The sequence below is a fragment of the Brassica napus genome, chromosome A5 (genome assembly GCF_020379485.1).
Source record: "Brassica napus cultivar Da-Ae chromosome A5, Da-Ae, whole genome shotgun sequence".
Taxonomy (NCBI): Eukaryota; Viridiplantae; Streptophyta; class Magnoliopsida; order Brassicales; family Brassicaceae; genus Brassica; species Brassica napus.
In genome coordinates this window covers 7,548,172-7,610,667 of record NC_063438.1, presented here as the reverse complement: position 1 = coordinate 7,610,667, position 62,496 = coordinate 7,548,172, and the positions used below count along the sequence as shown (strand labels likewise).

Here is a 62,496-nt window from a genome sequence, read left to right as displayed (position 1 = left end):
ATATAAGATAATTATAATAGTTTTTTACTCTACTTGATGAATTGTATTCGAATATAATTATATAATAACTATTTTAAATATAACAAAATCCAAACATGTTTATTAATATTATTTTTAAATTATTTATCGTTTTTTAAAGAATAAATTTATCAAAATTTTAAAATAACTTATGAATAGTTTAAATGTAAGTTACCTTATTTATTTTGCAAAGTAACTTATGAATAATTTTTTTTTCTTGCGCAAGTTGCAAAGTAACTTATGAATAGTTTAAATGTAAGTTACCTTATTTATTTTAAACATTTCTTGTCCAAGTTATTATCACATTTATTAAAATTTTAAATGGCAATTTACCTTAATGTTTCTAAATTTTTTAATTCGTTTGTAATGACTTACCTTATTACAACTAGGTAAGAAACCCGTGCGATATCGTACGGAAACTCATTTTATAAAAAAAAAGTCATATTTTATGTCAAAATACATTTAAAAACTTGTTTACAATTACTTTCTAAAAAATATATGTATTACAAAAGTATCTTGCATGCAGTTATATCGCTTTATTGATAATACATGTGTTTTGCATTAATAGTTTTGTGTTCAAGTGACAAAATTGGATTTAACTATCATATAATATTTCAAAAGATAAAACCTTCAATTAAATGTTGATCGGTTCTTCACCTATTACCTCAGAATCCGTGTACCTAACACACCCTGCAACACGTTACTATATCACCAACACATGGAGTTAATTATTCAATTGTCTGTAAAACTGGCTTGTCAATTGTCTGAATTTGATCAGCCAAATGACAATCCACTGGCTTGTCAACACATGGAGTTAATTAAAGTAACTGAATTTGATCACTATCTCTTCAATGTAATCTTCTCCGTAACCATCAAAAAAGTTACATAAATTTGAAGCTTAACTTAAGATATTATTTTTATTGAATTAATTTATTTAGCATACACTATTATCAATATTTGGGTTTATTCTCGATCTGACATAATATATCTCTATAAGTTAAATAATTTAATGGAAGTATGTATAAGCATTGACCTCCTGTACTATAACCGCTATTGTCTCTCTTGGTAGTAGTTTTTTTTAACTATTTTAAAAACTAAATTTTAAATACACATATTTCAAAAACCACTTTTATTATAGAAAGACACTTTAACTATTTTTAAAAGCTATTTTTTTTTCTTTGTATTTCTCATCATGTATGTTTCAAGTATATAAGAAATTTTGATCAAAACATATTAATTAACATGTCATTATATTTGGTAAAATTCGCTAGGTAGAATTCTTAGTGCATCGTTTTACATTTTTATTTGAATGGATTTTTATCAAAGAAAAATCATCCAATTTTTAATTTTAGTGTATCCTCCATTTGTGTACTAAAATATAATGTTTATGAATATTTCTGTACTTACATAATTATCGTTTCTATACAATTCAATTTTCTATCACGTGTAGAATGTAGATCTCCAAGATGGGATTTAACCATTTTATACGGTACAAAAATCTGAAAAAAAATCTTGATTATTCGAATGAGGGCATGTAATAAAGTCTTATTTGTTGATTATTTGATTTTTTCAAGTAAAAAAAAAAACAAAAGTTCTAGGGAAAAGTGAACTATTATCCTGCGCAAGTTAGTATCACATTAATTCGAATTTTAAATCTTTCTAAATTGTTAATTCATTTTTAATGACTTACCTTGTTTTAAATCCCTCTATACATTAAAAGAGAAGTCACTTTAGTGATTTCTGATGATGTGTCGCTCAAAGGTGAAGTTTCAAAAAATTGTTATAATTTGATTGGTCGATTGTTTTTAATTTTTATTTATTTAAATTAGATCTAAAAATTTAAGGTAAGTCAAAAAACATTTAACATCACTTGCCATATAATCTAAAGAATATTACAAATAACAATTTATGGCAACTAAATCTTGAAATTATAGAAAGATTAATAATGTTATATTTTATTACTTTTAATATTTATAAACTATAAAATATAATGAACAAATTTGTATATAAGATAATTATAATACTTTTAATTCATTAAATAAAGTTAGTTTAGGGGATTTTTCGTTAAATACTTAGTTTGGGGGTTTTTGCCCAAAACAAACTTAGTTGGGGGGTTTTAACGTTAAAATTCCTTATTCTTTTCTTATTATCTATTATTTAAATCCTTATAGTGGGATTTGTTTTATCAAAAACCAGTTTCAATCAACTGACGAGATATTTTCTTTCCTAATATCATGCATTTAATATTTAAATATATATATATATATATATATATATATATATAACAAGATTTGAGTTATCAAAATTATGTATATATTATAACCATAATATTTTTAAAAATTTATTAGAAGATATTTTATCTCATAGCTGAATTAAAATTTATTAGAGAATATTATATTTCATTGCTTCTCTTGAAAACTAGTTCATTTAGAAACTTAAACTAATTTACTATATAAATATCGCACCACCCACATTAGTTTCACGCATCTATCTTTTAAGTTTTCATATGTTTTTGATCGTTTTAATTTAAATTCTATTTTTGTGATCTTGCGCAGGTGTATGATAATCAATAAGTAACTCATAGACGGGAACACCATTACTGGTAATTTTATGGGGGATTCTTCTTCTCCATTAATTTTTGTTATCTTTCTCTCCATGTTGTATCTCTATCTATATTTTTGCATCAGCAGTGATTCAACTAACAAAAAGAGACGACTCTGTTTATCCAGGAACTGATCATCCCGTTCGAAAAATGTAATTTTTATTTATAAAGTTAAATCACTTATCAAGAATATAATATAAGATATGTATGCTAATCAAGTGCAGTTTATTTATTGTGCGTGATCCTTTTCGGTACGTTTGAGAGCCAAAGGTACTCTCAAAGCTTTTTAAAAACTTTGAAACTCATTGATGTTGTCTTATCAATTATATAATTTGTTATCTTTTAATATTTTTGTTAGAATTACCTCTTTTCTGACACAAAGTTTAGAGAATGAAACCGTAAATCATCTCTGCTGTTACAATGAAACCAATGATAATAAATCTCAGGTAATTCAAATCTCTCTTTTTATATTTCATGGCTGATTTTTTTATTGGGGTTATGCGTGAAATATTTATATTTTTTCAATTATATTTTCTGATGTTTTAAGATTAGTGTTATAATTTGATTTATCGATTGTTTTTAATTTTTATTTATTTAAATTAGATCTAAAAATTTAAGGTAAGTCTAAAAACATTTAACATCACTTGCCATATAATCTAAAGAGTATTACAAATAACAATTTATGGCAACTAATTCTCGAAATTATAGAAAGGTTAATAATGTTATATTTATTACTTTTAATATTTATAAACAATAAAATATAATGAACGAATTTTTATATAAGATAATTATAATAGTTTTATACTCTACTTGATGAATTGTATTCAAATATAATTATATAATAAATATTTTAAATATTACAAAATCCAAACATGTTTACTAATATGATTTTTAAATTATTTATCGTTGTTTACAGAATAAATTCATCAGAATTTTAAAATTATTTATATAGTGTTATAAATTATTTATAAATATATAAATCCTACAATATGTTGATTGAGAAGTCACATAAGTGATTTTTTATTACGTGTTGATCATAAATGAACTCTTCAAAATGTTATAATTTGATTGGTCGATGATTTTTAATTTTATTTATTATAATTATATCTAAAAGGAAAGGATAATTCAATTACCACTTTCTAAATAATCTACATAATATTAGAAATAATTATTTATGGTAACTAATTGCTGAAACTATGAAAAAGTAATGATGCGATCAATTTTTTTATATATTTATAAATTACATAAAATAATATACAAAAGTGTTTATTTGAATTGATATAATGATTTTATATTCGTATAGAAAGAATTATATTTGTATATAAAGTATCATAATAACTATTAATGTCTAATAATTCAATGCATGCTTTATAAATCATTTATAAAATTATAAATACATTAATAAAAATCAGACTTTTAAATTATTATAAGAGGTTCTAAGTAATTTATAGAAGCTTATACATTAATTTATAAAATGTATTTTGAAAATTTATCCTCCTATTACAATATTTTGAATTTTTTTTTATTTTTAAAGATAAAATTTTTCAACTATGTTTACTTAGTGTAGAAACTCCTAAACTAAAGATTTACTGGTAGTAATAGTAATTATGACCTTTTAGAGTTTAATTCATTAAATAAAGTTAGTTTATGGAGTTTTTCGTTAAATACTTAGTTTGAGGTTTTTTACCCAAAACAAACTTAGTTGAGGGGTTTTAACGTTAAAATTTATTATTCTTTCCTTATTATCTATTATTTAAAACCTTATAGTGGGATTTGTTTTATCAAAAACGAGTTGCAATCAACTGACGAAATATCTTCTTTCCTAATATCATGCATTTAATATTTAAATATATATATAACAAGATTTGGGTTACCAAAATTATGTATATATTATAACCAGAATATCTTTAAAATTTTATTAGAAGATATCCTATCTCATAGCTGAATTAAAATTTATTAGAGGATATTCTATCTCATAGCTTCTCTTGAAAACTAGGTTATTTAGAAACTTAAACTAATTTGCTATATAAATATCACGCCACCCCCATTAATTTCACGCATCTATTTTTTAAGTTTTCATATGTTTTTGATCGTTCTAATTTAAATTCTACTTTTGTGATCTTGCGTAGGTGTATGATAATCAATAAGTAACTCATAGACGGGAACACCATTACTGGTAATTTTATGGAGGATTCTTCTTCTCCGTTTATTTTTGATCTCTTCCTCTCCATGTTGTATCTCTATCTATATTTTTGCATCAGTAGTGATTCAACTAACAAAAAGAGACGACTCTGTTTATCCAGAAATCGATCATCCCTTTCGAAAAAGGTAATTCTTTTTTTTTTTTATAAAGTTAAATCACTAATCAAGAATATAATATAAGATGTGTATGCTAATCAAGTGTAATTTATTTATTGTGCGTGATCCTCTTCGGTACGTCTGAGAGCCAAAGGTAATCTCAAAGCTTTTTAAAAACTTTGAAACTCATTGACGTTGTCCTATCAATTATATAATTTTTTATCTTTTGGAGATTGTTTACATCTTTAAATATTTTTGTTAGAATTACCTCTTTTCTGACTCAAGGCTTAGAAAAGGAAACCATAAATCATCTATGATGTTACAATGAAACCAATGATAATAAATCTCAGGTAATTCAAATCTCTCTTTTATATTTCATGGCTGATTTTTTTATTGGGGTTATGCGTGAAATATTTGTTTTCTCTCAGTTATATTTTTATGATGTTTTAAGATTAGTGTTAAATGTGATCGTTTTCCAAACGTTCGAATGTATTCTTTGTTCATATGAACATAGTATAAATATCAATATGTAACATCGAATCTTTCATATTAACCATATACATGTAACATAAGTATTATATAGTTGTAAATATAATATCAATTTAATATTAATATTAATGCCCGCACATGCGTGCGGGCGGTGCACCTAGTATGTATTACTTGCGCAAGTTCTTATATATATTAAATGCAAACCAACTTATGACAATGTAGAGTTAATATATTTCTTTAATCTATTTTAATATTTACTGCAGAAAATAAATATTCAAACGTCATTTATTATGAAAAGTCGACTATATATAAATATACTCCCAAGATCTTACATACAATACAATACAGTGTTGTGAAGATATCAATTTTTTAAAAACAGTATGTCAATAGTTCAAGCTCCCAAAAACCGAGTGTCTTTTATCAGGCAATTAAAACCATGTAAAGATACATGACGTATTGAGGTTAGGATTCTTCGCTTGTGGAGAAATTACAACAAAGATTCCAGAAACACCATCGAAATGGTTTTCGTTGATAAAGAAGTAAGTAGATTACTACATTTTTTACAACTCATAATCGTCTTTAGTCTTTTGTTCTCAATCCAACTCATATGACTTTATCTCATTTTCGTGTAGGGGACAAGAATTCATGCTTCAGTTGGTGAACAGCTCATCAAACAATTTGAAGGGAAACTAACCGAGGGCGATGCGAAGGTCGTCCAGTTATTCAAATTGTACGATGCTATTGGTGATTATTGGACAACCGCGCATCCGTACAAAATTGGCTTCTTTCAAACAAATTTTGTTGGAACAACTGATAAATTTCCGAGTGAAGTTCCGGAGAAGTATTTTGCGGATGCGCGGTATGTCAATTTAATCTTTCGACTATTTCAATTTAATATTTCGATTATTTTGCAGATGCGCGGTATACCTTCACAACTTACGAATCAAGTATTTCGACTATTTCGATGACGGTATGTCAATTTAATATTATTTTCTGTTCAATAAAATTTAGAAACTTATAGATCTAATCAAATAATGTTAACCCGTCCAATTGCTTACAAAATTTAAGAATTTTTTTGCTGGTTTCTAATGGATTTTGTTTTCTTTATCGAGAATTGTACTTCATAATTTATATTATTTATGGATAATATTTTCAATTTTATTATATTTTCTTTTAATATGTCTACATAAATTTTTCGATATTATTTATGTAAAACTAATATTATTCACCTAAAATAAAGAATTACAACACATATACAATACAATTCTAATTAATGATAATATAAAATCTGTTACTTCTAAAACTATGCACTATTTATTCCATATTTTGAAAGAGAAGTCACTTTAGTGATTTCTGGTGACGGGTCGCTCATAGGTGAAGTTTCAAGAAATTGTTATAATTTGATTGGTCGATTGTTCTTAATTTTTATTTATTTAATTTAGATCTATAAATTTAAGGTAAGTCTAAAATCATTTAACATCACGTGCCATATAATCTAAAGAATATTACAAATAACAATTTATGGAAACTAATTCTCTAAATTATAGAAAGATTAATAATATTTTATTTATTACTTTAAACATTTATAAACTATAAAATATAATGAACGAAATTTTATATAAGATAATTATAATAGTTTTATACTCTACTTCATGAATTGTATTCGAATATAGTTATATAATAACTATTTTAAATATAACAAAATCCAAACATGTTTATTAATATTATTTTTAAATTATTTATCGTTGTTTAAAGAATAAATTTATCAGAATTTTAAAATAATTTATAAAATGTTATAAATTATTTATAAAAATATAAACCTACTACGTATTGATTGAGAAGTCATATAAGTGATTTTTTTTTTATTACATATCGATCATAAATGAATATAATTTGATTGGCCGATGATTTGAGGATTTTATTTATTATAATTATATCTAAAAGGAAAGGATAATTCAATTACCACTTTCCAAATAATCTACATAATTTTAGAAATAATTATTTCTGGTAACTAATTGTTGAAACTATGAAAGAGTAATAATGTGATCAAATTTTTATATATTTATAAATTACATAAAATAAGAAACAAAAATGTTTATTTGAATTGATATAATGATTTTATATACGTATAGAAAGCCTTATATTTACATATAAAGTATCATAATAACTATTAATGTCTAATAAATTTCATGCATGCTTTATAAATCATTTATTAAATTATAAATAAATTTATAAAATTATTTATATTGGCTTATCATTTGTTTTAAATTATAATAAGAGGTTCTATATGTTCTTTGGAAATGTGAGCTATATCATCATTTTTTTTTCTTCAGCTCTTTTCTTATTGTACATGTTGTTTTCTGATTTGACATGTGCAAGTTGCAAAGTAACTTATGAATAGTTTAAATGTAAGTTACCTTATTTATTTTTAAAATTTCTTGCCCAAGTTATTATCACATTTATTGAAATTTTAAATGCCAATTTACCTTAATGTGTCTAAATTCTTAATTCGTTTGTAATGACTTACCTTATTACAATATAAAATCCCTCTTGAAATTTTCTTCTTAAACACACAAATTATTTTGGGACGTTGCAATTATACATATACACAATAACTGCCTCTTGATACTGAAGTTACTTTGTTCCCTCTCGTCCATGTCAAATATTGAGTACCAGCTTTTCTCCATGACTGATGCTTTCTCGCAAAGACGGTGGTATGAAGATGTAAAATCCGTTACTTCTAAAACTATACACTATTTATTCTATATTTTGAATTTTGTTATGTCCGCACAGGGTGCGGACCGGTCATCTATGTATATATATATACATGTATATTTTCTTCCGACGAATTAATGACATGCAAAGATTGGAATAACTTGAAGTTAATTGTTTGCATCTATAATATTTACTCGCCCCCAAAAATACGTCGGCGGACTTTTTTTAGTTTACGAAAGTTATTAGTGTAGAGAAAAAAACATTTATTTGTTTTTTGGCTTTATTTTAGAAAAGGAAAAGTAAAATTGAATTGGTCATTTTTAAGTTAACATAGCCTTAGCGCAAAAGACAAACAACAAACAAACATCTCTCTTTCGATTCACGTCTCGGATCTCATTGGAGTTTCACCAATCAATCTCACCACCGAAGATCTGAGAAAATTGGAGTTAAAGAAGGATCATTCATGGCAGTGGTGGATGTTCACAGGTTCGCAGAGTCAATCACTTGCCATGCTTGGAGTCCTGATCTCTCCAGTAAGTTCATTGTCCTTTTGGGAAGATGAGAAAGTAAATATTTTTTTCTTGTAAATTCCGGAAAGTTGATATCTTTCTGGTAAAATTCGTGTTCCGACATGTGTTTGTTTGTCTGTCTTTGCTTAAAGAAGGCACATCAGTCACAAGGTTGATTGAATTGGTCTATGCCTATAATAATCAGTTATCTGTTTCCCCCTTGTAGTGGTTGCACTTTGTCCTAACAACAATGAAGTTCATATCTATAAATCATCACAAGAGCAAGACCAGTGGGAGAGGTTACACGTCCTCGAAAAGGTGAATCTTTCTGTCTCTCTCCTCATCTGAAAACGAATGAGCATGCATTCTTTTTCTTACAACAACTTGATGAGTTTTGTTTGAATTGTTTGCAGCATGACCAGATTGTTTCTGGAATAGATTGGAGCTCGAAGTCCAACAGAATCGTCACTGTTTCCCATGACAGGAACTCGTAAGTTGCAATCTTTTGATTGTTCACTCTTGTGATTGTTCGTTTAAACTGAATCTGGAATTCCTGAAGGTACGTGTGGAGCTTGGAAGGAGGTGAATGGGTACCAACTCTTGTTATTCTTAGACTCAATCGTGCTGCACTCTGTGTCCAATGGAGTCCAAATGGTAAACGAGAAGTTAGATTCATTTTCTAGTTAATAATATATGTAATGTACTTTTCCTATAACTTTAATCTACTTTCTTTTTGTTCCCAATACTCTTAGAGAACAAGTTTGCTGTTGGAAGTGGTGCTAAAACTGTTTGTATATGCTACTATGAGCAAGAGAATAACTGGTAACTACTTCTTCTCTTATATTCTCATTATTAGTCATGGATTTTTCCTTGGCATTTTGCTACAAATAGTGTTGATGGTCTATTAAATGGTATATAACTTGTTTAATCTACTTTCTTTTTGGTGGATACTGTGTTATGTACTGGCATGTTAGTTTCTATTATCTGGACATATATATTTTGTGTATTGTATTAGAGGTTTTGGAAAATATCTGGAATGTGTGTGAGTGAAGTTTTGAATTTAGTGTAAAGTTTTGGTATTTTGGCAGGCTGACATTCCTTGGTTTTACTCTTCTTCAGGTGGGTCAGTAAACTTATCCGGAAACGGCATGAATCTTCAGTCACAAGCGTTGCTTGGCATCCTAATAATGTGCGTGCAATCAACACAACCTCGTGTACTTCAGTAGCTATAATATTGATCAGTCTTTCTATAGATGCTTTATCTACCGAAAATAGTGTACAAAGTTCTCCACTGGCTAGAGTACATGATCCCTAAACTAGAATAATAATTTTCCGATGTGGTGTTCTCTTATTGTCTGTTTTGCATTAGATTCTTCTGGCAACGACATCTACGGATGGAAAATGTCGGGTGTTTTCAACATTCATCAAAGGAGTTGACACAAAGTAAGCACATTACTTGAACATCTATCTACTCTCTAAAACCACTTTTTGCGGATGTGGGCCAGTTTCTTATGTGTCTTCACTGACTGGGATGATACAGGGATCCAAAAGCAGGCTCACCGGCAGAATCTAAATTCGGGGAGGTTTGACTGAATATACTAATGCTTATACCATGTTCTCCCCATCCTCTCATCTAATACTAGGGATATTTTTTCGGGCTGTGTCTTTGTTGAAACAGCAAATTCTTCAGCTTGATCTTTCATATTCTTGGGCTTTTGGTGTGAAATGGTCTCCAAGTGGAAACACCTTAGCTTATGTTGGTCAGAATATCCTTAAACACTTTAGATGATTGTTCATTAAATTCAACTTTGTTATGTAATTTATACAACCCGCTTTTTCACTTTCTATGTATCTGTAATCTTTGTATAGGTCATAGCTCCATGATTTACTTTGTTGATGACGTTGGTCCTTCTCCTTTAGCCCAAAGCGTTGCATTTAGAGATTTGCCGCTTCGTGATGTGGGTCAGCATCCACCCTTGTTTTACGTTTGAGAACCTCCGCTTGTTATGTTCTGAACTGATATATTATCTGGGAACTTTCCATTTTCAGGTCCTCTTTATATCTGAGAAAATGGTGATAGGCGTTGGTTATGACAGCAACCCGATGGTCTTTGCTGCAGATGATACTGGAATATGGTGTGTAACTCTCACAAATATCTTCTTAATTTTCTCCTCTTATCAGCTATTTGCGGATAATTGAATCTTTCCATCCTCTTACTAATCCACACCTCGATATTAGCTTTGTTATAAGCATTTAGTTTTTGGTATGCAGGAGCTTTATCAGATACATTGGAGAGAAGAAACCGGAATCCTCAGGTGCCAGTTATAGTTCGCAGGTACATACCAAATCTTGTTTCTTATATATGTTTTGTATTATCCCTTTAGTATATATAAATATAAGTGAAACTTAAGCTTATTCCCCAAGTTTTCCTTAAGCTTGTTCTGTTTTGTCTAACTGTCTGTTCATTATGTTAATGTTTTCAGTTTTCTGAAGCATTTACGAAATTCTACGGTCAGTCAAAGGCTACAACAGCCAACGAAGCTTCTGAGTCCTCTAAATCACGTGAAGGCGTTCATGATAACTGCATAAAGTAAGAAAATACTGTCTTGTCTTTAAGTTACCTTTGCTTTTACAAAATAACCTGCAAGGTAGCCTGACCTCTAATCTTACCTGAAACTTGTAGTGCCATTGTATCTCTTAGCAAAGCTGGGAGTCCTAAAGTAATGCGATTCAGCACTTCAGGTCAGTCAGTTATTAAAACTCATATATTTCTTCATGGAATCAACCGGATTCATTTGTTCCTCCTATATTGGTTTGCTATTTATAGGATTGGATGGCAAGATAGCCATATGGGATCTAGAGAACATGGAAGAAGAGCTTGGCCACCAGTTTTAATAAACACAGAAATAATACAAATCTGGATCACAACTAAGGTTTGCTTGATTGTTTATCAGATTTTTATTTCCCCAGTCTTTTGTAACCATTTCCAATTTCATAATTGTTTTCAACTTTGTAAACCACATTAATAAAGGTTGGTATAAGGGCATTCATAAGTTTAGCTATGTCTTTGCCTCTGGATCTTTGTAATATCTTCAAAGCTTCAAGATTGATTCATTTTCGTTAATAACTTAATATCAACAAAAATGAAACTGCTAGTCTCGGATGAGATAACAATAATCAAGAACAAAATCTGCTGATGTATATCACAACAGACAACTGAAGTTTTTAGGTTGTATACAATTCTCACTTATTGCGAATTTAACTACTGTACTCTTCTAAGCAACTTCTTGGAGCAGATATGCAGAAACACAAGGCTTGAACGATGGATTATAACTCTACAGAATCATTCTTTTTTGGTCCCATAAGCGATAAAGTTTACGCCTATGTCGTCTGTGACAATAACCATCTTCCTGTTATCGGGTTGTATACAAATCCAGCCATCTCCTTCACCTGCAAACCAATAATTTCATGATTTTTCATTTCTACCACAATGTCCTCTAAGAGAAAACCAGATGAACAATCCTTCTTGTCCACAGACGTATAGTACTTTTGTATTGTTTCAGTCAGCTTAACATAGAGAGTATTGATGGGAGAGAGAACCAGCTTACATCAAGTGACGTGCGTTGTAGAATCATAGTAAGTTCTTCAGGAGTTAGAAAGCTTGACCACTGGTGTGTGCAGCCTTTAGGAAGCTGCAGGTGATTTGATTTTACAAAAGACCAAATGTAAAACTTGGTGTTAACAAGAGACTGAAGATTACCCATTGTAGAATGTACTCTGCTCGCACAGAGCGGTTAATTGTAGAGAGTATTGTGGCTCCGTTGGGGATGGATGGTCAATGCTGACAAGGATTTGCAGGGTTGGCTACATGCTGGATGACCTTTATTGTGGAAATCAGAGAACATTTATGAGAATCAAACTGGAATGAAAAAAAAGTATCAGAGAAGTTAGACAAACCTCTAAGGCGAGAACAGCATCAAACGTCCTCCCCTCATCCACTAGCTTCTCTGGGCAAGAGACTATTACTTTAGCAAGTAGACACAGGAGAAACCTACCTATATAGAATAGAAGATTCTATGAATTGTTCACCATCTGCGATGTAGTACAATTGATGAAGTCATTGGATCCATATCCTGCAGAGTCAAAGAATAAAAGTCAAACTAGAGAAGAACCGCACCCTGACAGATCAAATACATAACTAACAGCAACGTCATTCCAAGCTTAGAATGGTCTAAGTAAAGGAAGAGTATTCCAACTAAAGATGGTAACCCCGAAGTTAAATTTTAAACTCTAAAATTAAAATTGCATGAAGGAGTCTTTTTTTTTTTTTTTTTTTTCTCATCATGTGGATAAGCAATGTGAACACAACCAGGTGGAATCAAAAGACTGTATTCAGACAGAACTAAACTATCATTCGAACCAGGTGGCGGAGAATTTGGCAAGTTGATGTTCCTTGAGAGAAGATGTGTTTGTGCTCTTCTTCGAAAGTTTGGATCTTTTTGATGCGAAGAGGACAATACTGCAGACGAAGCGTCGGTCTCTGAGGGGGGTATGATCGAGGAGCAGAGAGAAGAATCCTTTGCATTTGATTCATTATCATTGATGTTACAGTTTGCGACTGCGAGATGGCGCGATCAAGAGTTTAGCCAACGGCGGTCCGCATAACTGACGTCGGGTTTATGCCGCCGACTGAGAAAAGGAAAGAGCGAAAATGATAGGAGCCGCGAAATGGGAATTTACAACAGTGAATTGTTTTTAAAAACTTCGGTTAACCGAAAACCGACGGTTCGGTTCGGTTCGGTTTCGAAAAACCGAAGTCCCAGGCCTAATTGTTTTTTTCAGGCCACCTCTGTTCTTTTCACAAGAACACTACGGGTATGAATGGTGACCAGGGAACGGCGAGGAATAATGCATTCCCTAACGTTCCTGAAAAAAATCACCATTCACAAGGAATAATAATTCCCTCTCATTCCCTTTCATTCCTTTTTTTATAGAGAATTAAAGAACAAAAGTATTCCTTGTTAAAAGTGATAAGGAACGACCATTCCTTTTCATTCCTGCTATTTTATTCCCGAACATTCCTTTTTAATCCGTTCCTCTTGTTTCCCGAATGGTCACCAGTCAAACCCTACGACGAAGCTAAATTTGATGGAACCAAAGATTAAAGTACCTGTTTCACTCTTTGTTGATTGCCGTGCGACTAAAAAACAAGTTGACATTGTTTCAGGGATGTTGTGTCCACCATCGTTGATAAGTGTAATTTTCTTGACGCTAATCGCAGCGTTCATGAAAACAACAGAGCTAATAAAAAAAAAGTTCTTATATTTCAAAAATATTAAAAACTAACATTTTGACAAGGGGAAAATCGCGTAAAAAACCTTGAAAGTGTCAATTACTAGCACTTTAAACCTTGAAGTTTTTTCACTAACACTTTTAACCTTCAAAGTGACATTTTTATCATAAAAAACCTCCAAACAAGAAAAATGACCGGCTGAACAGGTTAAAAACAGTTTTGTTTTTCAAAAATAATTATTTAATTAATAAAATAAACAAAAAATTAATAAAAATCAAAAAATTAAACAAAAAAACTCATAAATTAAAAAAAAATCAAAAATAAATAAAGATTTAAAAAATTAAATAAAAAAAAACATAAATTTCAAAAAAAAATGAAAATGAAAATGAATTTTTTTTATCAACATTCATTTTCAAATATAATGTCAGAAATTATCATTGGAGATATGCCAAAAACCGTCATTGGAGATATGCCAAAAACCGTGATTTCCGACATATCTCCAATGACGGTTTTTGGCATATCTTCAATGTAATTTCCGACATTATATTTGAAAATGGAAAAAACCTTTTTGAATTTTCAATTTTTTGAAATTTATTATTATTTTTTTCTCTATTTTAATTTGATCTTATTTATTTTTGAATTTTTAGTTATTTTTTATTTAATTTTCTAAATTTTTATTTATTTATCTCACTTTTTTTAAATTTATGAGTTTTTTTGTTAAATGTTTTGATTTTTATTAGTTCTTTTGTTTATTTATTAATTAAATAATTATTTTTTGAAAAAAAAAAACTGTTTTTAACCTGTTCAGCCGGTCATTTTTCTTCTTTGGAGGTTTTTTATGATAAAAATGTCACTTTGAAGGTTAAAAGTGTTAGTGAAAAAACTTCAAGGTTTAAAGTGCTAGTAAGTGACACTTTCAAGGTTTTTTATGCGATTTTCCCTTTTGATAAGTGTTCAAGTGGATTTCTCGCAAATTTACTCTACTCATTGAAAAATTAGAGCTATTTTTTCTTCGCTTCGCCTATTTGTTTTATGCCCTTAACAAGTACTTGGCATATTTCTTTTCATGCCCTTAATAAGTGAAAAGGTACGGAAAGTGCAAATATCATTATTTTAACCGATATATTGTTATTATATTTTAGGGTTAATTTGATGAATGAATATATTGGGGAAAATATTAGATTTGTAGTAAGAGAGTAGAGAGAGATAGGAAGAGAAAATAGGAGAGAAGGATTGATATTGTTATTGGTGAAATATAGTTTTTTTTATTATTGGATTAAATTTCCCTATATTTTAAATGGCTAAACAAAAATTATAAAATTCGGAAATCATCAATACAGAATTAATGTGGAGATCTGATCTCCTATATATTATTTGAGAAGCATTGCAATATTTTTTTGTAGTCACATGTCATCACTAGAATGATTCTTAGAATCTTTAGAAAAATAAGTTGGCCCATCTAAATATATAATAACCTTTTTATTAAAACACAATAAACACATTATTAATGTGCTTCGTTATTTCCTTAAATAAGATTACAGAATTGCCTAATGTGGCTAAAGTATATATGACAATTAATGATTTTGAATAATAAAGATTTGATAAAAATAAGTTGTATTGTAATTATATTCGTTTAATTTTAAGCTATTAAAATAAATTAAATAATCATAGTAACCATATAATAAAAATTAAAAAAATATTTATATATTATATTTTAAATTTTTTAAAACGAGTATAAATTACTAAAACTGTTAAAAGTTTCACATTCAAATTTTGTGATCTATGATTTAAAACTTTTGTTATGACATGATACAAATAATTAAAAAATAATATAAGTTAAAAGTCTCATTTAATAAGTATCAAAAATAAAAAATGTATAAATATATGTATCATTTTAAATTAAACTATATGCCATATAAAAAATACATAAATATCTTAATTTTGAAATTTACTTTGAACATTTTTTTGATAAAAAATTTGAAACAATATTGACAACTTAATTTTTTAAAATATGATAAATTACTTAAACCATTAATCCCATAGTGAAAATTTTGTTATCAATAATTTAGACTTTTTGTTATAACATATACAAATGATAAAAGAAAAATATGAGCAAAAAGCATCATCTAATAAATATTAATATTAAAATATACCATATATATGTTACTATTATTTAAATTTAATAATATATCATATCAAACGGAAAAAATATTTTTTTGATTTATAAAAATTATTTATATGTTCGCACTAATTTAATTATATAAGTAGTAGATAATGACTTTTTAATTATTCAATATATATTTATTATTTCATAATATGTTATAAACATATAATATATCAAATAATTTATATATATAATATTCATCATGCGCAAGGCGCGAATCTTAACCTAGTATACAGGAAAAGTTAGGCTGTTTTCATAACTCTCCCATTATAACAAAGAAAAATATTTGTGCTTTATAAACCAAAAGTTGGTGTAACGAAACTAATATTAAAGTCGCACAAATTCAAAAGAGCGGTTGGATTTGGATATGTTGGAATCAGTTATTATCATCTATATAAACCCCCTTTTTTCCTAAAGGCTTCTATATATATAAACTCTTGGTCAGACTTATTCACATTGTGTCAGACTAAAATATATTCTTTTAAAAGTAACATATTTTATATGCAATTCTCTTAAATAACTATTTTTATTTTTTGTCATCAAAATAATCCTCAAAAATGACTAAATCTCAAGTTTTCGGCGGTGCCGTAGTCTTGTTTTGACGCATTCGAGTCTTGCTCTGAATTCACTATCTTTCTCTATCTTAGAGTCTTAAGGTGTGATTGGTAAGAACTGTGATTTTCTTTTTTTGGCTGTAAAAATATTGGTGTGACTTTTTTGGCTTTGGCTCTAGATTTTTACTTTTTAAAAGTTTTTAATTTGGACTGTAAGAATTTATCTCTGCAGAACAATTATAAAAACATAAATTTGAAGAAGTGATGTGGACTTAAAAAAACGGCTGTGAGCTTTTAAAAAAAAATATAAATCAAGACTGGTGTAGATTTAGAGCTGTGGATATAATTGTGGCTGTGGAGAACAATTACAACAATAGCCAATCACACTCTTCGTAGCTTCCTTTTATGATGCAATGTTTATGTTTGTGGAATTCTTCAACTCTCCTTTCCATTGTAGCCTGAATGTTTGAGTTTCTTAGTGAAAGTAGTGTTAAAAAAAATAAAAAAATCTTCAAAAAAAAATAACCACAATACTCTATTTTTATTTTGAAAATTTTAAATTTTTATTTTTTAAATTTAAAACTCCACCTTGAAAACTCTACCTTAACTCTAAACTCTAGTATAAATTAGTTAACCTTAGTATATAAATGTATATTTACCCCTAAATAAAAGTTTTTTGTCATTTTCTTTATTGGAAGCTATTTTTGTGAAAATAAACTAAAAATGAATATTCTAGAGAATTTCTCTATTTTATATTTTTCCACTTGTAACTTTTGGAAGAAAAAAAAACAGTTTGTAAAACAATTAAGTACTAAGAAGATTGGGTATAGTTTCCCTACCATTTTGATTTACTATTCAATATTTTAAGTTGCACCACGCTAATCACAATTAATGGTATGTATCAATCGTGTATAGCAACAGTAGTGACATACGGCTTCAAACTTTGCTGGAATATTCACGTTATATACGTAAAGAAGAACAGAAAAAAGTGGGGCACTAAAAGGGGCTGTCTTATAGTTGGTAATGTGAATTAAGAAGCTGGCAATGCAACTTAATGTAGGACAACTCCATACCTCAATCATCAACCCATCTGAATAGATAATGCAACCCAATCATTTCCTCAAATATACCTTATTATACTCTTGACTATGATTGATACAATATAAGTTATAAATTTTGCTAATAAATTTGTTGTCAAACAAAATCAAGAATTCATAAAGGAAGTCACGTTGTGAGATTCTGATTAGTTGTTTCGCTGGAGGCGTTGAAACGGCCCTCTTAACAGCTCACTTGGTTTCACATTCCTCTCCATTTTGGAGAATATTCTAATTGCTTGTTATATAAATATATATGTTCCTCTCTCTCACACAAAAATATTACAGCATCCGCAGATAGAAAATGGCTTCGTTCTTGGACAAGGCAGCTTCTACTTTTAACGAAGCCAAAGAATCTGTTACAGCCACCGCTGAATCCGTCGGTGCCTCTCTAACTGAGGCTCAGAAAACCGTCGCAGCCTCCGCTGAAACTGTCACGACCTCTCTAACCGATGCTGGAGAAAACGCTGCAGCCTCCGCGGAAACCGTCAAGAGGTCTTTAACCGATGCTGGAGAAACCGTTGCAGCCTCCACAGAAACGGTCAAGAGTGAAGCCGCAGCAGCACCAGAGAAAGTGTCTAATGTGTCAACACAGGTATGTTTTTTTGTCACTCTTACATCGTTTTACATGTATGTTGTCCGAAAAGCTAAAACATATTGTAATATGACGGTCTTGTGTCTTTAGGCAAGAGAGGTAGTGGACAATGTTTTATCAAAAGGTTTTGAAGTATTCAACACCTTGCTTCATGGTTTTGAGGAGAAGAAGACTGATATTTCCTCCAAGATCGTTGACGTTGCTACCAAGGCTGTTGCTGGTGCATCGAGCAGCACCACCGTCGAAAGCCGAGACGTTCCTATATCCACAGACAATCAGGTCACAGATTTAAAGCAAAACTCTCTCTATTCTCAAAACTAAAAACTTAAATTGTCTCTTAGGAGGAGATTGTAATGTCATTATGTATTGACAAACTTAATGTGTGGGTTGCAGCCTTTGTTAGCTGGTGAGCGTGGGGCTGAGACGACCCCGTGGTGGAAAAATTGTTGTGGAGTTCTTGATCTTCTCAAGACATCTACTTCAAAATGAAAGGCTAATGCATTTCACCATGAAGGAAGGACAGAACACTAGAAGAAAGAACCTATCCCAAAACAACTTTTGATTATGTATTTGCTTTCTTTTATTTTATTTTGATTTGATATTGTGTCTATCTTTATTTTTGTTGTTTTTTTGTTTTGCTTTTCTGTTGATAATCCTTTTGAGTCTTGATTGTTTTCAAGAAATTGTGTACAAGCCAATAAACCCCCAAAAAATGTAATTTCCTTTGTGATGAGTGACGGATTCTAAGGAACTTCTAAAAACACTTTTTTTTTTTTTGAACAACTGAACTTCTAAAAGCTAAACGGACACTTTACAATAAGTTTCTCAACGTAACTAGAAACAAGACTCTTCCATACAAAAGAACTTTTAAAATCGTAACTAGAAAACTCAAATTCAAGATTCATACAAAAGAAAGGGAAGACATCAAGGAAAATAACCTTTTTCTTTATCACAAGAAAAAAAACTTTCTTTAACAAAAGAACTTTTAAAATCGTAAAAATATTATTTAATTTTCTCTGGGTTACCAAAATACTTTTGTAAGAGAATTAAATTCATACATGATAGATTGATTTTTTTTTGTTTGAGAAAACACATGATAGATTGATTGTGATAGAATTAATTGATTAATATGTTTATATATTATAATCTTAAATTAACAAACGGAACTCTATAAATTTTATATATACTAGAGCTTTTTTCCGCGCTACGCGCGGATTATGTACTATAAACTTATTTTACAAATTAGATTTTTATGTTCCTATTGATCTTATTTTGTACTTTTTCATTAGAAATATTGTTCGAAAGTTTGATTCGGTTCAATGTGATTTTCTTATTTCAATAGTTTACCACATTTGTGCTTTTTGATGCGAAAGTGAAAAAAATTTGTTTGGAAACGATTTTTAACATGTTTTTATTGTGTTGTAAAAAACAAAAAAAAACATGTTTTTATTGTTAAATAGTAATTCATATAAATGAGCTAAAATGGCTAATACGATTAAAATGGCTAAGAAGAATAAGTAATTTTAACTATCTTCAACCCTATTTTAATTTTTGATTTATTTTAGAGTAGTTTTTGCTTCAATCCTATTTCATTTCTTAATTTAAAATCAATAATGAATAATGCTAATTCACATTTGAAGATATACTATTTACATTTTCATTTTTGAAGATGAACTTTTTATTTATTTTGTATATTTTGTAAAATATATTATATACGTTAATATTATCCAATTAAATTCAAAGTCTCAACTTTTATCTATTTAGATATTGATATCAAAGAATATGAAAATATTAATTTTTAAGAATTCTTACCCTATTTAAGAAGAATCAAAGATAAATAAGTTAATATTTTATTTCAAAACACTTTTGTTAATCACTTATAGAAGAAATATATACATAGTGATTTTTTTTTTTAAATGAAACTATATGTTTGTTTATTTATGTTATATAATCAATTTATTGTATGATAATATTTCATTTATATTAAATGATAATTAGGTCAGATTATTGTTAAAATAAAACAATTTCGTAACATGAGTGAACATAAAATAGTGAAAGATGTTATTAATAATTAATTAGAGATATAACATACTTGGAATATTATTTTACAGAAAGAAAATAAAATCAACTATTAAAGTAAATACTACTTCATCTTTTCTTCATTTAAAAGAAAGTGAATAAAATAAAATCAATCATTGGAAATGTCCTCATTATTATTATTTTTTTGCTACAGTTGAACTACTACATTTTCGTGCTTTGTTTTCAAATATAGTTTTAAGTATTTTACACGATAATCAAAATTGTGTTTTGTTTGCATTGTTTGTTTTTCTACTGCGGTTGAACTTCACTTTTGTATTTTTATTTTCAAATAGAATTTAAAATATTGTATATGGTCATTTAAAAATTATGTATGATAATTTCAATACTGTATTTGAATTAATGTACAGACATCATAAGAAGCTAATGTTGCCAAAAAAAAAATTAATGGTGCCAAAACATATTAACTTACTTTCAACTTCTCAATTTTCCAATCGATAAAAATATGTATTGACTAAAGTGTCATCACTTAAAATGCAGAAGAAAAAAAAATAAAGAGCCTTGATAGCCTTTCCATGAAAAAATTGCTTGTGTATCTAAAACTACAACACCATCTTTGAATGCACTAAAGATTAAAAGTTAGAATGCCTAAAAGGTCCATTGAGCTCTCATTAGACTCTATGAACGTCTAATGATTTTGTGCTTAAGACCAAAAGTTTGGACGAACCAGTACCTAAGCTACCATTGGCTGATATGCCGGGAGAAGCTTTGGTCAAAGCCAAAAATGCCTGCCTCCTCTCCAAATATATAACACCTGTCAGGTGTGGATGTTCCAACAGCTTTACCGGACTTTCCATAGTCTTCTAAAAAATCTTGTTTTACTGATTTCTTCATCGACGCAGCCAATGCACCACATTCTGATCTTGAACTCTTCATAATCTCTTTAAAAAGAAACCAAGAGTTAAGTTTCTGATAATGTTATGGATATTCTTAAAGACTTTGTTTACTTACTTTCATGGCTCTACGTTCTGTTGATAGGAGACCATTTAGGAAACTGATCCAACACCCACGAGAAAGCAAACCAGATCTCACATATCACAGATGTTAGCAATAGAACGTAAGCACTGTCCACTGGATGGGTGATACGGTAGTGGAAAAACAAAGCCAAGATGGTTAAACGCATGATGATAACGATTCTGTATGAAGTAATTTTTGTCCTTGGGATAGGAATCACAACAGAAAGCACATCTGTAGCAGAAGCAGTCTCTGCGTTCCTGAAAAAATGACACAAACCAGCCAGTGTCTCAAACTTTCTGGTGATTAATATACAAAGACTATGTTGTTCCATGAGTGAGAATGTACTTACAGTGATATATCTTCCATGTGCTGTTGGGGAGGAACCTGAGCATCAGGGTCTTCAGCTTTTGTTGCCTTTGCATGTTTCTTCTTCTTCTTACTCTTCTTGTCTTTCCAGCTATCAACTCTGTTCTTCCATATAGGATTTCTGTATTCATCGTTGAGTTCTTCAACAACAAATCAAAATTCCATTAGTTAGCTTTTAAAACTAATTAAACTCATCAAAATTTTAAACTTTTAGATATTAGTTCTTAACACTGTCTATTGTGGAGACTGTACTTATATGTCTAGCATGAATTCCAGAATCCTACAAAAATGAAGAAGAGTTATTTCGAATCTTATTATGACATAAAAACGACACTAATTATATAGTACACACCTGAGGAGTGTTACTGATGTGTGTTGCAACAGTGGATTGGTGTTTAGATGTCTTTGTCTCAACATCATCAAGCACATTCTCTGAGGAGTAAACAAATAAAATATCATAAATTGTGAAACTACTTTTAACAAAAAAAAAGATCCAAAATTTATGGAAAAACATTTGAAGAAATGTGATAATTACCATCGTAAGGCTTGCCGCAACGCAAGCAGATTCTTCAACCTTCTTTGAATTCATACTCAACACAAGCTTTGCAGATCGGGAAACTACACTCATGGCAAGCAACGAAGAACTCTCCGTTTGATTCCACACCAGTCTCCTCTCCGCAAGTGTTGCAGACCGGAGACTTGGACTCCATCATCTTCGTTTTCCCGTGAGAGAGAGATAAGAAGGTACGTTATGGAGGAGATCTGAAACAATAGGGGTAAACATTTGATTATTAACTTTGTAGAGTTGTCGCCAGAATAACTGAAAGAAAGATGAAAATAATCCATTGAATGAGCTCAAGCAAAGTTTGATTAGAGCAGTTAGTGGTGAAAGTATGAGTTCAAACGGATTTGGAGAGAAGAGCAAAGGAGGATGTGGAAGTCTAAAGGTAAGAGAAGAACGGTAGAATCACCCAAAAAAAAAGAGAGAATGAGTCGACAAAGCTAAGAGAAGAAGCCCTAAACAAACTAAGAAAATGTAAGAAGCCCAAAACAAAACACGAAGCCCAAATCAATATTAAACAAAAATGACATGGATGATTGATGCAATATTACTGGCTGATTTTCAGATCCTAGGTGGCATAGCTCATAAGGCTTGTTATTCTCCTTTTAGTATAGTTTAGATATATCTTAACTAAACATATCATCATATGAAATATTTTACATTTACGTGATATTGTGATAGAATTAATTGAAAGGCTAATGCATTTCACCATGAAGGAAGGACAGAGCACTAGAAGAAAGAACCTATCCCAAAACATACATACCTCATCATTATGGAAGCTATGTGTACGCGCCAAAGGAAAGAAAATGGGAAATAGACTATATGCTGATTTCTAAGCGTTGCGTGAATGAATGTGTGGTTGATGATGTATTGTACTCCCATGACCGCGTTATGAACACCTTAAGAGCGTATGATCGAAATCAGAAGTCTTGGAGAGTGGTGGAAGGCGTGGAAGAATTGTTGGCTAGGAGGATATGTTCAGACTGGTCGTATACTGTGAGATATGGTGGGAATCTGGCTTTGCTTTCCAGAAGACCAGGTGAGATTTGGTGTGCGGAGATTTCGCTGGAAAGACGTCAGGGAGAGGAGATTTGGGGTAAAGTTAAGTGATGTGATCAGGTTCTGACGGGAAATTTTAAAGTTACTAAATCTCTATCTGTTATGGTTTGATGCATGAACTCTCCTTCATATATAATATAACTTGTGTTTTTAATTTTATTATTATGTTCAACTTCACCCAAATGCCATGATGAGTTCTCTTTTCATTAACCAAAATTGAATTGAAGATTTGAAGACATGAACATATTGGTTTAAATTTAACTTAAGTTTGTGATGCTATATTTGGTTCTTTGTATCAGTTAGTTCAATATCCAAGCTACAAAACTCAAACCAAGAAAAGCTACAACTCGAACGGCTATTAATTAGTCTCATTTAAGAGAAACACTAGATACGACTTCAAAAAACTTGCAGCTACTAGCATAAATAGGTTTAAAGCTTTATGGATCATGTTAACATAGTAAACAACCACGTTATATAGTACCAAACGTTTGAGACTAAAATAAAACACTAATTAACAAGACCAAATGCAACCATACATCTAATCTGCAGCATAGAAGCTGTAATAGCGTAGGGAATTGAAAGACACTGTGATAGGGTATGGAACGAAGAGTAAACGAATACTAGATCATCTTAACCTTATGGTTATAAGAAATTAATTTCTGATATTTTTTCTTTTGGAAATAGTTTATTTATTGTTGAGTGACACGTTAATTATTCAACTCATTGAGATGTATAAGATTTTAAGCGCTAAAAACTCTCAATGTTTGTTACAGACACAGTCAAGCAACCTCTTTTTGCTACATCTTTGGATGGATACTACTAAATCTTCTCAAGACTCTTTCAAAACACATTTCAATTTCAAAGAGATAAAAATAACATATCGATTCAACTTTACTCAAAGCCAGAATGCAGAACTGACTCGAGATCTCACTGTTTCACACTCTCACCGCTTCATCATCTTTATCACTACAAAGACAAATAGCTATGAACAGAATCATATCATCACAAAGATCAGACTTGATCGAACACAAACTCTCACAACACACTTCTTTCTTCGGCATCAAGCTATGGATCCTCATCACAGCTTCCGCCTCCATAGCTTTCCTCTTAGCATTCATTGTCTTTGTCTCCTTATGTTTCATCTTTCACAGGAGAAGATGTAGACAAGAGCCATTCAGACTAAGATCAAAGCTTTGTCTGCCGTTGTCACACATTCCCTTAAACAGTGACAGACGATATAATCCTTACAACCGTTGCCCCGAGTATATAGAGAGCGGGAGAATCTCCTCTCAGGTTGGATGGTCATCTGCTCATCTTCCCTACTACACTAGAAGCTTCTCCTCTACCAGCAGCAGCTTTGGAAGCTTCACCGTGTTTACGTTCATGGAGATTGAGAGTATTACAGATGGTTTTGCAGACGAGAATCTGATTGCTAAAGGAGATACTTCAATGGTGTATCGTGGAGTCTTGATGGGTACAGTCAATGTTGCTGTCAAACGGTTCTTCCCCATCTATCAAAGGTTTTTTTTTACCTTTTAACTCTTCTCTTTGGTCTCGTTGATTGATTGCACTGCCGAAACTAGATACAACCTGATGAAACATTAGGATTAATCTAAGTGTTTATAACCCTCTAAATCTCAAATACATGTTTATATATTTGTTTGTCTTAGAATCTTTGATATTTTGATACAAGACAATAATAAAATCAGGTATGACGATAACGACTTCATAACAAGAGCTGAGATGATTGCAAACGTTAGACATAAGAATGTTGTGAGACTACTCGGATACTGCATTGAAGGAGACGAGAGGTACATACATATATATGTGACTTGCTTCGGAATCTTGACTCACAAGTTTGTAAGAATTTTAGGGCTCTCGTGTACGAGTATTTAGAGAAAGGAGATTTGCACGAATGGATTCATGGATCTTCAGGGAGAAACCAACCTCTGACATGGAGTAAGAGGATGAAGATCATTCAAGGAGTAGCAAAAGGGTTTGATCTCTTCTCTTCGCATTTCAAACCATGTCATTTTTGTTGTTGTTTCATTATGTTTTGTGTGTTAACAGACTGGCGTATTTTCATGAAGACCTTGAACCAAGGATCACTCATCAATACATAAGACCGAGCGAAATTCTTATTGATTATCAATGGAACCCTAAGATAATACTAGATATCCCAACTCATAATGATAGTCCAATGAACCCAACATTTGTTCCTTCACCTAATAATCTGGATGAGAAAATCGACGTTCATTGCTTCGGGACTTTGATAATGGAGCTTGTCTCCGGGAGAGTCTGTGTAGACCAAAGCTCACCACATGTAAGCGTACACATAGTGTAACATAAACCCTTTGTTATATGTGCTGTACATTTCTTAAGCTTCTTTTCAGGTGTATCTGGTGGACTGGATCAAAGAGATGGTGGTGAATCATATGATAGTAGATGTTCTTGATCCTAGCCTCCCCGAGTTTCCAACATTAAAAGAACTCAAACGGATTGTCTTGATCGCCTTGCGCTGTGTTGATCCAGAAATAGAACAGAGACCTAAAATGGGAGATGTGATTCACATGCTCCAGCCGCATGACTTGCTACTGAATAGTAATGTAATTGATGATACTTTAATTGTGCTGCCTTAACAATTGTCCATTTCTTAACTTCTTACATTACTTTGTTCGGTCTCTGGTGCAGGCAATACGTAAGCCTCAGAAGGTTACCAGGTCACGCGAGGTCTCTAGAATCAGTATCATCGGAACATGAATCCCAAGCCAACAATAATTGATTACTAGTTTTGGAGTTACCATGCCATATGGAAGCGTTTAAACGACAGTCGCCTGAGACGTGTGCCAATAAAATGCATTGGTCTGCTTTTCAACCTCCTTCTTTGGCATCATATCTGATCATGCAACTGCCCATATATGTCTTTCTTTATCACTTATCTCCATGGTTTTGGACTAAACTTCCTTTGTTCTATTCTACTTCCAGTTCACATTTTGAGACACAATTAATTGCATCTTTGACCAAAAAAAATTAACTAATTGCATCTAACACAACAAATACAGAACAAAGAGAACTTCACAAACACTCAGCAAAACCACAGAAACTAAAGCAAATACATAAATAAAAAACAATCAAATCAAATCATAATTAAAAAAAGAAACTCATACACACACTAAACACTCAATTATACTCCATTTTTCTCTGTTTGATTGTTGTAAAATATTTTCTATTGCGACATGATATTTTATTAAAGAACAAAGACTTGTATACTTTTAACAAACAAAAAAAAAACAAAGACTTGTATACAAAGATGTTTGGGGGATAAAAGAAGAGAGGCAGTATCGTAGATAAGCACAGAGAAAAGATGACCATGGACGAGTCTGGAAACAAACAAGAAAAAAACACTTGATAATCAAATCCTATGAAACCAGCTTATACGTGTTATCAAAAAAAAATGAAACCAGCTTAAAGCTGTTGACATGAATTATAGTTGATTAAATTTGAGTTAGAAGCTTAACTCAAAAATGTTATCAATCATGGATATGTTTTATTTTTTTGAGTTAATCTTTAGAGTTATGATGTATTGTACTTGATTTATAATTTTGAGTTAATCTTTTGAGAAAATAGACAACTCAATTGTTAACTCAACATCAAACAAAATTCAGGCTCCGATTAGATTTGATGTAATAAAATTTATAAGTTGATGTAAGTCGTAGTAAGATTTATGTGGTAGAAACATTAGATTTATGTAGTAAATTTATTGTAAAAATATAAGTTAAAGATTATTGACTAGTAATTTTGATGTATAAGTTGCAGTATGTATAATTTAAAAAATAATATGAATATCAATAATAATATTTATTTTAAATTTAATAAAATAGATATAAAATAAATTATATGAAATAATTAAAATAAAGTTAAGAAAATATACTTTCTATATATTCTAAAAAATACCTTAAATTTTACATATAATTATATATATATATATAATTTAGTTACCAAATATAATTAAAAATTAAAATTTTATGTATAATTTTGGTTAAGTAACTAAAATTAAAGTAGTTGTTTATAAATATTTTCGACTAATAAAAAAATAGCTATATATTTTTAAAAGATATTTTATGAACTGATCAAAGTTAAACGTAAGACAGCATGTGCATATTCATAAAACTCTTAACAAACATTAAAAAAAAAAGACAATGTGTGGAATTTCCCCAATTAAGGTCCAAATTTGCTGAATTTTCATAATTATGGATAACCTAAGAAGGAGTAACCTTTTGACATTGTGCGGACGAAAATATCCTTATGCTTTGTCGAAAACAAGTAACTCTAGATCTATCAGGTAAATATTTACATAGCAGGTAACAATCTACATACCAACTAACATATCCGCTAATAATTTCAGTATCATCTAACAATCTATGTATCGACTAACAAATCATATATCAGTTAATGAAATTATTAACAATTAAATAATTATCTATTAAATAGCTCCAAGTCTATTTGTAACAGCTAACACTTCATGTATCGATTAAGAATCTATTAAAATTTAAATAATAGCAGGTAAGTAATAAAATACCTACTAACGTATATATTATCTAAAAGTTGATTGTGATTCGAAATTGGAAACATTGAAATTGTGGTGAGATAATAAGATTAACATTATGGGTGTCAAAAGAATTAGAATAAAAAAATAAAGATTTGTGTTGAATTAGAAAATGATTTGAAGAATTTGTACGAGAGATAAAGAGATTAGAATACATAAAAGGAAGAAGAGAGAAAGATAGAGATAAGAGTATTATAGTCATTAAAAATATTTAAAAAAAACAAGGTTATATGACAAATTACATGAATTTCTGGGTGTATCTACGCCAATTACTCTTAAAAAAATAACGTAAGACACTAGTCCAAAAACAAAAAAAAATGATATAACACATCATAAGTCAAACATTAACTCAAGAAATTAAATTACTCTATGATTGGCAATATTTTTTAGTTCTGCTTCTAGCTCAAACTAATCAAATGTAACTCACGTCATCAATCAAAGTCTCAATGTATTAGAACTTGTTTTTTTTTTTTTTTTTTTTTTTGTTTTGGATCAAGTCCCACACGTTACTTTTTTTTACCAGCAATTTTTTTTAAATTATTTTAATATGCACATGATTGTCTCACATTTAACTTTTGTCAACTCATAAAATAATTTCGAATAGCTATTACTTATTAGTCTAATATGTTTATAAAGTACTATTTTCATTTGAATTACTTAAAACAAAACTATTTATATAATTTTAATTTCTAATTCTATTTGGTAACTAAATTTTTTATATACATAAAATTATATGTAAATATGTATAGGTATATTTTGTTTAAAACATATGCAAAATATATTTCCTTAATTTTATTCAATTATTTAACATAACATATTTTATATATATTTTATTAAATTTATAATAAATATTATTGTTGTTTATATTTATTTATTTTAAATCCTACTTACTACAATTTATACATCAAAAATGTTACCATTCAATAATTTTAAAAATATAGTAACTTATTTTTTTACAGAAAATTTATTTACTGTGACTTACATCAAATTATAAATTTTATTGCAATTCAACTCTAATTCAACGTGTCACCAATTAGAGCTTAAACCGTATGTTAAATGAATCAAATCCCTAATCTGAAAACAGTGGCTAGCTAGTGGTGACAATATTGAATATTCTGTCAAAGATCAAATTCAAGCAGAAAATAAGAGGGAGACGGTCCCACCGTGGTCTTGATTAAATTAATTAAACCAATTAAATTAAATTAATTTAAATTAAACCAATTAAATTAAATTAATTTTGGTCTTGATTATCCATTCGGTGCTTGTTAGATCCGGTTCACTTAAATGACCACTAAATGAAGAACACGTTAGCTCTTCTTCACGAACCACATCTGTTACCTTCAACAAAAATCCCCAACCCCTTCCTTCACTCATCATCTCCCCTCTCCTTCTCCACTCTCATCTGCAATCGATACAGGTTCTTCTTCTTCTTCTTCTTCCTTATTCTTTCGTGCATGAATCTTACTCGTTTGCTATCTTTTTGATTCGTTCTTTCTTGATTTCATTACAGATGGCAGCTTCATCTACCTGTCTTGTCGGAAACGGATTGTCACTACACACAACCAAACACAAGCTAAGCAAACACTTTCCACGCAGACAGATTGGTCTTTCCTCTTCAGTTACCAGAACATCCAAGGTTAATGTCGTGAAGGCTTCTCTGGACGCGAAGAGACACGAAGGAAGAAGAGACTTTCTCAAAGTCTTGTTCGGAAACGCTGGAATCGGTTTGCTCGGAAGCGGCAAAGCAAACGCCGCAGAAGAACAACAAGAGGATGCTTCCTCTTCCTCGAGGATGTCGTACTCTAGGTTCCTCGAGTATCTGGACAAGGACAGGGTGAGTAAAGTGGATCTCTACGAGAACGGTACAATAGCTATCGTGGAAGCTGTTGCTCCTGAGTTAGGTAACCGTGTCCAGCGCGTTCGCGTTCAGCTCCCAGGGCTAAGCCAAGAGCTTCTCCAGAAGCTGAGAGCCAAGAACATTGACTTCGCAGCGCATAACGCTCAGGAAGACCAAGGCTCTGTGTTGTTCAACTTGATTGGGAATCTCGCTTTCCCTATGCTTTTGATTGGCGGGTTGTTCCTTCTCTCCAGAGGCTCCCCTGGAGGAATGGGCGGTCCAGGTGGCGGCGGCCCGCTTCAGTTTGGTCAGTCCAAAGCCAAGTTCCAGATGGAGCCAAACACTGGGGTAACGTTCGATGACGTTGCTGGAGTCGATGAAGCAAAGCAAGACTTCATGGAAGTGGTGGAGTTTCTGAAGAAGCCTGAGAGGTTCACTGCTGTTGGTGCTCGGATCCCGAAGGGTGTTCTGCTTATTGGTCCTCCCGGTACTGGGAAGACGCTTCTGGCGAAAGCTATCGCTGGTGAAGCTGGTGTGCCGTTCTTCTCAATCTCCGGGTCTGAGTTCGTTGAGATGTTTGTCGGTGTTGGTGCTTCCAGGGTCCGTGATCTTTTCAAGAAGGCCAAGGAGAACGCTCCTTGCATCGTCTTTGTTGATGAGATTGATGCTGTTGGGAGGCAGAGAGGGACAGGGATTGGTGGAGGTAATGATGAGAGAGAACAGACTTTGAACCAGCTGTTGACTGAGATGGATGGGTTTGAAGGTAACACTGGTATCATCGTTGTTGCTGCGACCAATAGAGCAGACATTCTTGACTCTGCTTTGCTTAGGCCAGGACGGTTTGACCGGCAGGTGAGTGTTGACGTTCCGGACATCAAGGGGAGGACTGATATCCTCAAGGTTCACGCTGGTAATAAGAAGTTTGAAAATGATGTCTCGCTTGAAGTGATAGCGATGAGGACGCCTGGATTTAGCGGAGCGGATCTTGCTAACCTCTTGAATGAGGCTGCAATATTGGCTGGACGACGTGCGAAGACGGCGATATCGTCGAAAGAGATTGATGATTCCATTGATAGAATCGTTGCTGGTATGGAAGGAACTGTGATGACTGATAGCAAGAGCAAAAGCTTGGTTGCTTACCATGAAGTTGGTCATGCCGTGTGTGGGTAAGTGAGAAATTTTAAAGTTGTGCAAAGACATGCTTTTTTAATATGATTCTAACTCTTTATGTTCTTTGCAGAACATTGACTCCAGGACATGACGCTGTGCAAAAGGTAACGTTGGTACCAAGAGGCCAAGCGAGAGGTCTGACTTGGTTCATTCCATCAGATGACCCTACACTCATCTCCAAGCAACAACTCTTTGCAAGAATTGTTGGTGGACTCGGTGGTAGAGCCGCTGAAGAAATCATCTTTGGTGAGCCTGAGGTTACTACTGGCGCGGTTGGTGACTTGCAACAGATCACCGGTTTGGCTAAGCAGGTAGGTAGCTATAACACTTTCAGCTTTTTTTCACATTGTTCTTGCTCGTACCTAATGAGACTGTTGGGTTATTGTACTTTGCAGATGGTAACAACATTTGGAATGTCTGAAATTGGACCATGGTCGTTGATGGATTCATCGGCACAAAGCGATGTCATCATGAGGATGATGGCAAGAAACTCCATGTCCGAGAAGCTTGCTGAAGACATTGATACTGCAGTGAAGAAACTATCAGACAGTGCATACGAGATAGCTCTAAGCCACATAAGGAACAACCGTGAAGCCATGGATAAGCTCGTTGAAGTGCTTCTGGAGAAAGAAACTATTGGAGGCGATGAGTTCAGGGCAATTCTCTCCGAGTTCACTGAGATCCCGCCGGAAAACAGAGTTCCTGCCGCAACCCCAACCTCAACTCCAACACCAGCTCCTGTCTAGGTAATGAATCTGTATACTGTTGATTTTTCTGTACATTTGTACTGTCAAACTTCATCTCTAGAAATGTGGTTTTATCCCAATACTTTGTAACAAGTAAATGTTAAAATGGAATTGGTATATTCACCATAGATGTGTTCTAGATAATCCAATCTAAATACATTGTATTGCACATCAAGTTCCAAGCTTAGTTATTCAGATTTACACACCAAAGTGATCTGCAATCATGTTAACTTATATACATTTTCTCAGTAATGAAAACCTAGTCCCTAACAGGAAAAGCATTAGAATTATCTATAAGCCAAGACACTGATCTCTCTGTTCCATGAGCATGAAAGAATATTACCAACCAACCATATACTTTCTTCTTTTGTTCATCCTTTCATAGCTAAAAAACATCAAAACTTTACACCAGCGTAACATCATTGTTCAGGTTACCAAAACCTTAAGCATTGAAGGTCTTCACGCAACTTCCATTTCCATCAACCGCTCTCTCCTCTTGCCCTTTCTTCATCCACACCATTGTAGCAGTCTCGATCGGCATTCTAACACGTCCAAGAGGCACATCATGTCTCGTTTGTGCCTTGAGATGTTTGGTTTCTTGGCCTCTTTCGATAGAAAGATGCTCAAATTGTGTTTCTATGGCCGCCACAGCTATCTCAACACTTTTGTTTTCTTTCTTCCTATAAACACGAATCTGATCTTTCAAAGGAGTAGTACTCTCCTTCACGGTGTACTCAAGCGGCTTGATTGATCCACACTCTTGGACCTCTTGAGTTGTTATCTTCTTATTCCTACCATATCGTTTCCTACGTCCCCTCCTCTTCTCCGGTAGTCCCTCAGCTCCACCTCTCTCGCTCCTGATCGCCGCCGTTTCCTCCTCCTCCTCACCCCACCTTGCTTCTCCGCCGTCAGTAGATTCGTCTTTCTTACTGTTCATGCCCCAATGCTTCTGATCGGTTTGATGTTTGTTTACTTGGACTCTTTTGATAGAAAGATGCTCAAGTTGAGTTTCTATGGCCGTCACAGCTTCCTCTCGAGATCCAGCTCTTTGCTTTCCCGTAGCTTTTTCTCTTTTCTTCTTATAAACTCGAATCTGATCTTTAACCGGAGTGTGCATCTCAGCTGGCGGCTTGATTGATCCACACTCTTCGACCTCTTGATTTGTTCTCTTCTTCTTCCTATTCCTACGTCCCCTCTTCTTCTTCTCCGGTAATCCCTCATTTTCACCTCTCTCGCTCCCGATCGCCGCCGTTTCCTCCTTAGTGTTCCTGCCCCAGTGCTTCTGATTGGTTTGATTCAAACACATCTCATCGAGATCCTCCTGTGGTTTCTTCAGATCGTCCCCTATCGTTTGCTGTTCTTCAGCGTGTTGATTACATCGTCTCTCTTCATCTTTTGCTTCTTCTTGTTCCTTTCGCTGCTTCCGCTCTTTCTCTTTGATCCAACGCTCCCGGAGCTGAAGGATGCTTACGTAATTAGCCGGAACTGAAGGAGTCATCTTCCGTTTGACGACGTCAGTGGTCTCCTCCATCGAAATATCTTCCTTCGCTCGTCCAACCTTAAATACAAACAGTAACAAACAAAACGGAAGGGAAAAAGCTCCAACTTTGTTGGCCCTTTGGATCCTAGAGGCCCATTTGGCCCATTACTTCCTTTGACCAAATATATAAGGTTTCATTTTTCTTTCTTTTTTTTAACACTCGTTTTCTACTTAGAGCATCATTATCGGACAGAAGTCTTTAGAATCTTTTTTCTTTCCTTTTTTTAGTTTTCTGATTTTTTTTTTTAAAGTCAACCAATCGCGGGCCACCACGTGTCGTGGAGCCTACAAACAGTGCAGAGGACGCAGCAAGGACGGTCCCTATTTAACGACTTCTCTCCCTTGTCCCTTCTTGGTTTTGCCAAATTGTGGTCCCCCCTACCCAAAAGACACCAACAAGGACCTGCAATAATGTTGGTCTTATAGCTAAGAACACAAGTGAGAATAGAAGTTTTTTTTCTCGTTGAACAACTTAGAATAGAAGTTTATATAATTTGTAAACTTTCACAACAAATTTTGCTTACTCAAATCCAAAATTCCTTTTATTTTCTTTATATTTGAATTTAGAATCTATTCAAATTCTCCTTAATCATCAATTCAATAAATTCCTATAATGTTTGTTCCAGCATTTTTCCAACACGCAAATTAATATTTAGATGACAAGATTTGTCTTCACATTCGTAGGTTAGTTTAGGATTGGGCGTTCGGATACCCGTTAGGATTCAGATCGATTTTTTCGGATTTCAGTTCTCTTTTATAACACCTCATAGGTTCCAGTATAGTAAATTTGCAAGTACCGATCTGGTTCGGATATAAAACATTGGGTTTGGGTTGGTCATATATCATTCGGATTCAGGTTATATCGGATCGGTTCGGTTCAGATATAAATAATATCTAAAATTTAAAAGTAAAACATAAGAAATAAATATTTATTTATGTATAATTAAGTATTTAAGGTAGTTATTTTATTTTTAAATACTTATTGTTAGATAACATATCAAAATAAATATGAAATTGAATATTTGAAGTATATATTCATGTTTCATATAATTATGCTATATATTATTTTGGACATTCGGTTCGGTTTTTTCGGATATCTTTTCAGATTTTTTGGTTTTTTCTGTTTTTCGGGTTACCCGTTCGGGTTCGGTTAATAATACTTCGGGTTTGGTTATGTTTTATAGCACTTTACAAGATCCATTCAGATATTTTTTACATTTCGGACCGAATACGGATCGGGTTTTTCGGTTCAGGTTTCGGGTTACGGCTAGATTAGTTTATAACAATTTGTTTGATGCAATTAATGTTATGTACGACGTTTCTATTTGTCAAAGTACCGTAAAATTCGGAGTTCAGGTGTTGGAAGACTGAAAAAGTGAAAGATCTGATACAAGAAGACAGATAAATCCTAATTTTTAATGTTTATTTAGTTTTGTTGTTATAAGCATAATTTATTTAATCAAATAGTAATATCTTATCTCACACACACACAGTCCAAGGTCATTATTAAGCAACTAGCGTCTTTCATTCGTCCACATCTGCCCCAAACTTCGAACGTGTCGTGTCGCAACTTCTCCATTAACGCTCCCCCTTTATAAATCATCCAACCATTCTCACCCTGTGCGATTGAGGTAAAAAGACAGCGTTATGGCGATGATGGCGAGGACAATCCGTAACTCGGCTTCACGTCGAACGATGATGATGAGTCGTCCTATCTTCGGTTTGCGAAGTATGTCTTCATGGTGGAAGAACGTGGAGCCTGCTCCCAAAGATCCGATCCTCGGAGTCACCGAGGCTTTTCTCGCTGATCCTAGTCCCGACAAAGTTAACGTTGGTGTGGTCAGTCTCTCTCTATCTCTAGATCTTACGGACGTTGCTTTTTCTCTGATCTATAAGAAATATTTTCCGGAGAATGTTTTGAGAATCTCACCTTCGAGCTGAAAGTCTTAGGACATGGCGTATAATAAAATATATTGCATGCTGTCTTTACTTTTGGTAGGGAGCATATCGTGATGATAATGGGAAGCCTGTTGTCTTGGATTGTGTTAGAGAAGCTGAACGAAGAATTGCTGGCACCTCCTTCATGTAATATTGAATCCTTTTTTTTCTTTTTTTTTTAAAACGCTTATGTTCATTTTTTTATTTTATTTTATCTGAACTATATCTTTTGTGTTTATGAATTAAAGGGAGTACCTTCCTATGGGAGGGAGTGTGAAAATGGTGGAGGAAACTTTGAAGCTTGCCTATGGGGACAACTCTGAATTTATCAAAGACAAACGAATCGCTGCAGTTCAGTCTCTCTCCGGAACTGGTGCATGCCGACTCTTTGCTGACTTCCAGACACGTTTCAATCCCGGTTCACAGATCTACATTCCTGTTCCAACCTGGTCCAAGTGAGTTTTCAATACATTTTTTTTTTTTTTTAACTTTGACCATTTACAATGTTTAACCTGAATATAGCATAATAGCTTAATGTTGTCTCTTCTGTGACCAAGCCACCACAACATCTGGAGAGATGCGCAAGTCCCTCAAAAGACTTATCATTACTATCACCCAGAAACCAAGGGTTTAGATTTCAAAGGATTGATGGATGATGTGAAGGTTAGCAACTAGCAAGCAAGAAACTCTACTTCTACATCTTATTCTTGTTGATGATAAAATCCTTCTTTTTTTTCTCATAGAATGCTCCGGAAGGCTCATTCTTCCTTCTTCATGCCTGTGCTCATAATCCCACTGGAGTCGACCCTACAGAGGAACAATGGAGAGAGATCTCACAGCTATTCAAGGCCAAAAATCATTTTGCATTCTTCGATATGGCCTATCAAGGTTTTGCCAGTGGTGATCCAGCAAGAGATGCCAAGTCAATCAGGATCTTTCTCGAGGATGGTCATCATATTGGAATCTCTCAGTCCTATGCCAAAAACATGGGACTCTACGGCCAGAGAGTCGGATGTCTCAGGTTTAATAATAATATTCATTTTAGATACTCCAACATACTCATGCATATATATGTTCATTTTGTGAAAAAGGTAAGAAACAGAATATTTAACATTATTACTTACTACATTGTCTCGTGCTGCAGCGTGCTTTGTGAAAATGAAAAGCAAGCCGTGACTGTGAAAAGTCAGTTGCAGCAACTAGCTAGGCCAATGTATAGCAATCCACCTTTACATGGAGCTCAAATAGTCTCAACTATTCTCGGAGACCCAGAGTTAAAGAGTCTGTGGCTAAAGGAAGTCAAGGTAACATTTCCATGTTTCATGTGCACACATTAGATGGAGAATCTTATCTTATAAAACACGTCGAATCCCATGTTGTGTTTGATAATTCAACTAAAGAATTAGAATCTGATAAACAGATCATGGCTGATCGGATAATTGGCATGAGAACTACTTTGAGGGAGAGCCTTGAGAAGTTAGGATCGCCTCTATCATGGGAGCACGTAACCAAGCAGGTAATTAATTACTAAAATGTTTATTTTATGAACATGTCATTTTCTATATATCATATGATTCACACACTTACGTAACCATATATGGGGAAACAGATTGGAATGTTCTGCTACAGTGGGCTGACACCAGAACAGGTTGACCGCTTAACAAGCGAATATCACATCTATATGACCCGTAATGGCCGTATCAGGTACTACTACTTCACTTCTCTACTTGTTAATCTTAATTCACTTTCAATTGTGTACCAAATCATTGATGTGTTTGGTTGCAGTATGGCTGGTGTTACAACAGGAAATGTGGGATACCTTGCGAATGCTATACATGAAGTCACCAAGTCATCTTAAATTATTTTATTTACTTATCTCCCCACCCAAACATGATTTTTTCTTCTTGTTGACACGAGTTAATAAGACACAGGAAGCTATGTTCTTCTTCAATTGTTTTCGTTGAAACTGAAGGTTCATCCACAAACAGTAAACTTCTCAGCGCCTTTTGTTCTTAGCTGCGGAATAAAAACAGAAGAAGCGTTTTGTTCTTCCATGGAAGTCATGGAAGTGTGGTTGCATCGATTTCTTTAAATATTTTCAAACAGTCTCTTTAGGGGAGTAATATATAACACGCACGGAGACAAAAATTACATAACTTAAAAATTTCTTAATCCAAAATCTCGTACCGGTTCTTAGTAATTCTATTTGTGTCTAATTACAAAATAACATATATTTCAATATAATTGTAAAACTGAACCAACTTGCATTTAAATACACAAAGTAAAAAAAAAGTAAAAAGGAGAAGTGAGGTTATTTTCATCCAAAGACAAATACCACATAACATTGGGTGTGATTCGTAATGGATGTAGATATTGTCCACAATTCCTTGTATTTCTACAACACTAAATTCACAACAATTAAATTTTCATAAAAAATTTAAAATCACCGTTCTTGAAAAAACTTACAGTGTACAAGTACATCAATAAAATCTAAAGCCACATCAAAAAAGTCTACATATTATTTTCTACAAAAAAATTTTAAAGTTATAACTATTACCAATTATTTTCCAAAAAAAAACTAATTACAATTTGTATATGAAATTGATATAAATTTTATATATTATCTATTTACTGCTATACAAAATTATTTTAAATACATAAATCTTATAAATGAGTAAAATTAAGTTAAATATATGTAAAATGATAACAAACAAAAGAGAGAGAGATAACAAAAAGCAATAGTCACATCCTATGTGCCTATGCATGAAGTTAATCTGTCATACTTAGAGATATGCTCAAGTAATATAAGCTCCTACCTTATAATCAATAACGCTTAAAGTTTTAGACATTATCATTCATTTCTTCCATCACTATGCGGTTCTGTCTTACGGACATAACCATGAACAATTTTTTTTTTTTATCAGCAAACAAAGCAGACTACTCTGCGAACCACTCCGGTAGCTCTGCATCCATATGAACGACAAACGACGGTTGTTTTCTTGTACTGCGTGCGAGACCATGAACAAATTACACACTAGAAAAAGGTGTCTCTGCCAGTCAAAAGTGAATAATAACATCTCAGTTTCAAAATCCTTTTTTCTAGTGACCAGCTTGTAATGGAAAGCCTCAAATCATCTGCCGCCTAACGTGCTCAGGTATTAGCCTGTTTATAAGCTCTGGTGAAGCTCCTGATAACTGTTTTGGAACATTCAAATAGTAAGATAACATACATTCAGTTACGGTAGGTTTAAGGAAAGTTAGCTACATTACACCCTCTTTTGTTGTGATTAATCATTGTTTGAAGTTGAACAATGGTGGTAGAGGTCGGCCGTTTGGAAGACGTGCATTGGGCTCTCGTAGTTCATTGAAAAGTGGATGTGCACATGCTTCCAGCTTTTAGACACAGAAGTTAAAAGAAAAACTCAGCATCATCAAACAGTGCAGGTCCAAAGGATCCAGAGAGAACTACTTGGTTGTTTAGAGATACTGACCGCAGTGCAACGTAGGCTCGGTGAATACTGAAGAAGCCGAGATGCGAGGTCAATGGCTTCTGGAGGCATCCGCTTATGGAAAACCTTAAGAAGGTTGTATTGTTTTTATGTTTTTTTTTAATCAATATTAAGCCATTGTACTATCAGGATTGTAAATGCATAATTAAAATACCTTATGCCAAGGATGAGCTTTGATCTGTGGGAATCTGAAGTCTGTGTAGTTTGGATTCATGCATCTGATCTCTTCTCGAGTTGGAGTACCAAGAACCTAAATCCAACGCACCACATATATCAAGAACAATCTATATTTTATATACCAAACAGAAAAAAGAAGCCAAAGTAACATCTAATCGAAATGAGACTTCACCTTGATGATCTCCACTAGCTGGTCCACAGAGTTTTCTCCCGGGAACAACGGCTGAGAATATAAAAAAACATCAAAAGGATTGGGGAGGATTCTGGAGAGATGACTTAGTTCTCTGAGATACGTAGTTTAAACTAACCTGGCCAAGGAGAAGCTCTGCCAAAACACAACCAGCAGACCATATGTCTATGGAGGATGTATACTCTGTGGCCCCAAAGATAAGCTCTGGAGCTCGGTAATAACGAGAGCATATATATGATATGTTTGCTTCACCTTTCACCTAATGGTGAATAGTTTGTAAAGGTCAAGAAGATAACAGAAAGGCAAAAGCGGTTGAAAAATAAATGTGATCAAACGTACCAATATTTTTGCACTTCCAAAATCACACAGCTTACACTGATGAGTGAGAGGATCAACCTACAGACCACAACAGAGAATTTAAATTACAATCTAGTCAAGGTTACTTTAGATAAACCCACAACAATATTTCAAACGTACGTACCAAAAGATTTTGTGGTTCAAATCCCTGTGGCAGACACCAGGAGCTGTATGGATATAAGCCAAGCCTCTAAAGATCTGTGAAAAAACATATTCAAAACCCGTTTCAGGATCAACGTAGAGAAATATTACTTGTAGGGGGGGGGGGGGGGGGGGGGGGGGGGGGGGGGAGCAGTAATATAACAATGCAAATTACTTGGACGACGTTTCAAAGCATCTCCGTCGCGCAGCTGCTGCGGCGGCTGCGGAGCTAGACACGGAGGCTGATGACCCAATGGTATGGAGGAGGTCATGTGCTTTCTCTTTCTCTCTCTCTCTCTCTCTAGTAGCCCCACTGAAGAGTGAAGACTATTTTTTCTTCTTGTGTCCAAGTAAACACTTCCGTTATCGTTCAATGATAAAAGGATTACCCACGCATTGATAAAGCGCGTAACCATCACCTTCCAATTAGAGCACTAGTTTAAAGCATTAGTGAAGAGCAAACTGACGAGAGATACTCTCATCAGTTACATAAATAAGCACTAGTGAAGAGCAAACTGAAAAATCTAATTAATTTCCCTTTATTATTTTACTTCCCTTAAATAATACTCCCTCTGTTCTTGAAAGTAAGATTTTCTAGAGTATGCACGCTTATTAAGAATTTAATAAATGTTTATAATTTAATTTATTTTTTACTTTATTATACACTTTCCAATAACTTTCCACCAATAAAATTTAATCAATTCAAATATTCTCAATTAATGTTCCTCAAAAGTATAAAAAAATACCTTAACAATATAGAAAATCTATCTTTGTGGAACAAGAAAAAAATCTAAAACATCTTACTTTCGGGAACGGAGGTAGTAAATAAACTCGTTTGCTTAGTTCAACTAATCGTGGAAGTTAATATTGTTACAGAATCAGAAAAACATAAATGTTAATGATACCATTTGCATACTTTTAGATTTTGATATACATCTTTTTACTGAACTGGAAACAAAAAGAGCATCATTAAACTCATGGCTAACCATAGATTAAAGTTCATGAAACACCAATTTTAAGTGCCAAATTTTATGTCATCAAACTCATGGCTAACCATAGATTAAAAGTTCAGTTCAGTTCTGCAGTTTTCTGGTTTCCTTTCTAGTGCTCTATATTTCAAAAACATAAATTACAAAAGAACAAAAAAAAAAGTCAATTAGTAGTAGAGGACATATAAAGAAGGGCAAAAGAAGCAGTGTCACATGGAATTGTGGAGTGTTATTGCAACAAAATCTCTGTTGACATGAGCTGCACATCACTTCAAAATCTCTGTTCTTTGGTGGGATTGTTGGCAGTGTACGCTTTAACCAGGAATCTGAAGGAGCTTTTGGTAACGGTGGTGGTGGAACAAAATGATAAGTTGAACGATAGTGAAGCCTGCTACTTTCAAGATTCCTTGTGTTTCTCTGCAACTTGGCTTCAAGATCAATCTTCTCCTTTGTAACCACCACTACCACATTGGATTCTGGCAGTGCAACAATAGCTTGATCAGTACATTCTTCAGTGAAACCCTCATCTCTTATGACACTTTGGGTGGTTTTAGGCTGCGAGATAGCTTCTTCGCCCGGTCCAATCAAGTTCTGCACTTCTTCTGTAAGTAAAGATTGCTCCATGGACTCTTCTTGTACCTTCTTGTCTACTGAATGCACAGTATCTACATACAGTGTTTTCTCTGCCACAGGAGCCTCGAAAGAAGATTTCCATGTATTATCATCACTAGCCAAGAGCTCACCAAAGTTTTTGCTGACTTTAGTGCGTGAAGTGGAAGAGCTTTCAACCTTTTCCCTTGCTTCTGGACAAGAAAATACTGCTAAAGACTCACATTGTGCAACTGAACCACTTAGTTATCGTAAACCAGGTGGAGTGTATCGAATGTTCATGCAATATCAACCGTAAACTCTTAACCAATCAGTTTCAGAAAAAAAAAGCTCTTACGTCATCACTAATCAAAACCACATTTTTCTTTGGCCTACAATCAAAATGAGACATGTAACAGATTCTTTTTTTTCCAAGAAGTTATAATATATCAAAACTAGTTTAAACCCTCGAAGTTTACTGAGCATGTTCTTTAACATACACAGACAATATAGTCATATATATAGAGTCGATAAAATATATATATAGAGTCGATATTCAGTTTGAGAAGGTTCATTCGAATTTATGAAGATAGATTAGTTTGCCTCATGCGAGAAGTACCTTGCATTTAATTTATAGTTATATTTTAAAGCTTAAATTTAGTTTGAGCGATCTATAGTTATGTTTAAAGCTTAAATTTATTCCAAGAAAATAGAAGATACTCCTACTAGATAAAGATTCATTCGGCGCACTATCACTTTCAAAGGGAGACAAGACAACCAGTGTGCGGTGTGCCAATCGTATAGCTAATAAAACCTCTTTATATGAAGTTTCTTATGCAATTCTTGATTTTAGTACTATTCGTTTGGATCATTGGATGATTCTGATGGGTTGAGAGAAGGAGAATGTGAGAAAATAATAAATTCTTCTAGATTAAGAAAAAAACAATGACAACTCCTCGATGACTGGTTTGGATTCTAAAAGAACTTATTATTTTGCTATTATAGAAGAGCATGAATATGACGTTAAAAGGAAATTATAATATGATTAGTGCAATACAAACGATAAAACTATATCGAGGTAGAATAATACTAGTGATATAGGATCCGGTACTACAACAAATAGATATTGCCATTGGCCATAACTTTCAATAATAAAAAGATAATGCACATAGTGTGCTTATTACGTATGCCTAGGTACGTTCGGATTAGTAGTTAAAACCAAGGAAACTAACTAATGAGCAAGAGATATCTTATTTGTGTAAGATTAGCAGCCTCCTCCACCACCACCACAACCTCCACCACCACCACAACCGCCTCCATCGCCACAACCGCAGCCACCAATGCAACCGGAATCTTTCTTCTTTTTCTTCTCTTTGGAGCAAGTAAAAACCGCCATGGATACAAGCGTTAAAGATAGAAGAATCACGAAGATCAACAAACCATCTCTTAAAGCAGTAGTTTCTTTCATGTCTACCTAGCTGATGAAGAAACCTCTCTTTTCTTTAATAATCTTTTTCTTACTCTTGAAACATATTAGACCTTCTATGACACTATAAAGGGGATCAATTTGAATTTCTCACACCAAAACTTTTTTCAATAATTGCGCTAGTAACCATTAAGGTAATGTATTTAATTCAGTTCTGCAGTCTTCAGGTTTACTTTCTCAGCTCTACATTTCAGAAACATAATTACAAAAGAACAAAAAAAAGGTCTATTACTAGTAGTAGATAACATATAAAGAAGGGCAAAAGAAACAGTGTCACGTGGTATTATGGAGTATTATTGCCACAAAAATCTCTGTTAGCTGTACATTACTTCAACAAGAAGAAACAAACCCACACCTATATTCATAGCTTTTCTCATTTAGGAACCTTTTATTTCATGATATATACTAAAAATCCTAAACTTTATTGGCTCATCCCATCTTTATTGTTGAAATTTACAAGTAAGTTGGTGTGGAAAACATACAGATCTTGCTACGCCTCTGGTATAGGGTTGAGTGTCTCCTGAAAGACCAAAACATGTTCAACAAGTAAGCTAATCAATTTGCTAAAAAAAAAAAAAAACACATTTGACCAAGCAAGCATTGACTTTGAAAATTAAAGACACATAAGCTTTACCTTGGAGAAGCACACAAAGCCTTGCTGTGCATTGGAGGTTTTGACCATAGTTTCCCACTTGGGACTTGCTTGATTAATCTTATTACCATCAGCGCCAATAGACTGTAACCAAGTGAATGAGTTGTTCTTTGGTGGGATTGTTGGCAATGTACGCTTCAACCAAGAATCTGAAGGAGCTTTTGGTAATGGTGGTGGTGGCACAATATGATAACTTGAACGTTGGTGAAGCCTGGTACTTTCAAGATTCCTTGTGTTTCTCTGAAACTTGGCTTCAAGATCAATCTTCTCCTTTGTAACCTCCACTACCACATTGGACTTTGGCAGTGCAACAATAGCTTGATCAGTACACTCAGTGAAAGCCTCATCTCTTATAACACTTTCCTCACCGGGTCTAATCAAGTTCTTCACTTCTTCTGTAAGTAAAGATTGCTCCATGGACTCTTCTTGTACCTCCTTGTCTACTGAATGCACAGTATCTACATACAGAGTTTTCTCAGCCACAGGAGACTCTGAAGAAGGTTTCCATGCATTATCATCACTAGCCAAGAGCTCACCAAAGTTTCTGCTGACTTTAGCGCGTGAAGTGCAAGAAGAGCTTTCAACTGCTAATGACCCACCTTGTGCAACTGAACCATTTAGTCTCAACTTCCTCTCATCTTCGTTGACAGGCTCATTAGAATTATCTTGATACTTAGAACGCATACGACGAACAGAAACAGCTCTCTGCGCCTGCATCCTCACAGACGGAACAGGATTCAACACTCCAAAAGAGCTTCTCAAGCAAATCTGATTATCCCCAGCTTTGTTCTGTTTCATCTTAACCGGTTCCTTTGCCTTAGCAGCAGGCAAGAACCTCCCCATCATTAGATCCTGTTCATCACAACTCTTTGCATCCTCCACTCTGGTTTCAGGCTTCCACACTGATGATACTTGTCGTTCTCTACCCCTCCCAGGAGGAGGCTTTGGCACATAATGTGGCTCAACGAAGCTTTGTAAACCCGGTTTGGTTTCGTCTTTTGGTTTTCCCGGCTGGTGTTCCCATTGGAAAGGGACGGTTCCTGGGTTCCTTACGGGACCTGACTTGATATCAGACTTGTAAACCGGTGGAGCAGAAGGAGGAGGGGTCTTGTTGGTTACTGGATCGGAAGATCTTGGTTTGCTCTCGGGCTCTGAAGCGTGTGCGGGACGTCTAACTGATAGAAGCGGGCGGTTGAAGTCCAGTTGCTTCTCTTCCATCGTCAAGCTCGCCATTAAACGGAGATCAGTTGTTGTTTCTGCAATAATCGAATTTTATCATGAGGAGACTTTCTTCTCGACTTCTTGAAAGTTTATCAAGATTTGCTTCCTTTATCAAGAAATTATCTTTTTGAGGAAAATAATATTTGAAACGAAACAAAGAGAAGCCCACAAGACTTATACGGTGAGCCCATCAATAATGAATCCAAAATCTTTTTTTTTTTTCAGTCAAAATCTAAAGTTAATACTAAGAAAAAAGAGATGTACCCCATAGGCAGATACATATTCGTAACTAAACTGAAGATTGAGTTTCTTTTTTGAAGAAACAGAGTAAGAAACGAAGAAGAAGATGAGGCAGAGAAAAGAATATGCACATCGATATAGAAATATACATAGAGAGAGAGAGAGAGTATTAGAGAAAGATGAGTGAATGGGAGTAATATATATGTGTCCACTCTAGAGCTAGCTGTGAGTTAGGCCCATCACTGATAGAGAGAAAGAGGGAGGAGAGAGATACCTCATACCAGTGAGAAAACGCGGGGTTGAAGAGACAGAGAGAAGGAGATGTTACTGGAGAAGATGATTGATTCGGGAGAGAAGATGATAATAATAGTGAAGCGACGTGGTGAAAAAGAAAGGAATATATATGAGCTTGCCATATTCTTCTTTCACTTTAGTCCGCGTCATTTTTAAATTCATTACTAGGATAAGAACTGCGCCTTGCGCAGGGTAAGTTTATTTGTATATATTATCGATAATTTATATATTTGATCATTTTATTTATACATATACAATATTTTTTGTTGTTATTATATAATTTATTATCGAATCAATTTTTATTAAAAATTATGGAACAAAACTATAATTAATTTATCATGGGTTGATCGGATTGGACATTAAACAAATTATGACATAAAAACCTTATTTTTTTCATCGAACACATTCTTGAAAAAAATGAACAGTATTGTTTTCACAGTTGAATTATTTTGACTTTTATCTTCCATATGGTTTTGAAAGCTTTCACATCAACCATCGAATTGATACATGTCATTTTTATATTTTTAATCATATACTTAAGAAAAACTTACATTTTTATAATTTAAAGTTGTTTTAAAAAATTCAAAATATAACATATAAGAAAAAGTCTAACATATAAGAAAAATATAACATATAAGGTGTCATCATTTTTCGTATTTTAAAAGTTGTTTAAAATATATATATATAACATATAAGGTTTCTTCATTTTTGTAATTTAAAGTCATTTTAAAAAATAAAAAATATAACATATAAGAAAAAATCTGTTTTTTTATTATATGGTTAATGTGATTGTTTTTTAATAATATAAAATAAAACAAAAGTAAGAAGGATGCAAAAATTGTTATCAAATCTTTATTATTCATAATCATTAATTGTCATATATATGTAAATCATATTAGGTAATTTCGTAGCTTTTATTTAAGGAAAGAATACACACTTCTTATATTTTAGGTTAGTATAATGTTCTCTAGTGGACATTAAACAAATTATGACATAAAAACCTTATTTTTTCCATCGAACATATTCTTGAAAAAAGTGAACAGTATTGTTTCCACAGTTGAACTATTTTGACTTTTATCTTCCATATGGTTTTGAAAGCTTTCAGACCAACCATCGAATTGATACATGTCATTTTAATGTTTTTAATGTATACTTTAGGAAAACTTACATTTTTGTAATTTAAAGTCATTTTAAAAAATTCAAAATATAACATATAAGAAAAATATAACATATAAGGTGTCCTCATTTTTGTACTTTAAAGCCGTTTAAAAAAAATATATATAACATATAAAGTTTTCTCATTTTTGTAATTTAAAATTATTTTAAAAAATTCAAAATATAACATATAAGAGAAAATCTATTTATTTTTATTATATGTTTACTGTGATTGTTTAATTTTTTAAATAATATAAAATTAAACAAAAAGAAGAAAGATGCAAAATTGTTATCAAATCTTTATTAATCATAATCATTTATTGCCTTATATATGTAAATCATATTAGGTAATTCCGTAGCTTTTATTTAAGGAAAGAATATATACTTCTTATATTTTAGGTTAATATAATGTTCTATAGTGTTATATACTTATGGAAAAATGGGACAACTTTAGATTAAACTATAGTTTATATTATGTGCTTTAGAATTCTTAGAAAATAGATTTAGAAGGCATTTAGATGTGCCACATAAGCAAGGGGTCTTTTTTAATTAATACAAAATTGAGGTTACATCTTTTCAAATGCTTCTCAATTAATATATAGGGGATAAGTTTATTATACTGTTAATCCATCTTGATTAATTAATTTATTACTTAAAGTAGGTTTTTTTCTTTCTTGTGTTACTCAATCATGTGCTTCGTATAATAGGGGGATTTGGGTAGGTATGCATGCTATATGTTCAATGATTTAATTAACTATACGGGTCGATTAATTACTCTAACTAGGTAATTATCTGTGCCTTGCGCGGGATGTGATTATTAATTTCATTATTTTTAATAAAAACATATTAAATCTGTTTAATCTGGATATTGGTTCGGTTTTAAATTATTTTTTGGTTTATTCTGTTAGAATGTTTGATTTTTTAGTTTTTTTCGGTAAAAACCAAAAATTATTATTATTTGTTTATTTTCATGTTATAAATTTTAGATAATCGTCATGTCGAACCAATGGTTTCATATTATAGTTTGTAAACGGATAATAGTTCAAGAAAAAGAAAAGAAAATTATTAAGACTAATCGTTTCACTACAATTTGGTCGGTAGTGAAATAAGCATTAAGAAAAAAAATATTTCAACTTCCAAAAAAAAAAATAGATACTTCAGTAGTGGTAAATAATTATAAAGTGCTCACATCAAGGTGCACATGTATGTGTACGTAAAAGTATATAAAAATAAATGAGAAATATATAAAGATATTGTTAATTAATTAAATGACATTTTTGTTCTAAATAATACATGAAAGAAAAAATTAAAATTAATTAAAAATTAAAAAGGCCTGGGACATTAGTGAATTTTTTTCATATAAAAAATCAACTGTATCTGTAAATAGAGGTGGGCACAGATCGAATATCCGAGTATTTGGAGGCATTCTTGTCGATTCAATCTTTAGCCACTTGGATATTCGGTGACTATGATATCCGAAATGATTTAGAATTTTAAAGAATATCTGATTTGATCCGTAATAAAATTTTAAAAATAATTAAAAAATTAATAATAACGTTTTATTACAAAAATAAAATATTATTTACTTTTTAAATTTTAATACCTAATAAAATAAATTTAATTCATTAAAATATTGTAAAACGTATATAAACTATAATATATATAACATATATATATATATATATATATATATATATATATATATATATATATATATATATATATATATATGTACATATATGTATATATATGCATATAAAAGATCGAATTTGATAATCACTCCTAAAAATATTGGTATTGTGATTTGCTTTTTTTAATTGTATTTTAGTTTTTGATTTACTTCGTAGAGTTACAGATATCCATATTTTTTGGTTCAATTCAAAACGGATAACGAATTGAATCAAAACTTATAAATATTTTACCTCACTTTATCGGTAAACAATAAAAATAATATATATATATATATATATATATATATATATATATATATATATATATATATATATATATATATATATATATATATAGTTTAGCTTTTGATTCGTTATTTGTTTTGATTCAAACCGAAAAATCCAAAGTTTTATTAGTGTGAACACATTTATGAATATAGTGTGAACGCGTTAGCATATTTATTATCAAATCATTGTGAGGCTGCCACGTGTCTATTATAGTGTGAATACATTTATTACAATGCTTCTTTTTTAATATATAAGGGATGATTAATTCGACATTCACAGGATTTCCAGATTTAATTATGAATGGTTGAGGGAAACAATGAATAAAACTGAATAACTAGTTTACTCCTCCATGGTGTTCTTTAGCTTTCTTTTTTTTTTTTTTTTTTGTGAACAACTAGCTTTCTATGATACAAGATGAGACGATAAGTATATACTAATCTCTTAGGGTAAGGTTTATTTTTTAAAAATATAAATTTATGTTGAGTGAAATATATATTTAGAGGTAAAATAAATGATGATAGCTCCTAGATTATTGGTGAGGTATTTGGCAACAAGAACCTATTCATTTCTTCAGTTTTTGATCATTTAAAACTTGTAATGTTTAATAGAAATCTATTATATATAAAAGGTACAACTGTCTTTTTGTCGTATACTGTAAAGACGTATACACAAAAAAGATTATTGATAAATCCAACTTTTATATATCAAACGTGAGAATGAGTTCAGGGAACAGATCCAACTTAGAAGAGAAAGATAAAAAACAAATAATTAACAAAAATGCAATGATTTATTTAATAGCGAAGGAGAGAATATTTAGTGGTGAACAAAATAAGGAATATGGCAGCTGCTAGGTTGTCAGAAAATTATTTATAAATATACTAGTGACCAAAACAAGAAAGAAAGGAACCTTTTTGTTTGCTAACATTGGGACTTGGGGAGTGTAGATATATCATATCATATGATATGTAGTTTTTTTATTTCTAGAGCATGTCCAAAAAGATATTATATTTTGAAGTTTAGAAATAATTTTCTCCAAAATCAAAATTTTAAATTTAGTTTCAAAACTATTTATATTTAATATTATGATCTTTTTATTTATCATAATTAATTTAAATTCATAAAATTTTATAAATAAATAGCACATATATAAAAATATTATAGTAATATTAGTTAATAAGATGTTGCACTAAGATATAAAATTTTACACAGAATTACATAGCTAAATATTAAATTACAAGTAAAATACCATATTATTCTATAAAATTGCTTTCATAATATTTATTAAGTTTATTTTGTAATATTGGTGTTGTCTAAATCTAGTTCTAAAATATTTTATATCTTATTTTAAAAATTTTCTATTAATTTTATGTGTAAAATTTAAATTTATAGAAGCAAATTCAATATATTTATGAAATATACAATTTTTAAGGATTAAAAGATAAACGACGAAATATTTAAGAATCATGAATATAAATATATTTTTATAAGGACTAAAATGCAAATAAAAATATTATACTTCAAATTTGAAGTTATAGAGTGTCACTACTCAATATTTCAAATTTTTAAAAATTATTTTATAGAACAAAAAATTTTATATTTAAAGTTATAAAGTGTCTTTTATAGATTCTTGCATTATTGATTTCAGAAAAATTGTTTGTATTTGATTTTTTGTTACCGTGAGTACAAAGTTCCAAGTTCTTGACAAACGCAATTTATCCACCTCTGACATTTTCTTGGTAGCTAGCCAAGATCTAATCTAGACAAACTCTTTGTTTTAGTAAATCTTTATATATAAAATACACTTTCAATCTCTCCTGGGGTGACAGCTCGGATTCCACGTCAGAAATAGGAAGTCTACAGCGTTGACACGTCGGATCCGCACCGTTTCACTAAAGCGTTGCTCTGTCCGAACGGGCTTCATGTGGGCTTTGTGTTGCGCTTCGTCTGCGGCCCTAATCAGTTGCGATGCGAACCCCTTTGTGTTCTTCGTTTCTCTTCGATCGCGCAGTGACGATCCAGTTATCTAAGCATCACACTACTTGGTCATCCTTCATCTTCCTATCCATCAGTTGCGATTGCATTCGGTATATATATATGCACCTCACGGAACCCTCAAACAATCTAATCCTTCCACAATCTTCTTCAGATCCTCCTTTATCTTCTTTCTCCGTTAGAAGCGATTGTTTCTAAGAGACATCTTAATTGACATTTCATCCTAGATTCTTATTAATGGCAGTCTGTAAGTTAAATTTCCCTTTTTGTTCTTTCTGTGCACATGGAATTTACATTTGCTTAATTTTTTTTGCATCTGTGTTTGACGTTTGAAAATCTGAATCCGATTTCAAAGTCATGGATCTGGAAATTAATGATGCGCTGGCGATGAAAATTTGTCGTGATACCAGCATAAATTCACGGGACGGTTGGCGTTCCTCTCCGGCGTGTAAGTTTACGGAAACATAACACTTTTTCATTCTTTATGAATCTCCAAGAAATAGAGGAATCGTTGTGATATACAGTTTTGATTGATCTTTAACAGGCTAAGTTGTTTACATTCAGATAGAATCGTTCATCGTTATATGAAAAAGATACATGCTTTTGGATTAACAGATCAATCTATGGCTTGCTAATTTTGGAGTGGCTAGGATTGGAGCTTAGAATCCAAATGACATGACTGAAGAAACTGGTACTCTTGGATACATGGCTCCAAAGGTAACAAAGGAACCTAACCCTTACGTTAAGGATTGGTTAGGGTTAACTTTCTATCTCCCTCATTGTGAGTGTAGTATTGAAACATGTTATTTGGGGACTAAACTGGTTTATGGTTTCGTTGGTTTAATAGAAAAACTTAACGTTTTTACCCCAAAAAAAAAGAAAACAAAACTTAAACGCAGTATTAAACCCATTTGTTATTCAGTTTTAGTTTCCACTCATATTGATGCAGCGTTGGTTTCCACTCAGATCATATACTCATCCCTTTTGGCTGTTTATAGAATTTGTTTTGTTCATGGCAGTGAGAACGTCTCAGCCGAGAAGATCAAGAGCTGATGCAGAAGCTTCCTGATTCCAGCAAATCAAACGCCGTTGAACAACATAAAATCTGTTTCACCCTATTCAAAAGTGAGAAATTTGCGAGTTATTAAATTTAGTATTTTTTATCTTCACTTCTCCTCTGAAATTGTCTTTTTAGCTCTCCTTCTTTTACAGGATCCATTTGGTAAGAAGCTGATGGATAGGATCCGGCCAACCCAACCCCGGTCCTGCACAGTACTCTTCGTCCGCCTCTACCACGGTGTCTCAACCCAACTCTGGTTCCTGCCATGTTGATGCAGATCTACAGCGACACTATAGGTGTTGCCAAATCTGCACTTTAATCCTCCTAAGTTCAATTTCATGCCGCAAATTTAGAGACACGGTGTGTCCTTATTTTTCTCTCTGTTCATATACACTTGGATATGTAATATAAGAAATTAAAAATGCTTCTCTTTTGTTGTTCTATGTGACCAGAAAAGACAGAACTCTGAACAAGTAGAAGAACAAGATCCACTTATTAGTTGTTGTTCTTCTTTGATGTAGTTGAACACAGTTTTGTATGTTGGAAATGACTTTGATCGGCCAGTTTTGTAAAGAGTATTCACTAATTAGCTGACGCCTTGGATCATGTTAGGTTTTTCTCTTATTCACTGCCTTTTAACCACTCTTCTGGTGAAAATTATATACACTGGTATACTATCCTTCTTCTTCAATCCATTTGTTTGATTCAGTTAATCTTCTTTTATTTCTTAGTCTTCTTCTTTTAACTGTGTAGCTAAGGAAGGGTTCGAGAATCTGTGTTTAATTCTTGGTATTGAGCTTGATGCTGTGGTAAGTCCAGCGCATCTTTCTTTTTGTCAATGTTTTGTTAGTTTTTTTCCCCCTGATTAGCATCTGTGTTTTGCAATGACTACTAGACAACTGAGAAAGCAATCATCAGGAAAGAAAAGCATATAGAAGAAGAAGAAGCTGATGATGACGAAGAAGTCATCTACAAATAATATATCAATCTGGCTGTGTAGTGTATATACACTGGTATATATTTATATGATATTTTTTAAACAAATTTCGAGACTAATGTTTAGGTTAAATTTTAAAAGCAATAAAATCAGTCAAATGTATTATAAAAAATCTACAAAAATCATATTCGTGAAGTAATTAAATAAAAATAGAGAAAATCACAAGCTATACATTAGAAGCTAACAGTAATATTTTTTTTAGAATATCCTAATATGTTCATGTATTTCATTTGATAATTTCTTAAAATAAACATGGTTATTTTCAAGTAGTAACGATCAATATTAAACTATTATACAGATTAATTTTACATCGATTCACCTTTCCATTATGCAAAACTTGATTTAGAAGAAAATATATAAGAAAATATAAAATTATCAATGGATTATAAATTTATAAGAGAGAGAAATTTCATGCTCTATGTATTGAACTTCAAATGTAATTCTGAATATTTATTTACTTATTTCATAATTAAGTTAGAAAAAAAATAGTTACACTAATTAAAAAGGAATTGTTATTATAGTTAGATAAGTGTATGATTTCTAACAAAAATAACAAAAACCAAATAATTATTACTAATTAAGAATAAACTAAATATTTCTAAATGTATATAAAATGTTTTTAGGAAAAATCACTTGAATACACGTCTGTAGGATGGGTTTATCCCTAGAAGTGTAAACTTCTGTGGCTTTTGAAGTTTTTTTTTGGGACGAATGATTAAAAATGAAAATTCTTTACAACAATTTTCACTAATAAAAAATATACAGAAATGTGCCATAATAAATAGTTACACTATAAATATGTTTAAAAATATGCAAACCATGCAAACGTTTTAGTACTTCGGTAATAGAAAAACAGTGTGTATTTCAGTTTCTTTTTAAAGTATGTTAATTGTATAAGGAAAATAATATTCATTGTTTATAGAACAAAACATATTTAATTTAGTTCAAATGCAATTTCGGATCTCTTTAAATAAAAATAATTTCTTCCAATGGATCCTCCGAATCTTGAATGGAACATATAAACCATTATGAATCTCTTCTCCTTAATATAAAATCATATGCTTAAGAGTAAGACCAAGCAAGAAATGGTCCATAGATGCTCATATGTGTTCCTAACAAATAATAGAGCTTATTTTATCAAAACCGAGTATCACCTAATAATAAATTTAAAAATGAGACCGATGATCACCAGGAACAACATTTCCAACTGGATGGCTAATTTTTTTATTGCTAATTTCTCACCAATGTTAAGATTTTATTTTTGGAATATTATTCAAGTATTAAGGCTGGCGAGAACCTCAAAAAGAGTCATATATATTGGTTGTTAATAGGAAATGCAACTTCAAATAATCATCAATTCCATTCCAATAGCATGTCGAGAGACTATGATTTCAACATAAAAAGTAATTTTTCTTATGATATACAAACAAAAAAATTACTCACAACACAATTCTTTCGAACCCAAAATATTACGAACCACAAATAATACACCGAATATAAGATCATTTTAAAAAAAAAGAAACAACGTGAAGACCATTTGAAATTCTCATAACATAACAATGCCATATTTCTTTAATTAATAGAAATAACTATTATTTTTCTCGACAACAAAAACAACTATTGCAAACAAACAAAATATATATTATCATCTATAATCCTTTATGGCCTACAATTTTCTAAAAAACAAAAGTCATATCATGAACATCTTTTACAAATACAAATCTAAAACACAAACTATAGAATCATACAAAAAGTAATAACTTAGATCACAAAATATACGGGCGGGATAACTCTAGTTTCATTATATAAAACAAATATATTAAGGAAATAAACTTGCAAGGACATGGGGTGGGGCACTTCTTGATATAGTCATCAGATCTCCATTCTTTCGTCATTAAATCATGTGAGAGCATCTCCAATGTATGTCTCTATATTTTCCTCTAAAATAGAGATCTCTATTATAAAGGTGGATTTGCTCCAATGTATGCCTCTATAATAGAGTTCCTCTATTTTAGAGGAAAATATAGAGAAATTCTACTTTTTATCTCTATATTTAGAAATGAAAATAGCAAATCTCTATATTTTCCCCTATAAATAGAGGAACTCTATTATAGAGGCATACATTGGAGCAAATCCACCTCTATAATAGAGTTTCTCTATTTTACAGGAAAATATAGAGATAAAAATAGAGGTGGGTTGGAGATGGTCTGAGGGGTGGTCATCCGTTACTTTTCATTTGTATTTGGTATTTATTGACGTGCGGAATCCGTGACGGAATGTACGACCGACGTAACTGGTCTTGTGGTCAATATATTACAAATAATATGTTTCGTAATCCGAGCCTACATTAACCTCATTAACCCTTTTTTTATAACGAAATAACTAAGTATATCTGTGTACAAAATAAAATAAAATTAAATAACGTAGTATATCCCTATCTGAATACTCTCTCTGTTTCTTAATGTTACATATTCTAATTTTTTTACATATTTTAATAAAACACATTAAATTTGCATAATCTTTTTGTATTTATCTTTATTCCATAATTTTAAGCCAATAAAAATTTAGTAATTATAATTAAGTTTTTTGAAATTTACAATTATTTAATAAAACATGTCTTGAAAATGTAAAAAATAAATCTTTTTAAAACATATTTTTTCTAGAACATGTAATATTAAAGAACAGAGGGAGTATTAAATTTGGAATACTAGTAAATTTGCTTTCAAATGTATCTGTTTTTCATATGTTTTTATATCTTCTAGATAATTAGTTTCAAATAGTTATATACTAGGGTAGGGCCGCGCTTCGCGCGGCGAGTGGATTCGTTAAGTATTTGACATGATTTTTTTTAATAATAATTTCTAAAATGCAATTATATATTTTGTATAGGGCATTATTTATATGAAATCGCTTTATAATGAATTTCAGTAAATTGAACTCCAAAATCGTTGCAGTTAAGTAAATTATGTGATAGATGATTTGTCTTCTGCTTTTTATAAAATAATTTTGATGTGAAATTTATTTGAAAAATACTTATAAATTGATTGACATTTGGTTATTCTCCATGATATATAATTAATTATGAGATTAACATTCTTTAATTATTTTATTTTGGAAAACAAATTAGTTACACTATCATTACTTATTGTCATTATTGCTAGATATTATGTATTTTCTGTAAATAAAAACCTGAAAGAGTCCCGTTGGATTAAAAATAATTTGTACCAAAACTGATACTAAGATAATTAATTTTTAACTGCAAATTTTAACATTTTCATGGCATCTCTTTTGATCTTTTTTTTTTATATATTTTTAATATTCCTTCTTCATCTCAGTGGATTGTTGTTTTTGGGTGTCAACAAAGGTACAATAGTCACTTATTCTCTTACAAATTGTTTTGTGTGTTTGAATTAGACCAGTTAGTTAAATCTTGAGCAATTTTTAGATATTGTTAATCAATGTAATGAGCCATTTATCTCGTAGTTTTAGGGACCGAGTTGTTTTTATGATTCTGTAATTGATCCTTTCAGATCAAAATCATATGAAATATTTTATTAGTATTTTTAAATTTGAGATTATTTTGCTTTTTGTCATAATTTGTTTTAAGGGTGATGTGTATTTGTGTTACCCGTTGAACATGCTTAGACCATGACTTCTTGAGACTTCAGTGCCAAAACTGCAAGCACTTTTCTCAACACTCGATCAAGGTAAAATGAACTATCTCCATGCATTACTTTTTTTTTTTGTGAATTCATGGGTACTGCATGTTATACTTGTCGTAGTAGCCACATGAAGCTCTGTTTATTTTTTATTTTTAGCGGAAATCTATAGATGATAGAAATACACAAAAAGTCTCAAACGTGTTCCTTTGGAACAATTTGTAAGAGGTGTTCCATAGTTCATAAATCTAAACTCAGAGACCACATGTATATTAACAACATTTATTTGAGCCAGGTGGGAAGATGACATTAGTAAGAAGCTTGAGCCTTGGGCTCATCACTGTTCAAGTGATGCAAGAAGAAAACACTGAAATGCAGAGAACTTAATCAAAAATGAGACAATATGTCTGGCCAAGAGTCATAGTAATCAAACGTATGTCGAACTGCAAGACACCAGAGACGAAGAACCCTGAGGTGCAACTTCCATCCCCATACTGAAACGTGTAAGCGCAAATGTTGTTCTGAGCAGAAGAGCATGAATTAGAGGACTGAACACCCCAGCTGCATCTTTGGTCAGAACATGAGATTGGTGTCGTTGTTACTGAGCTCCCTGGATCAGAGTAAGTCAACTGAATCTGTAAACAGAGCAGCACATTAATCTCAAATCAGAGAATTTAAAAATGAAAAAGACATGAAAATCATAAAACATCACCTCTTTTGTTTGAGGGCAGCCATTGCAAGAAGCACATTAACTCAAATCAGAGAATTTACTTGGAGTTCACTGGTTTAGGGGCACCATTGCAAATAGCACAACTAACCCACAAAACATCACCTCATGTGTCAATCTGTACGTAAAAGGCTCTTGAGAGAGATCACAGCCGCAATTTCGTGTAGTATGATCTGTTTAAAATACGAACACCAAACTGAGCAGAAGACAACAAAACCAGAGAAACAACTAATTGATAGAGACATGAGAAAAACAGACAATAACTAAAACACCTTATAGGCAATCAAAATCATGTATTGAGAAGATAAAGATGGAAACTTTAGTTACCCAACAACGAAAGGATCAAAAGTTTCCTCGACGGGATATTTAATAATCCGCCGTGTGACTGTAACAATTTGTCGTATCTAGCTTGATCACGCAACTTGAGTTGAATTACTTCTATTTCGTGACTAAAGGGAATAGCTTTTCCAGTTCCTCATCTAAACTCCATCTCCTGGCAGAGAATCTTTGCCATAGCTTTTCGACAAAGCCTGCTTCATACTGAATGGTGGCAGATAAGATCTTCACCTCCATCTGGTTTGTATTGAGCCAACAGTAGATAAGACAAAAGCGTAAGCAATCCATAGTGTTTATCAACAAATCTTATGGAGAGGAAAGAGAAAAACAAAAAAAAACAAACAAAATCTAGAGTTCGATAAATACAACAGCCGTGGAAGAACAACGTTTGCTTTCAAATCAGAGAGGAAGAAAGATGATGCAGCCATTATAGGAAGAAAGATGATGCAGCCATCTCGATAATAGGAGATGTAAAGATGATGTTCAAGGGATGAATACTTACCTTTTTATAGGAGAGAATCACCGACTGGAAGTTGAATAAGATTCATTGAATTCTTGATCGTGGTCCTACTGGTGAGGAAGAGTTAAGTATGTGTTAATGATGCCAATCTATGCGACTTGTAACGGTTCGGAGGTAAGAGATAGAAGATAAAGTGATCTGGACATAAACGGACTTTGAGATTAGTGACAAAGCGTATATAAAAATCTCAGAACTGCAATTGTTATTAACATAAAGGATGGAAGAGTCCTAAAGCGGGTGAACCCTAAATTTGTGCCTGAGAAGAAGATGCAAGTGTCACGGGCCAGCCCATAAACATAATACAAAACAATAGCGTAGCCCGTATCAATTAAATGAAACGGTATGTTTTGGTCAAGTGGACACGTGGCATGCTAGGAAGAGATGAATTAGTGACTTGGAGGGCCCTGCAGAGAGGGAACTCTACTTTATAATAATAGAAAGATATTTTTTTCTGGAAAGCAACTTCAATAAATCATAAGAGTAAATGTGGTTAAAACTTAAACCACTCATACAAGGCCTAGAGCCTGCTTTGCCAATCCGCCAGCAACATAATAATACCTTCCACTAGGAATCCAACAAAAGAAAAAGAGTCAAAAGCATTACATTGAATCCTAATATATGAAACGATCCCGTAGATCTGGAGGTTCCACCGTCTAATCACGAGTCTTGATGAGCTGTGATGAGTCCGACTCACACCGAATATGCCAGAGCCCCAGCTCTTTACATTTCTTAACAGCATCTCTTATGACCAAACCTTCAGCGTCAAGCGGTGAGTTCACAAAACAGGTTGAAGCTTGAAAGCTTAAGTTCTCCCCTGTTCTTTTTTATAATCCAACACAAACCTGCGACCTAGTTTCGAATAGTTATAAGAAGTTGAAATATCAGGTGAGTATCACAAGTCCCGGCCAAAGTGACACTCCATAAGCATTTTTAAGACAACACAATTACTAAAACAAAATCATTGCATGTAATCTGATTGTCTGTAATTATTGTACGTAATAAACAGAATAACAATGGTCCAACCATTGAAGCTGTTTTAACTTTTAATCCATTGCTTTAATTAGAATATTTAATGAACGTCAAATATTCAGATGTGAGATGCTGGTGCGATTGTTTTCTTCTGTAATACTTTCATCTCTTAGCTAGGACAAGTAAACTGTTATAGTGTCGCTTTTCCTTCTTGGTTCTATAAGGTTGCAGATAATTCGGCGAGATCTCCTTCTGGTTGTTCTTCAGCATGGTTTCCGTTTTGTTTTTAACAGTGTCTTTAGCGATTTCATTCATCGGACTTCACGTGTTCGGCGACGACGTTCTTTGTTAGAGTGGGAGGGTAGGATTTCTAAGATTGGGTTTGCGTCATTTTGTCAGTTTTTAGCAAAGAGAATTCCTTTTTTTTTTTTGCCAAAAGAGATGATTTCAATTTTGCTACAAGTTTTGATATCACTTTTCAAATTTATCTTTAAAAAAAGAATTAGGGCTCCCTAAAAGTTTTGATATCACTTTTCAATTTTGCTACAAGTTTTTATCAAATTTATTTTTAAAAAGAATTTGTTTTTCAAAAGTATTTTTAACGCTGCCAACAAATATTAAACCCTAAACCCTAAACTCTTAGGTAAACCCTAAACTCTTGAATAAATCATAAATCTTAAAGTTTAAGATTTGATTCAAGAGTTTCGGATTTATCCAAAGGTTTAGGGTTTACCCAAGGGTTTAGGGTTTAGGATTAGGATTAGGATTAGGATTTAGGGTTTAGTGTTTTTGTTGATTGTGTTAAAAAATATTTTTTTTCTTAAATTCAAGAATTTAAAATTTATCAAAGGGTTTAGTATTTACCAAAGAGTTGAAGGTTTAGATTTAGAGTTTAGTGTTTTGTTTATGGTATTAATTTTTTTAAAATTTTTTTTTGCAACTACTATTATTTTATTTATTTATATTTTTTAATTTTAAAAACGTAATATAATTTGACAATGTTTTGTTTTCTTTTTTAAAAGATATCGGATTTGAAATAACTAAACCTTATTGGTTGGTGAACCTTTAGGTTCAACCTTGGGAGTGAACCCAAGAATAACTCTTTAATTTATATTATACTTTTTATTAAGGGAGATTTACCGAATATGACCCAAAACTTGATTCTGATTGCAAAAGTATACCTAAACTTGAATCAAATGCAAAAGTAATCCAAAAGCCTTGTGATATTACAGTCATCCCCTTGTGACCAAACAAAAAAAACAGAACTCATTTTTACGAATATATCCCCACTAAGTCTTATGAGTCTTCTCGAACGTCCACGGAAGTCGTCTGGTATAGTTGATTTTAAAAATAATTTTTAAATTTTTAAAAAAATATTTTGATAAGCGAAAAATTAAAATCATGTAATTATAAACAGTTTTAAGTGATATAAATTAAGAAATAATAAAATTGAATTGTTTTCAATATAGATGAGTGAAAGTAGTGAATCATGATATTTTTTTGTCTAGGGTTTGACAACATATGTTGTAGTATTGTATATATTCTTAGGGTAAGACTTTAGAAAGCTTAAATGTTTTTTTGAAAAATTAATTTTTATCTACATGTGATTATTTCTATGTATAGTAAATACTTTTTAAGTTTAATTTGATTTTATGAAGTGTTTAGTTAGTTAATTTAGTTTAGGGGTTATGTTTAGGGTCTATACGACTAATATGTAAGTCGTCTGGGAAGTCTTCTAACTCCCGCTAAAAATATTTTAGTTTCCCGCTAAAAAATATTGAAGTTTTCTGGGCAACTTACAAGTAAGTCGTCTAGTAAGTCTTCTGATCGAAAATATTTAATCTTATTAGAATTTTTATCTCCATATATAAAATTTTTTTTACACATTCTCTCTTCTCCTCTCAAATGGCTGCAACAAAAATGGTATGTTCCTCATTCTAAAATTCTCCACCTTCTCTCTAATCTCTTTAAACTTATAAACACCAAACTTTATATCAATTTATTGTTTTTGTCTCATAGCTTTCTCACTAGTTTATCTTGTTTTGCAGTTTTTTCATCACATGGTTGTCATCGTCCACTCATTTAAAAGTAGATTTATTAATTTTAGATATGTATTTTTGTGTGTTCTATAAAATAAATCTATCTAATATTCCACTCATTTTCTCTGTTTTTAAGTCATTTGAACGTTTTTGGAGATGCAGGTTTTTCAGATCTGGATTTGGATATGCAGGTTTTTCAGATCTGGATTTGGATATGCAGGTTTTTCAGATCTGGAAGACTTCTGGGCTAGAAGACTTCCAGACGACTTCCAGGAGACAACTTCTAGGAAGTTTTCTGACGGAGTCTACTCCCATTTCTCCCTTTCATAATAGATCTGGGCGTTTTGGTAAGTTATTATGTTGATTTTTCTTCATTTGGTAACCTCCTATTGCATAAAATTCATATTTTTTTCCAAACTAAAACTCTTCAAACCCACTCTAATCTCTTTAACTTGAAAACACTAAACTTTATATGAATTTTTCATTTTTGTATCATGTCTTTCTCACTAATCTATCTTTTTGTTGCAGGTTTTAATCAGATGGTTCTCATCTTCAACTTGGATATGTACTTTGTGTGTTCTATAAAGGTATGTGTATCTAATTTTTCATTCATTTTCTATGTTTTTAAACCATTTGAACGTTTTTTAATATGATATGCAGGTTTTACAGATCTGTGTATGATATACATGTTTTTCATATCTGGATTAGACTTTGGAAGACCTATGGAAAGTCTTCTCAGAAGTCTTCCAGACAACTTTCAGGAAGTCTTCTAACGGGGTCTTCTTCCATATCAAGTGGAGTCTAAGCTTGTCTTCGTAGAGGAATGATCTATAATTGTTTTGTTTGTGGTCGGTTTTGTGATCTATATGTGTACTCCTTTAGTTGTGACTTTTTTTGTAAATTTGAAGAGATATTAATGAAAACGTTTGGTAAACATGTTCATTTTCCACGACATTATCTTGCCAAATTACTTGACAAATTCTCAAGAAAACTTAGTCAAATTTACAAAAGATAAAACATTACATAAGTTCAAAGCTATAACACTTTCATTAGATACATAAGTAAAAAGTATATCTTATGATATGGGAAGACAGATTAAACCATGTTACTTGGTATTCTTGAAGTTACTTAACACTTTTAAAAATTATATAAACATATCTTAAAGTTACTTAACAAATTTACAAAAACTAACGTAGAAGACTTTTGTGGACTAATTGTTCCCGGCTTTTTCACACACGAACTTTTAAACCATGCAAAAGACCACATGAACAACACGAAAATGTTTTATTCCCTTATGAACTAGTTTTTTCTGGTTTTTTCACACACGAACTTTTAAATCATGCCAAAAAGCAAATGAACAACTCTATTTTAAGAATTACATACACAAACTATCTATTTTAAACTAATTCCCCTAAAACTGTAATGGTGTAATTTAAACGCTAACTTGGTTTATGACATGTGGAAAGCCGGTTTAATTTGGATTGATAAAAAAATACTATGTCGTTTTATTCTTTTTTATTTTTCTCTTTTTTGTCAATTTTTCTTTTTCAGAAATCTTTCTACTCTTCATCATCAGTTTGGGATACTGAGCCGATTTTATAGTCCCTTGTGACAATACATGGAGATTGTAAGAAAGTAGTTGCTGATTTTCTTTCTTTATGCATCATGTAAAACGATTTATTCTTCTGCAGAATAATAAATTTTATCTCCAATTGATGACGAAGAGTAAAACTATTTCTGAAAAAGAAGAACAGTTGACAAAAAAAAAAGAGAAGAAGGATAAAACTACATAGTAGTTTTTTTATCAATCCAAATTAAGCCGGCTCTCCACCTGTCACAAACCTAGTTAACATTTAAATAACACCATTTAAGGTTTTAGGGGAATTAGTTTAAAAATCGAAAGTTTGTGTATGTTATTCAAAAAATAGAGTTGTTCATATGCTTTTTGGCATAGTTTAAAAGTTCGTGTGTGAAAAAGCCAGGAAAAACTAGTTCATAGGGGAATAAACCACTTTTCCGTTGTTCATGTGG

General features: G+C 32.0%; 8 protein-coding genes and 4 long non-coding RNA genes across 15 annotated transcripts; 6 read left to right on the top strand and 6 right to left on the bottom strand.

Annotated features, from left to right (window-relative positions):
- Window positions 1-8,433: 8,433 nt before the first annotated feature.
- LOC106451364 (actin-related protein 2/3 complex subunit 1A) lies at window positions 8,434-11,693 on the top strand. The gene is made up of 15 exons (XM_013893284.3): window positions 8,434-8,655; window positions 8,858-8,949; window positions 9,045-9,121; window positions 9,191-9,285; window positions 9,384-9,453; window positions 9,751-9,820; window positions 10,001-10,074; window positions 10,172-10,214; window positions 10,310-10,391; window positions 10,501-10,589; window positions 10,681-10,766; window positions 10,903-10,966; window positions 11,115-11,221; window positions 11,315-11,373; window positions 11,459-11,693. Exons 1-15 carry the CDS (start codon window positions 8,586-8,588, stop codon window positions 11,524-11,526), a joined length of 1,146 nt encoding a protein of 381 aa, XP_013748738.2. The 5' UTR covers window positions 8,434-8,585; the 3' UTR covers window positions 11,527-11,693.
- Window positions 11,694-11,850: 157 nt separating this feature from the next.
- LOC106451365 lies at window positions 11,851-12,869 on the bottom strand. Its single transcript, XR_001289559.3, has 3 exons — window positions 12,589-12,869; window positions 12,240-12,511; window positions 11,851-12,081 (listed from the first exon to the last, which is right to left on the bottom strand). It is a non-coding gene; the product is annotated as an uncharacterized LOC106451365 (long non-coding RNA).
- Window positions 12,870-17,889: 5,020 nt separating this feature from the next.
- Window positions 17,890-19,078, top strand: LOC106454856. Its single transcript, XM_013896946.3, has 3 exons — window positions 17,890-18,331; window positions 18,422-18,610; window positions 18,725-19,078. Exons 1-3 carry the CDS (start codon window positions 18,041-18,043, stop codon window positions 18,818-18,820), a joined length of 576 nt encoding a protein of 191 aa, XP_013752400.2. The 5' UTR covers window positions 17,890-18,040; the 3' UTR covers window positions 18,821-19,078.
- Window positions 19,079-20,807: 1,729 nt separating this feature from the next.
- LOC106375335 lies at window positions 20,808-22,734 on the bottom strand. Of its 2 annotated transcripts, XR_007339717.1 has the most exons (6): window positions 22,287-22,732; window positions 22,104-22,183; window positions 21,981-22,031; window positions 21,735-21,891; window positions 21,380-21,642; window positions 20,808-21,309 (listed from the first exon to the last, which is right to left on the bottom strand). It is a non-coding gene; the product is annotated as an uncharacterized LOC106375335 (long non-coding RNA). The 2 variants fall into 2 exon arrangements; XR_007339716.1 differs by having other exon boundaries at window positions 21,735-22,031; window positions 22,287-22,734.
- A 1,544-nt stretch (window positions 22,735-24,278) lies between these two features.
- LOC106453612 (putative receptor-like protein kinase At2g30940) lies at window positions 24,279-26,629 on the top strand. Its single transcript, XM_048780832.1, is given in 6 exon segments — window positions 24,279-24,892; window positions 25,082-25,183; window positions 25,246-25,368; window positions 25,443-25,701; window positions 25,766-25,978; window positions 26,064-26,629. Coding segments are annotated over 6 exon segments (1,380 nt in total). The 3' UTR covers window positions 26,133-26,629.
- Window positions 26,630-29,251: 2,622 nt separating this feature from the next.
- On the top strand, window positions 29,252-31,900 carry LOC125575584 (ATP-dependent zinc metalloprotease FTSH 2, chloroplastic-like). Its single transcript, XM_048780831.1, has 4 exons — window positions 29,252-29,395; window positions 29,489-30,981; window positions 31,056-31,296; window positions 31,381-31,900. The coding sequence occupies exons 2-4, from the start codon at window positions 29,489-29,491 to the stop codon at window positions 31,729-31,731; spliced, it is 2,085 nt and encodes a 694-aa protein (XP_048636788.1). The 5' UTR covers window positions 29,252-29,395; the 3' UTR covers window positions 31,732-31,900.
- A 273-nt stretch (window positions 31,901-32,173) lies between these two features.
- LOC125608533 (vicilin-like seed storage protein At2g18540) lies at window positions 32,174-33,262 on the bottom strand. Its single transcript, XM_048778954.1, has one exon. The coding sequence runs from the start codon at window positions 33,260-33,262 to the stop codon at window positions 32,174-32,176; it is 1,089 nt and encodes a 362-aa protein (XP_048634911.1).
- Window positions 33,263-34,797: 1,535 nt separating this feature from the next.
- Window positions 34,798-37,258, top strand: LOC106451368 (aspartate aminotransferase, mitochondrial). Its single transcript, XM_013893290.3, has 9 exons — window positions 34,798-35,110; window positions 35,271-35,356; window positions 35,458-35,664; window positions 35,767-35,872; window positions 35,953-36,230; window positions 36,354-36,513; window positions 36,630-36,725; window positions 36,819-36,913; window positions 36,995-37,258. The coding sequence occupies exons 1-9, from the start codon at window positions 34,919-34,921 to the stop codon at window positions 37,065-37,067; spliced, it is 1,293 nt and encodes a 430-aa protein (XP_013748744.2). The 5' UTR covers window positions 34,798-34,918; the 3' UTR covers window positions 37,068-37,258.
- Window positions 37,259-38,014: 756 nt separating this feature from the next.
- Window positions 38,015-42,628, bottom strand: LOC106454857 (shaggy-related protein kinase gamma-like). The gene is made up of 9 exons (XM_048778953.1): window positions 42,454-42,628; window positions 40,843-41,375; window positions 39,567-39,632; window positions 39,425-39,481; window positions 39,204-39,344; window positions 39,068-39,118; window positions 38,873-38,968; window positions 38,701-38,784; window positions 38,015-38,602 (listed from the first exon to the last, which is right to left on the bottom strand). The coding sequence occupies exons 1-9, from the start codon at window positions 42,626-42,628 to the stop codon at window positions 38,501-38,503; spliced, it is 1,305 nt and encodes a 434-aa protein (XP_048634910.1). The 3' UTR covers window positions 38,015-38,500.
- A 289-nt stretch (window positions 42,629-42,917) lies between these two features.
- Window positions 42,918-45,154, bottom strand: BNAA05G11690D. Of its 3 annotated transcripts, none has more exons than XM_013893291.3 (3): window positions 45,034-45,154; window positions 43,281-44,554; window positions 42,918-43,166 (listed from the first exon to the last, which is right to left on the bottom strand). In XM_013893291.3, the coding sequence occupies exons 2-3, from the start codon at window positions 44,529-44,531 to the stop codon at window positions 43,137-43,139; spliced, it is 1,281 nt and encodes a 426-aa protein (XP_013748745.1). In that variant the 5' UTR covers window positions 44,532-44,554; window positions 45,034-45,154; the 3' UTR covers window positions 42,918-43,136. The 3 variants fall into 3 exon arrangements, with proteins under 3 accessions (XP_013748745.1, XP_013748747.1, XP_022575050.1); XM_013893293.3 differs by having other exon boundaries at window positions 45,041-45,143; XM_022719329.2 differs by lacking the exon at window positions 45,034-45,154 and adding an exon at window positions 44,784-44,961.
- A 4,565-nt stretch (window positions 45,155-49,719) lies between these two features.
- Window positions 49,720-51,829, top strand: LOC125609406. The gene is made up of 2 exons (XR_007339715.1): window positions 49,720-51,578; window positions 51,671-51,829. It is a non-coding gene; the product is annotated as an uncharacterized LOC125609406 (long non-coding RNA).
- Window positions 51,830-56,050: 4,221 nt separating this feature from the next.
- LOC106454862 lies at window positions 56,051-57,745 on the bottom strand. The gene is made up of 4 exons (XR_001290049.3): window positions 57,440-57,745; window positions 56,929-57,174; window positions 56,587-56,774; window positions 56,051-56,509 (listed from the first exon to the last, which is right to left on the bottom strand). It is a non-coding gene; the product is annotated as an uncharacterized LOC106454862 (long non-coding RNA).
- Between the last annotated feature and the right edge of the window lie 4,751 nt (window positions 57,746-62,496).

Coding starts and splice junctions, on each gene's coding strand:
- LOC106451364 (XM_013893284.3), top strand. CDS start 8,586: ATGGCAGTGGTGGATGTTCACAGGTTCGCAGAGTCAATCACTTGCCAT. Junction 9,454..9,750: donor TATGAGCAAGAGAATAACTG/GTAACTACTTCT, acceptor ACTCTTCTTCAG/GTGGGTCAGTAAACTTATCC. Junction 10,967..11,114: donor GTGCCAGTTATAGTTCGCAG/GTACATACCAAA, acceptor TAATGTTTTCAG/TTTTCTGAAGCATTTACGAA.
- LOC106454856 (XM_013896946.3), top strand. CDS start 18,041: ATGGCTTCGTTCTTGGACAAGGCAGCTTCTACTTTTAACGAAGCCAAA. Junction 18,332..18,421: donor TGTCTAATGTGTCAACACAG/GTATGTTTTTTT, acceptor TTGTGTCTTTAG/GCAAGAGAGGTAGTGGACAA. Junction 18,611..18,724: donor CTATATCCACAGACAATCAG/GTCACAGATTTA, acceptor TGTGGGTTGCAG/CCTTTGTTAGCTGGTGAGCG.
- LOC125575584 (XM_048780831.1), top strand. CDS start 29,489: ATGGCAGCTTCATCTACCTGTCTTGTCGGAAACGGATTGTCACTACAC. Junction 30,982..31,055: donor GTTGGTCATGCCGTGTGTGG/GTAAGTGAGAAA, acceptor TGTTCTTTGCAG/AACATTGACTCCAGGACATG. Junction 31,297..31,380: donor TCACCGGTTTGGCTAAGCAG/GTAGGTAGCTAT, acceptor TGTACTTTGCAG/ATGGTAACAACATTTGGAAT.
- LOC125608533 (XM_048778954.1), bottom strand. CDS start 33,262: ATGGAGGAGACCACTGACGTCGTCAAACGGAAGATGACTCCTTCAGTT.
- LOC106451368 (XM_013893290.3), top strand. CDS start 34,919: ATGGCGATGATGGCGAGGACAATCCGTAACTCGGCTTCACGTCGAACG. Junction 35,357..35,457: donor ATTGCTGGCACCTCCTTCAT/GTAATATTGAAT, acceptor TATGAATTAAAG/GGAGTACCTTCCTATGGGAG. Junction 36,726..36,818: donor GGGAGCACGTAACCAAGCAG/GTAATTAATTAC, acceptor ATGGGGAAACAG/ATTGGAATGTTCTGCTACAG.
- LOC106454857 (XM_048778953.1), bottom strand. CDS start 42,628: ATGAAAGAAACTACTGCTTTAAGAGATGGTTTGTTGATCTTCGTGATT. Junction 39,482..39,566: donor TTGAACCACAAAATCTTTTG/GTACGTACGTTT, acceptor TGTGGTCTGTAG/GTTGATCCTCTCACTCATCA. Junction 39,119..39,203: donor CAGAGCTTCTCCTTGGCCAG/GTTAGTTTAAAC, acceptor TTATATTCTCAG/CCGTTGTTCCCGGGAGAAAA.
- BNAA05G11690D (XM_013893291.3), bottom strand. CDS start 44,531: ATGGCGAGCTTGACGATGGAAGAGAAGCAACTGGACTTCAACCGCCCG. Junction 43,167..43,280: donor GCTTTGTGTGCTTCTCCAAG/GTAAAGCTTATG, acceptor TTGGTCTTTCAG/GAGACACTCAACCCTATACC.